Genomic DNA, 72,089 nt, shown 5'->3' with positions numbered 1-72,089 from the left:
CTTGTTCTTTCAAAGAGAAATCATTTCTAATTATGTCTTCAAGAAAGTAAAATATATGCTCCTAGGATTTGGTGTTAGTTCTTTCTTTGAACATTTCAAAAAAAAATCCTTCTAGATCTATAAAATGAGAATGAGATTGGGCCATTTGATATCAATCAAAAAACTTACCCAAGTGTCTCATCCTCCTTTGGTCAACACAAATTTGTGGACAATTATAAAATTTGGAAATATTGTCCCCCTAGATCTTACCATCAACTCTTACTCTTTAAATCCTCCAATCTACCATAAGAACTCAACAATTCCTACCTTCAAAGGCACATAGTAGGGAAAGACACGAGGCTTCCCTTAGAAACCATACACTCTGAAAAAAGTAGACACTTAATATGGGATGATTTCTCCCCAGTTGTGACTAACATTTAAACCCTTAGCATGATCCTTAGGCCCGATGAACTCTAGTAAGGGTTTAGGAATATGAGAGTTGTCTCCAGTTAACAACATCCCCATCTTAGAAGCAAAATACTTGTCAAAATGAACAAAACTAGCATCTATGACTTTCCAAGTCATATATGCACTCTAGAGTTGTACTAGTAGCTTCTCTCCATTGCTTTCTTGCTCTAGTTTCATGTCTTTTGCAAAAAAAAAAAAACCCTTATAAAGACACATATACATTAGAAATGAATACCAACTAAAGGGTTTGTCAACCTTACTCTTGCTTATCCTGATTAGCCCATTATGTATTTCTTCAGCCAAATGGGAGGAAAAATAAAAAATAGAGCTTATTCCATAATGTAGAACTTGATCCATCATAAAAATCAAGGACCGTGGGATGTGCTCTTGTTCATTCATGCCAAAAATGCTCTTTTCGTGGTCCCCCTAGAAGGTATATTCTCTAAGCATCATATCTAGATTGCAAATCATTAAAGTTGATCTTCTCATGTAGAGCAAGGTTAGGGTTTAACATAAAAACCTCTTCTATCACTTTAGTTGTTATCCTAAACAAATTATCTCTGGTAGGGTTCTTCACAACCTGCAACACAGGGTCATAGCCCTTTGCCAATATTTCCAACAAATCATCATAAATGAAGATACCTGGCACAACCAACTTTCTAATGTTGAAATCCCAAACATTGTTTAGTGGTGTATCATTGTTTCTTTGCAAAAACCATTTCCTAAACAATTGTAGACCTCCCATTGATGTTTCCACATCTTTTAACCAATTTCCTTTGTCATAGAAACCCTCATCAATTTTTTTTTATCTAGGGCTCTTTGGGACCAAATCATTTCCCTTTGCAATTTTGTTTGTGAAGGTGGGAAATTGTCCAAGGAAATAATTAGGTACATTTTTGTGCTAATAGTCCATCTTTCTAGAAAAGTCTCTTCATGGAGGCATCTTATCAATTCAGAAAATTTTGAAATAGAAAAAACTTTTCACAACAACGTTTGGGTACTTACAAATCTCTGATCACAACAAGAAAACTTGTTCACAAAAATTCATAGTATGAAGGTTGAGAATATGGGCTCTATTCACTCTACTTCAATTCCATTTTTGTGTTATACTATATCGTGGAATGATTTACAAAATTTATGCCAAATGCATTTGCATGAGGTTGCTTCGAAACACCGTTAATGCTCCAACTATCAAATTGTGCATGTAATGCAAAGAATTTCAAAATTGGCCATTGATTTGAGTGAAATTCAATGGCTATGATTCAATCTTCATATTGCATCACCTTTTTGATTAGTGGGACATGTGTCAACTTCTCATATTGTCGCTTTTGTTAAAAACCTTGCACATTAGTTTTGTGAGATCATGACAACCCTCAATCAACCTTGAATTAGATTATCAAGAAATAACCATGCTTTCTTAATAATCCTTTTAGAAAATAGGTCCACTAAGACTGTTGGAATTATGATATATTTGTCATTAGTCACAACACTTATTCGATTCTGAATGCTTACCGAGCTCATCACCTAGTCTATAGTTCACACCGAGCATTCAGCGGTTACCTTATAAATTCTGTAGGTAAATAGTTGATACCGAGCATTCCTTTGGAAATCGAGCATATGGGTAGTTCAGCAGTATTTACCAAGTTCACAATGGTTACCATGTAGAATAGTGGTTACCGAGCAGAACACTATTCCTCAAGCAGTCAGTGCTCACCGAGTCATTAGAAGAACTTAGTGTTTACCGAGTGATCAAGGTAAACAAAGAACTTAGTGTTTATCGAGTGATCAAGCTAAACAAAGAACTTAGTGTTTACCGAGTGATCAAGGTAAACAAAGAACTTAGTGTTTACCGAGTGATCAAGGTAAACAAAGAACTTAGTGTTTACCGAGTGACCAAGGTAAACAAAGGAATCAATGATTACCAAGTAAACAAGGTAAATGAAGGAATCAATGTTTACCAAGTGAAGAAGGTTATCAATGGATTCAGTTTTTACCGAGTGACACAATATTCACCGAGTCACCAATGGTTATTGAGTTCCAAGCTACTTAGAATGATTAGTATGGACCGTGCCTCTACTCTTACCGAGTGCATGATGATGTAGAGTATTATAGTGGATGCCGAGTATCAGAAGGTCACCGAGTCAGTTTGTGGAACTCAAATTTTTTACCATCTGGCCAACTCAGTAATATTTGTTCACTTGTGTTTGGCCGACCTTGCCAGTGTAAATATTGGAATGGTATATATCATTTGAAATGATGAGATGTTGGATATCGTTGGGTGTGTTATGTTGCAATAATTTGAGAAGAGGGAAAGTGAATCACTAGTAGAACAGAGGAATATAGCAAGGTCAACATTGATGCAGAAAAGATATATCCATCACATTAGGTGATCAGAGCACAAAGGATCTTATTAGCATTCAGTTATATTTAGATCCACTGCTTCATCCTAATAGGTGAATCAGTTTGCTAAATCCTTTAACAAGGTAGACTTGACAGTCTTTTGTAAATCTCCTAACAGAGTGCATACTTTATTGTATGTTTTTAAATCCTTTAACAAGGTGGATTTAGCAATCCTGCTTGCTCCTAATAGGGTAGATCATCAGAAGTGATCATTGTAAGCCTTAAGTAGCCAACTTTATACTGTAGTATTAAACTTTTGTGGGCATCATCCCCACCCCAGTTTTACTTTCTAATTGGAAGGTTTCTGGGTCACCAAATCTGTGTGTTCATGTGTTACAAATGTTTATCTTTTCATGCATATAGTAGATTAGATGGATGAATGGTAAAAACATTATTATGCAAAATTGAATTAAAGTTTTAGAGTTACTGATTCACCCCTCCCCTCTCAGTAACCTTGTTAGTCTTAATTATTTCCAACATAAGACATGTGTCCCTTCATTAGTTTCTCACTTTGGTTAACCTTCTTGCATATTTATTTTGCAAGATAGTGAGAAGCACCGATCATCATTTGATCTGATGGCTTGGAAAAAGTATTTAATGCTATTATACATAACACTAAGAATGAATCAGAACATGCCACCTGGTACTTCATGCTGACACCAATCCTCTTTTAGGCTCACAATACAAACTAGACCTACTAACTCCACATGTCACTCCCTCACATTCTTTCTTTGGTTAAAAACCCTTCATGTTTCTTTTTTGAGAATACAACCACCATAGATCTTCATCTTAATCTGTGGCTGAGAAAAATGCTTGTTCTTCAAACTATTCAATGAAAATGGGCCCACCAAGACATGCAATTGAGATCACATTCTCGTATTCCTTAAACACTGAACACTTTTTTTTTGCGAGTACCTGACAACCCTTGATTTGCAATTTGATCAACAATCGAGAGCTTACCAAGAGAAATAACTAATCTAAATATAGAACCAATCATGGGGTGACAATTAGCATATGATGACGAAGCACTTCAAGAAGTCTAAAATGGGCCCACACTATACACGTGGTGAGTCCTCACATTCTCTCTTTAGTTAAAGCTCAAACATCTTTATTTTGTTAGATATCAAGAAGCATTGATCTTAACAAGATCTGAGGGCTGAGACCAAACTTGAGGATCACTGCATTCTTTTGATCCCACTGGATAGGTTTTACAAGCTTGTATTGTCACATTTCTTGAATAGTAAACATCTTCATTTTGCAAGAAAGTGCAAGTCATAGATCTGAGGAAGATCAATGGTTACCAAGAACAACTCACCACTTTGGTTAAAAAGAATATTCATAACTAGAAAGTGACCTAACCTAGATCTAACCATGGTTTGAGAAAAACATGACATAAAGAATTAACTTTATTTTGTGCAAACTTAAAACTAACAAGGAAATAACACTACCAAAGGTTTTTCAAAGTAATGCTAGGGTTTTTAGATATTCCATTTTTTCACTTAGGGTTTATTTCAAAATTTCCCACCCTAAAATAGGATATGACCATTGCAATTTCAATTTTTTTTTGCAGAACTACTTTGAAACAATGCAGCACAAAAACAAGGGCTAGCAGGATATAAAAGTGCATCAATGAAGAATGTGATGAATACTTGATTGTAGATCTCCTCCCTCAATGGCCAAAAATAATCTAGATCTTGAAGAGGAAATGCTCACAAAGGATCCTTCAATGCTATATATAAATATCCTTGCTTAAATGCTTGAAAATCTTGACTGCTTGAACTTCTTGGATGAAAAAGGCAGAAATCTTTACTTGAGAGAAATATCTTGAGTGCTTGAATGAGATGCTTGAGATATACAAAGTGAAGCCTCCAAGTCTCCTTATATATGATTTTTTGGGTAGAAAAATAATACAAGCCAACTAGATAATGATAAAAAACCAATTAAACCTCCAAGGCCTTTTGGGCTCTAAGCCCCAAAACCTCTAAGGACTAGGTCAAACTGGGTTGACATAGTCCAGAATAGGTCAACCTATGTTGACCTAGTTATAGAGATTAGGTTCGGGAAGCCAAAAAGAGAAGGGGCAGATACCCAAAGAAATAAGGTGGAAAGAGGAAGATGAGGAGGGAAAGGGAGTTTGAGCACATGCATATCCATGGTTTGAAGAGGGCAATCTGAAGAGGGAGCTTAAGGGTCTTAATAGGCAAGTGCATCTACTTAAATACGGTACATTTAGCCCCCACTTTAGCAAGAGTATGAGTTTCCTCAAACTAATGATAAAGTAGATCAAGAGAAAAAGGTAAAATATTATCATGATTTAGGAGGAAAATAAATCATCAAGCCCCCAAAAGACTTGAGTCTTTTTCACATCCAGAATCATAATAAGAGAGATAAGCACTACAAGAAGGGGTGTAGTTACATGCCCACTAATGTTTGTGTTCCTTACTATGAACCATGCAAGAAAAATAATAAAAGGGGGAAAAGTCTCCACAAAAGAAAAGGGATGGCATTGAATAGTCTAGCAAGTGTGTTTGGCATGCTAGTCAATGTGTGTGTGGCATGGTATTCAGTCCATTGAGGGATTCAACTTCAAGGGAACTCCATGTCCCAAAATGAAGAATCAAAAAGTGACCCAGGCATAAGGATGTGTGTATCCTTAAGGGATAAAAATAAGACCAAGCTTCCCAGACTGTTAGTAGTCAAAAGAAGGGTCAAAAGAAGGATCAAGCCTCCCAAACTGTCAATAGTTTAGAGAGAGAGATCCAAAAATATACCAAGTTCCTAGGAATGGTTCCTAGAAACTAGGAAGAAAAATTGAGAGAGGGGATAAACATGAACTAACAATGCATACATTTGGTTATACCATATAAATCTCACCGAGCACTAAAGGTTGAAGTACTCCAAGTTATACATAGAGTCCATATTTTTATTCCGTGGACAAAGGATGAGTAGAGTGTATTCCACCATGTTAAAGCAATTACAAACACCTTAACATGAGTAATAGCTTTAATAGAAGCATACATACACCTACTATATAATGTTTGCACTAGACATGCCCCCAAGAAGAGAAACATATCAAGGGAAATCAATATTTAACAAGAAAGAGCACAAAAGGGATCTACAAAATTTGGGGTTAGTAAGATCATATGATAATATATAATATTATATTAAGTATGAAATATCATCATTCCCCAAAGGAAGTATAACTATGACAAAATGGAGGAAAAGACACAAAAGTGCTATAAAGAAGAGTCTTTTTGGGCCAATAACATGGAGACTAAAAAGAATCAGTGCTACCATATCATAAGCAAACAAGAAGACTATACAAGATCATTGGTATGAACAATAACACAAGCATGACATAGCATGTAACAACATATAGAAGAAAAGAGATACAAATATAAGAATTTATATGAAGGAAATTACTTTATCGCCTTGAGCTCAAGGAAGCAACAATTTTTGTCAAAAGAAATGAAAAGATAAAACACAAAACATAAAACAAAAACACAACACACAAAACAAGAACACAAAGACTACAATTATGAATGAAGTCCACATCAAGTGGTCTGGGTGTGCCCCCTCCCTAACCCATCTTGGTCTAAAATTCTAGGTGAAGGATGGTGACTTACGAGAGGAATGATATCCATTAAAGTAGGAATCAACAATGAGTTCTAGGAAAACACTTTGAGAGTCACTGTGCTCATCACTAGGAGTGATTGTAAGCTATGTAGAAAGAATGTTAGGAAAATAACTGTCCATATCAATTAATTCTTCATCACTACTTTCTAAAGTATCTTCCTTATCTAGATTAATAAAATCTAAAATATGAACAAAATCATCATGTTTATTCCAAAGCACAATGTTACCTTGTTTAACTTCCTCCAAAGAGTCACACACAATTTGATCAAAGGAAGCTAAAGGTTGAGATGAAGATGTAAGTTGAGAAATAAGAGAATGAGTTGTAGCCCTAGCTTTAGCTTGATGGTTCTTTTGATGCTAATCAACATATTGGTTATGAATAGTCTTATGAGACACAATAGAAGGATTAAGATCAACTACCATAGGTTCCAAAGAAGGAACATCAATGGGTTCAAAAAATGTAGAGGGAAGAACATGTTCAAAAGTAGGAGTAGTGGGAAGGACAAGTGCAGGTGAACAACCTTTAAGAAGACTCAATTCCATGATCTTGACTACTTGATATAGTTTATTGTTTCTATAGAGATGATCGGGATGAATAGGTGGTTTTTAAAGATGAGATGGCCAGTCAAAATCAATCTCAACATAATATCAAGGATTTAATGGTTTAGAAAAGAGAATGACTAATAGTAATAATGTTTCCATTACGAGGGAATTTAAGACATTTATGAATAGGAGAAGCTAAGACTTGCATGGAAGAAAGAAATGGAATACCAAGCCTAGCTTGAAATTGATCAACAATAGGAATAATAACAAAGTTAGTAAAAACAACTTTCCTTGATAAAGTAACAATAAAAAAGTGATAGAACCTTGAGGATGATAAAGAAAACCATCACAAATTTAAATCTACACAGGATTAATATCGTAAGTATCTCTATTCATCCCTTTGTTAAAAATGTGTTCTTCAGTGATAGCAATCACAACAAAGGAAGGATCAACCAAAGTACCACGAGAAGGAATATTAACTCTAGTAGTGCTGTAAAGAGGACCATTAGGTGCCTTAAACATACCAAACTAACTAAAGGTAATTTTGGGTGGAAAAGAAATAAAAGGTTGAGATATAAATTCAACATGATTAACCACATGATTCACTTCTGATATCTTCTCATCATAATCAATATGGTGATTAAAAGAAGAAGGTTTATTAATAATATTGATTGAGTGAGAAGGCAGATGATTAGTGTAAATATGCAAATTCTAATTAGGTGGTGCAAAAAAATTATTCATGTTATTAACTTGAGCATCAATAGATATAGCCTTAGAATAAATAAGGTCCTAATCAAAATTCTTCCAGCCATAACACTTTTGAGTATTATGACCTATTTGATGGTGATATTCACATAAATCATTTGAATCAAAAGACTTAGTTAATAGTTTACTAGTATCAATAGGATGAATAGGAGGATGGTTAAGAATATGAGCATGAATCAACTTAGTCATCACTTTAGAAATAGGCTCAAATAATGGATTATGCTGATGATTAGGATGAAATACAGAGCAAAAAGTATTCATACCTCAAGATGTAACAATGTACATTGTAACCTTTAACAGGGTTGGCTCCTCACAAAGTTCACTTCATAAGAGTGAACATTGGTAGCATGTTACTAGTGGTTTTTCCCAAATTCAGTTTCCATGTAAAATCCTTGTGTCAAATTGTGTGAATTATTTTGTGGTATTTCATGTTTACATTTATGCAAAGTACCTAGGACATTAATATATTACTATTTGAGATATTGGATGATCAATGCATGTGTTGGTGTTTCAAAACTACTAAGCAACAAATTGCTCAATACCAAGATGACAATACTCCCACAATCTAAAGACTAGCCAATTCTTATTAACAATTGTATGTGCAAACCATTTGGGCCCAACTTCAACAAAACCAAGGGTGGTTTTCTACTCTTCAGGCTCTACAAAACTAGGGTGGGTATACCTAGGGATGATTCAAGACTAGGAAACACTGTATGAGGATTATTTTAGTTTCATTCTGATTCTCATCTCAAATCCTCAAATACATGCATAATTCATGAAAAATTGCTAAACACATCCCATATAATAGATCTGGCCAAAATTCTTCTATAGGTTTGCAGATGTTCTCAGCAATAGTGGCTAACTGAAGCTAAAACATTCCATGCAAACAAGTACAGGCCAACTTTGAAAATCTTCAAGAAATAAAAGTAAGATTGATTGTAATTCTACATTTGAAAACCATTTATGATAAATCTCTCTTTCAGTTGAATCAATTTGACTAGTGCCTAATCCATTGGGCTTTAGAGTCTACAACAAATTCTTAGATCTAATTTGTTGCCTTACAACAAATTTTATCAGCAATTCTTATCAGAATTCATCATTCAAAAATCCTTTCCCCTACTACAACAATCTTATCAAATTCATCAAAGCTTTTACTTAATCCATTGAATTAATAGCAGTGATAAACAGATATACAACCCAACTGGATTGCATTCAATTGCACAAGCCTTTACTTATACAATATCAAGATAACCAAGTAATCGAAAGGAGACAAGATTCAGAAAGAACTGATATGGGGACAGTTCATAATTTGTATTCATTTTCTTTGAAAATTGTATACATTTACAGTAAACTTAGAATGAACTTTGGAAGAAGCATAGGGATCATTCTATTATTCATGTATTCTCAGGAACTAATAGAGAAAAAACATTACAAACTTGCTCCAAACAATGGACCAAAAATAGACTAAGTATATCACTTAGAAAAAATAGAATTTGGACCCTCACATTGCCTTGAAAAATCACTTATATAGGTGTGAGTTGCAACAAGAAAAGGGAAAATGTGACTGATAGGTGTCCCTTACAAGAGGAAGACACATACATCTATCAAGAAAAGATTAACATGAAGCTATGCAAATCATATATTCTCTTGCAAGCTTCTGTCTATCACATCCTTTTGCTGATTTTGCTCCAACTATGATTCTATCATATATGTAACTACTTAAGATTTCCCATGACAAAATCTAATCTGATGATTGCAAACTGACTTGAACCAGTGGGTTTTACCATCATCACAGTACTGGGAGAAACACCCTTACTTCCCACTCTTTGCTGATTAATACAACTCCTTAAGATAATGGAATTGACCCTTAAGAAACATCACTCGAGCATGGAAACAATGTGGTTGTCAAATATAACAAAATGAGAAATTTCTGCTTAGCCAACCACGTCTGCATCCAAAGCCACCTTTCAGCCAAAATTTGTCACCTAATGACACAAAAAGATGTGCACTAAAAAAAAGTCAGAGGGACTATTCGCATGAAACCCATGGGTATAAAATCTTCTTCACCCTTTCCAAAAACTTTGCACAGGGTCCTACATATTTTTGCTACCCTGGCATTGAAGTGTGCCATCTTGAAAATTTACTTAGAGAAAGGTGTTACTACTGATAGGTTTTTTATTTTATCAAGTTCACTCTTTGCTCCCCTTGTTACCTAAGTAGCTTGATCATAACCCATAGAAACACCTGGGATTACTAGTCTTCCTCGATCAAAATTCCATATACTGACATATGAGACAAACAACTTCCTCTTTGTAAACCACCTTTCAAACAAACTTAAACCAATTCAAGAGGAAGAAACACTAGGGATCCAATTACTCTTGTCAAGTAATCCCTCTGCTATCCACAATCTAAGAGTTAATGAATTCTTTAGAGCCATTTCTGCTACACCATGCAAGACTGTAACACTCTAGAGACTATAGTAAAATATGCACTTGGAAATCTCTTATCTGTAGTTCTTTTATGTTGTTTGGCACTTGTGCCAAAATCTACACAATCCTCTTAATAAATGATCCTATTTAGAAAAGACTTCAAAATCTTTATTTGCATAAGGTGCAACTGAGGAAACCTTATAAGTTACACTCTATTTTTTCTTTCACATGTGAAACTTTTCATATCTCATTAATATGCAGAGTGCCACCACCTTCAGTATTTAAACCTACGCTATTGATCTTTAAAAATCATACGATCATGGGGTATAGAGAAAGACAACTTGGTGTCCCACTTGACAAGTTGACCAGTCAATCCAATAAAAATTGACCATGTATACAACGCCTTCCTTGATGGCATTTTTTTGTGGACCCATTGGTGACTGAGGACACATGTCACCATGTCGCTACTTCACTATGCATATCCTCCGAGCAACTCTTCATAACGAGATAGCGATGGCCGTCGATCTAAAATCAAATGAAAGGTAAAGAAATTGCATAACGTATTCTGAAGGAGTGGTGGGTCCCATACTCGCTACGTCGCATAGACTAAACATCGTGCAACTTTTTATAGCAAGATGGCGAGGATCATTGATTGAAACTTGATCTGACAATTGGGATCTCTTAAATGCTTTATGGGTTCAAGGCACTGCTGACGTAGGAAAATTTGCACTATTGGCAATTGACAAAACTTTACTTTGAGCCTAGCCAGCCTTCCACGTTGCCCTGGGTCCCACCGGCTATTGATTTTCATGGCACCTTGCTACTTTGCTAATGGTGAGATGTCAAATTTTTCTGATAGCGAGGTAGCAAGCTCTAGCAACTTTAATAAATCTCAGTGTTGTGAAATACAAGGACCCATCAAATTGTTATCGCTTTTGCCAACTGCTTTTGACAACAGTAGTTATTGCTTGTCATGCCACCTGGTCAGACCATGGTTACCAATGATTTTTGAGGCCATCGTGTTTTGATTTCACGACACCTTGCTACTTCGCTAATGGTGAGATGACCAAATTTTCCAATAGCTAGGTTGCGAGACATTGAAAAAACCATCATTCCGGTGCCAACTTCTGACTAGTTCCATTGGGTCCCTTTTCTTGTTCTAACAGTACTTGCCAGGTGTCTGTGACTGAATAATCAGCTAGAAAATAAATCTTTGACTGTCGTGTTTTCATTTTGCGGTCCCATTTTATAACTTTCTAGCACTTGCTACCTCGTTATACATAAAGAGTGCCCATGTTTTCATAGCGAGGTAATGACAATGGTGGATCTATTTAGATCGGATGGCTGGGGAATTTGAGAGGAAAAGTAGCTCGAGGGTGCGGAGGGTAAAAAGACAACAAAATATTTGCCCTATTTGAAAATTCATATATTTCACGCCTAACCATTTATGAATGGAATGAAATGTAGGGTTTTCACAACAATTTTCAAAGGATAGCAAACAGATGACTTATTTAGAAACCCTATTATCCATTAATGGGTACAATCTAACTTTTCTATATTTGGACAAAGGATTTCTATCATACAAAAATTTAGACCAACAACATGAACATGTATTTGTTAAGTATTGAAAATTTTTATCTGTACATTTGGACCTTAGATAACTAATTCACCTCTCCTCTCAATTATTCTAAAGTATTCCAACAATTGGTATCAGAGTGTTTGGTGCTTGTGAAGGAAATTTTTTGAAGGTACTTGAAGATAAAGATAAAGATGTACAAAATGGAGGTGCCCAAGTTAAACAAGAAAAAATTTTTTGCATGGAAAAGTTTGATGAAGCTACATCTAGGAGGACTTGGAGATTATGTACAGAAAACTATCACCACTAAACATCTCGAAGTAGTTGGAGCCCTAACTGCTAAATAACTTGAATAGAAGAAAGAGCACAATCAAGCAATGTTGGAGATTGCATTTTCCCTAAGCTATTTAGAGTTTGAAGACATCAAAACATGTACCACTTCTAAACAAATGTGGGATGCCCTATAGAAGATCTATGGAGTAGACAAGAATGTACTGAGAGCCAAAGCATAAAGTCATTTTGATGAAATGAGAATGCAAGAAGGTAAGACTATAGTATAGTATTATTAAAGAATCAAAGATGTTGTAAATGCAACTAGAGGAACAAATTGAGTTATTAAAGATGAGACTGTGATAAAAAAAGTGTTAAGAACCCTGCCACCTATCTATGCTATTAAAGTCTCTACTATACAAGAACTCAGGTGTACTCCTCATAGTGATCTAACCCTTGAAGGATGGGTTGGTAGACTCATTGCTTTTGAATTTTTATTTTTTTTGATAATTTCAAATTTGAGAATATTAATTTTCTTTCAAAGCTAAGCTGACATTCAAAGAACCTAAAAGAAAGAAAAAGGTCAAGCATGTTGCTAGTGATAGTGACACAGATGATGAAGATCTTGAAGAAATAGAGGCACTATTGGCTAGGAGATTTCATAGAGGCAAAGGAAAATACAAAGATAAGTTACCCATTATATGTTTTAATTGTAATGAAGTTGGTCATATTGCAACAAGGTGTCTTGAGAATAAAAATAACAGAAATGAAGACAAATTTAGAGGTAGAAAAGATGAGAGTAACAAAGGCTATAAAGAGAAGGGAAAGAAATCTTGTTACATTACTGAAGAAGAATCTAATGATGAATCAGATGATCATGATGAAGAAGTTGTGTATGTTTCTATGAAAGATGATTCAGATGAAGATAAGGCAATTGCATTAGTATCTTATGTAACCAAAAGTGGAAGATGGATTATTGATAGTGGATGTGCTCATCACATGACTGGTGACAAAGGTAAGTTCATTACCATTGAGAATTACAATGGAATATGTTAGATTTGGTAATGATGCACCCTTTCCAGTGAAAGGTAAAGGGTCAATAAGATTGAAAAACAAGATCATGTGTGATAATTCTTACTATGTGGAAGGACTTGACTATAATCTATTGAGTGTGTCAGAATTGAATAGTTCAAGATACAAAGTTGAATTTGAACACAAGAAGGACCATATCTATGATGTTGATGGAGAAATCATTCTAAGTGGAGATTAGACTAGAGGTAATCTATTTTATCTTGACATAAATAAAGCTACCTATCTTTTTGTACAATTTGATGATGTGTGGCTATGGCACAAAATATTATGTCATGTATATTTTGAAAATCTAGTTAGTATTAGTAAGATTAAGGGCCTGTTTGGTGAGTGGAATAGGAATACGTATTCCAAAAATTTTGAATTCCTTGTTTAGATGCACCAAAACAGGATTGGAATATGAGGTAAAATAGGAATACATATTCCAATTTTGGCCCAAAAATGGGGTTTTGCAATTCCATCCAAATAGGTGGTATTGGAATACATATTCCTATTCCATTTTTTTTAATTTTAGAAAACATAAATTTTTGGGTCTGCAAATTCCCATCAAATATTGGCTGAACCAAATGGAGAACAAGAATACGTTCTATTCTAGAATACGTATTTTGAAATATGTATTCCAGAATACACTGGAATATGTATTCCTATTCTGCTCACCAAACGGGCCCTAAAAGAGTCAAAGGTTTGCCAAAACTAAAGAAACACAATTTTGCAAATAATGTCAGTTAGGCAAGATGACAAAGTCTAGTTTTAAGAGTAAGACTCATACTTCAAAAGACATTTTGGAATTAGTTCATACTGATATATGTGGACCAGTTGATGTGCAAAGCTACAAAGATGAAAAGTATTTTATTCTATTTGTTGATGATTACTCAAGAATGATGACAGTAATGTTTTTGAGAGAAAAATATGATGCTCTTCAAATGTTTAAGTGGTATCTGGTAAATGCTTGAAATGTTTGAGATCTAACGAAGGTGGAGAGTTTACATCAAATGAATTCAATAAATACAAACTTCTACACCTAGGGACCCTCCACAAAATGGGATAACTAAAATGAGGAACATATCAATGATGGATTGTACCAGAATATTGATGATGGAGAAGAATGTTGCTTCAAAATACTATAGAGAAGTTGTCAGTACAATTGTCTATACCTTGAACCGAGTACAAGTCAAAAAAGGTACAAATTTTATACCTTATGAATTATGGTATGGATACTCACCCAATGTCAAATATTTTAAGGTATTTAGAAGCAAGTGTTACATTCTCAAAGACAACAGAAATGGTAAACATGATGCAAAAAGTGAAGAATGTATATTCCATAAGTAGTAAAGCTTATAAGTGTTTAAATACTAACACTAACAAAGTTGTGAAAAGTGAAAATGTAAAATTTGATGAATATATAAAAAAACATGAAGATGAACAAAAGAAGGAACCTAAGAATTACAAAACCTTTATGAAATACAATGAAAGTGTGTCTGCTAATGTTGATGGTACTGTAAACCAACCTACTAATCAACAAGAATCAGTGACTACTGAGTCACATACAATGGATGATGAGTTGCATGTAGGATTTGAGTTACAATCAGAAGCTGAGGTACATTCTTACATCGAGATAAATTTATAATAAAGGAATGTCAAGTTACTTGACAAAGAAGTACATAGTGAACCTGAGATTGAACTTCATGAATGAACTATTATTGAAAGAAGAATTGAGCCAAGATTATCAAAATATGTCAGAAGACATCATCTTGTTGAACAAACCATTGTAGAAAAATAGGTTGGACCAATGAAAAGGAATAGATTAAGGAATGAAACATGTTTTTTAAGATTCACAAAGCTAAATCAATGAAGGATGCATTAGAGAATGAAGACTAAAGTCAAGTCATGAAAGAAGAAATTGATCAGATTGAGAAGAACAAAACATGGACACTAGTACCAAGACCAGAGGACAAGAATGTTATTGGAACCAATTGGGAATACAAAAAAAAACTGGATGAGAATGGTGATGTAACAAGGAATAATGCAAGGTTAGTCTACAAAGATTATGCACAAGAAGATGGAATTGACTATAGAGAGACATTTTCCCTAGTTGCAAGATTGGAAGGAGTAAGAACTTTGCTTGCTTATTCTGTCTATAAAGGTTTCAAAGTTTATCAAATGAATGTTAAGTCAACATTTTTGAATGGTATACTAGAAGAGGAGGTTTACATAAAAAAACCTGAAGGATTTGTTGATCCAAATAATAAGAACATGGTGTGTAGACTGCACAAAGCTTTATATGGTTTAAAGCAAGCTCCCAAATTATGATATGAAAGACCGCACAACTACCTTGTGAAGATTGGTTTTGAGAAGACTGATGAAAACAACAATTTGTACTTGAAGATATAAGGAGGTAAAGGATTTTTACTAGCTGAAATATTTGTTGATGATATCATATTTGGAGGACGAAATGCATAGTGTAAGACATTTGCAAATGAAATGATGAAAGAATTTGAGATGTCTAGGTTTGGAGAAATAAAGTACTATGTTGGGTTACAAGTTTATCAGATGAAATGTGGTATTTAAATTACTCAGTCCAAGTATCTAAAGGAGATATTGAAGATTTTTGGTATGGAAGATTCAAGACCAGTTAGTACTCCCATGGTGATAGGACATAAACTATCCAGAATTGATGATTCTACTGAGGTAAATCAAACATTTTATAGGTCTATGATTGGAAAATTACAATATGTAGTTCATAGAAGACATGATATTAAACTAGCTATTGGGATTGTTGCAAGATTTTGTGCAAATCCTAAGGAGTATCACTTAATGGTTGTTAAAAGGATTATAAGATACTTGAAAGGTATAGATGACTATGGTCTATACTACAAGAAGAATGACAAGTTTGAATTGAGAGCTTATACAAATGTTGATTGGGATAGAAACATTGATGATAGGATAAGTACAAGTGGTGGAGCATTTTTCTTAGGAAAAAGAGTGGTTGCTTGGACTAGCAAGAAACAAAATAGTGTTTCACAATCTACTATTGAAGCTGAATATGTGGCTGCTACAGTGAATTGCATGAATGTGGTGTGGATCAAATAATTACTCAAAGGAATGAAGGAAGAAATCACTGAACCTGTGGTACTCTACTGTGACAATACAAGTGCTATAAATATATCCAAGAACACTGTGATGCAGATAAAGGCAAAGCACATTGCAATCAAGTATGATTACTTGAGAGAGATGGTTCAAGACAAAGAAGCGAGAATATATTATGTGAATACAAAGGAACATATAGCTGATATATTCACAAAGGCTTTACCTAAAGATGCATATGAATATCTTAGAGTTAAGCTATGGGTGATACCCCTATCCAAATATAATTAAGAAGCAAGAATAGTGCCCTACATCAACTAAGTTGAATGACATATTTTACAACTTGATGCATTGGATCTTACTTTAGGAATTGCCTGAAGTAAGGAAGAAACTTAAATAAAAGATTTACAGTCACATGCAAGGTGATAGAGGGAGAACTTGAATTGCTGATATCTACATGAGAAGATGTCAAGTCTTTGGAATTGTTGTCAAAGAAAAAGAGTTTACTACAAGTATGAGGTAGAGTTAGTACCAGAAAAAAGAGAGATCAGAAAGAGGGAGAAAGATGTGAAAGAGAAAGAGGAAGAGTTACACTAAATATCTCAAGAAGAAGAGAGATTGTAGCCTATATAGAAGAAGGACATAAATTGATAGAGGGAGAGATTTTAATACAAGGTATTAAGTTTATTTTTGGTATTGTTGTTGGTATTGGTTTGCCATTAATGCCAAAGAAGGAGACTGTTGAAATGAAGAAGATTGTTGAAGTATAAAAATGAGGAGATTGATGAAACCTATCATGAAACAATCATTATTTTGTTACTGATGTTAAACCTACTACTTGCTAGTGAGACAATTGCTAATTTGGTCTGAATTCTATCATTTGATTGATTGATGAAGAGGATTTGAAAACAAGGGATAACAAGAGTATTTAGAGAAAGGTTGAGTTTTGTGGTGTATAGAAGGAGCACTAAGACCAAGTAAGAATTTAATGATATAGTGTATTGTTTATCTACTTAGGCTATAATGAAAGGATACTTGAGAAAAGACAAGAAGAAGGCTAAGCAAAGAAATGTGTCTGCCAAGCCTAATTGAGAAAACAATGGAAGTCAAACAAGTTAGTGTAGACTGTGCAAAAAGTTAGTTGCGATCGAAAAAATTTAGTATGTGTTGAGCAAAGAGAAATCTAGCAGGTGTCGAGTGAAACAAGTTTAATACGTACCAAGCAACAATAAGACTTAGTGTATGCCGAGCAACCTAGTGTTGACCAAGCATCAAAAGAAAGTTATTGCCGAGCAAACAACATGTTATTGTCAAGAAAACAACATGTTATTGTCGAGAAAACAACATGTTATTGTCAAGTGCCAATAAAATGAGTTTGATTGGAGATTTGATGAATCTGAGCTAACAAAGTTGATTTCTTGAATTGTGTGAAGTGTGTGGAAGATAAGTTGATGAGTTGGTGGCACAGAATTCAAGATAAAATATTTGAAGATGAATTTGAATTGGATTGTAAGGGAGGTTACTAAAGGGAACAAAATGGAAAAGAGGGTAAATTTGATGAATTTGACCTAACCCTAAGATGGATCATTGTGGTGAAGCGACAAAAGATCTAAATTATCTATATAAAGAGATAATAGGCCAAAACAAAAGTGTCATAGTGTGAACTAGAGATAGACAAGGAGTCTTGAGGTGTTGCTTCATTTAGTGGCCAAAGGAATGAATCTATAGTTAGCATACTAAGCATGAAGGCTTAAGGAGGTGAAGGCTCGAAGGGTGAACAATCTATCAGAGACAAAGGATATTGAATGCCAAGAAGTATGGAGGATTAAATAAGATATTTGCAATCTGCAAGTGAGTTGTTTTGTTATTAGATCAAGTCCTACTGTTACTTTCTAACAACTGTATCATTTTGGATAAACCCTTTGGATTAAGGTTGACCTAAAATTCATGAGTAAATCCTTTAACAGGATGACATTCTAATGGAATGTTCTGAATTTCTATAATAAGGCTCACTACTAATAGGGTGATTAATACCCTTTAATCAATGTCACATTTAACATTGGGCATTATAATGTTTAATAGGTTTGGCTCCTCATAGAGCTCACTCCTAACAGGGTGATTGATATCCTTTAATCAAGGTCATGTTTAATAGTGTGCATTATAGCGTTGGCTCCTCACAGAGATCATTTTAGAAGAGTGAAAATTGGTAGCATGTTACTCGTGGTTTTTACCAAATTGGCTTTCCACATAAAATCCTTGTGTCAAATTATGTGAATGATTTTGTGGCATTTCATGTTTACATTTTTGCAAAGTTCATTTGACCTAGGACAATAATATACTATGGTTTGAGATTTTGGATGATCAATGCATGCCATAGGAGAGATTTTTTGCAGGTGAAGATTACAACTTGTTGGTGCAAATCTGATATTTGCATCACATTTAGAAGGTCCAAAAATCCCTAGATCAGATTTTGTTTCATCTAAATCAGACATTTGAGGCAAAATCTAGAGCCATTTGTTTTTTTTGGAGGCGCGATGGCAATTTAGAAAAAATAACAGCAGCAACAATTTTCAAATAGCGATATCTTTCCCCATACGGACTCCTTTTTGCGAGTAATTTTTTTTGTTTTGGGGTAGGATTTCGTGATCTACACATTGGTATAGGTGGTTTGAGATCTCTATTTTTGAATTTTTCTGCAACTCCAAAATCTCAAATTTTGCCACTTAAAATGCTTGGTATGGGCTCATCCAGACTCCAAATCAGGTTCCATTTTTTTTGAAAGTGCATTTTTTTTTGTCTACTTTCCAGATCTGTAATCAAATTATAGGTTTTGTAGATAGAAATACTACTTATTGGCAAGTGGCTTTCAAGTGCCAATAACATCTTTTTTAGCGGGGGTTCTTTGATTTTTTTGGAGGTTTATTTGATTGGTCCATCATGGAAGAGTAAGATTTGATTAAATTGACCCCACACAACTATCATGGATGGAGTCAACTTGCTATTAGATATCTCTGTCAGCACAATGTACTACCCTATGCACCAAATCTTGAGTTTACTTTTGATTAGCGTGACATCATTTGGCGTACTCTCTATCTACATATGGAATATAAAGTTTTGAAGAAGCTAATCAAAATTAAGTCATCTGATCCATATGTTTTTTGGGTGTATCTTTGGGAGCATTATGGAGATCCAACTATTCTTCCATTCCCAGAAGATCTTCTTCCTCCAGTTGTAGCTGACTCCTCTTCAGATGAGATCACACCTCTAGCTCTTGTTGCTCCTACTGATCTTATTTCAGCCATAGATGCTTTAGAATTAGTGCAAAAGGATACTTTATGTCTTCCTACACTACCTTCATCCGACAAATTCCTTCTAGATATTACACATTTGTTCGTGGAGTCTCACATTGAAGATGTGAGAGATATTCTTGATGACATTTCTCTTCTTTTTGAGGCAGATACTCTATCCTTTTTCGTAGTGATAGATTCATGTACTTTAGCACTGCAGGGTACTCATGGTCTTCCAGGTGATGATTTCTTGCCAGGCATTGCAGTTCTATTCTTGGAGTCACACACAATAGATATGGGAGACTTTTATGATGGTTTCTCACTTCTCTTTGTTGAGGATTCTTCTACAGTTGTTGTGAGGGCCCACTCTGACCCTTAACTCCATGCTCTGCATGATCAATCCTTCCAGATTGGTGTGATTGTGGATTCTTATTTACAACATCTATAGGAGGTCTCTTCATTAGTTGAGAAGACTGTTGGTTTCCTAAGACAAGTTCTACCTCCTTGTTTGATTTTCTCTTCTCTTCAACTTTTTTGGAGGAAGCCATCATTAGTATCGGCACAGGGACTTTTGAACAGGTTTTAGAGATACCAGTCATCATTGAGATTCCTTCTCCATCTAGGGGACGCATCTCGCAGGTACCCTTGCCTTTGTTTCTTCTAAAGGGGAGGAACATCGTCCAAAGGTCATGGATTAGCTTCTACATTGGAGCATTTCTCACTGATTGACACACTACTTTTAAGGGGGGGGGGACTACCTTGTCTCCTTCTTCTCTTTTTTGGGGTGGACTTTTTCCTCATAGGAGGTTTTTTCCTTCTCCATTCTTTCTTGTATATATTTGATATATGTTGTAATGGGGGGGTCTTGATTACTCCATCCATCCATGCATCCCTTTTATCTCTCTTTTTGGGGGAGGGTTTTTCCCATGAGGTTTTCCCTCTTTCCCCACTTTATGGGAGATTTGCATCTTCATTATGTACATGGGTACCTAACATGGCCTAGTAGTCGGGACCCATTCTGCGTCTTCATCCTAGTTTGTAAGCTTAAGGGAATTCTCCTAAGTTTCACTTAAGGGGGGGTGTTGGTGTAAATAAGTATTTACTTATTACACTTACTTAAGTTTACTTAGGTTAATGCATTATTTAATTATTTTGCATTATTTTATTTGTGAAACACTTAGGAGTTTGTGCACTCTTGTGAGTTGTCTTGATGACATCATAGGGGTCCGCACCTCTTTTAAGCACATGTTGTCTACAACACAGGAATCTTCTACACACATATGGCACTTTTTCATTCTTATCCATTCATCTTTGGATAAGGTGCTTAGTTTTCTTATCTTCTAGTTGTTTCTAGAGACATTCTAGGTGCTTCCTGATAGGCCTTTATATACAGGCACTCCTTGTGTGTTTGAACATCACATTCTGAACAGAGCAATGTATTCAAACATACTTTGATTAATTGATTATATCCATTTTTGGTCTACTGTGTGCTTGTGTTTGAGTTCTTAGTTCCTGGGTGAATTTTGCCCTTAGGCAAATTCTTACATATACAATACTTAACACTACACTATTTAAATCCTACAAATGATGCAATTATATATATAAAACTTAAATATTCATTCAAACCTAAATGCAAGACAAGCCTAACACTACCTATTTATCACTCTTTCTTTTTTATTAATAAATATATACCACCCCATACTAGCCTTTAGAACTATTCATTTATTAGCCCAATAAATTTCTTAATATTTATCCATCCTAGTACATACTATTATTCAATTTCTTTTTTATTAAACTAATCTCAACTAATTTAATCCCCAACCCATACTACTTCATCTAAATGTAATCTCCATTAACTAACTATTTTATGCCCCATACATCCTTACCTAACAACTTTTCCCACTAACCTTGGTGGCACGTGCCCCTAACATTTCCAAACCAATGCAAACTACATCTTTCCTTTTTGAGCTATCCTTTCCCACTCTAGTCACTTTTCACAGGCTTCCAATTTTACAAGCCTTTACTCAAACCTCAAGACAATTTTTTATTCCCCAATGCATTTACTTCTCCCAAGGTGCATGCGTGCATCCTTTTTAGGATGGCTCGTGGCTCTAGATGGGCACTCCTGACTTGAGGTGGGGAGTTTGTTGGATATATGGAGGGAATCAACTTCCCAAGAAATAATATTTTGTTTTATGTGCCCCTTCCATCAATGATATTGGTCCTATCGATAAGGTGTACTTTTTTATAAAAAATAATGAGGCTAAATTTTTTATTTACCTATATCCCAAGGTACTCACTTTTTCATTGAGTCAAATTTTACATGGGCTTACCTTTGCATATTTTATTAATTCCTTGTCCTTCCTATGCTGTACGTGCCTCTTTGAATGACAATATATTCATTTTTTTCCTTTCCAGGTCTAATATATAAGACTAGGATTTGACTTCATGCTTTTTTTATTGAGTTCTTTTGGATAATATTATTATTATTATTATATATTGTGACTCATGATGTCAAGAAATATTCCTTATTATTTTAGTGAACTATATTAGCTGGGGGTTTAATTTCTCTTGCCCTATACAAAAGGCAAAGAACCACAATGTGCACCTACAACAAGCCTTATTTCAAAAGATTTCATACTATGTTATCTATTGATTCATTCTCTTTATAACTATGGAGTTTTCAGTAGTGGCACACACGAATGGATATATTGGCATAAAGGATAGATTTGTGAATTACTCTACACTCACTCCATACAACATTGTAAATTCAAGTAATGCAATGTACATGGAACTATTAGGGTTTTCTTTCTTCCATTGTTGAAACTTAGATGGTTTTTCTTATTACATGGGTATTTAGAGAAATCTATTACTACTCAGTCTTCTGAAAACATTTTCTTGTATTGAGTCTTGAATTAATTAAAGTAAGTGCACGAAGACATATATATTCCATACATCCCTTAATGTAAGTCAAGAATAACTATTGAAATGAACTATTTCATTTAAATTTTTTTTTATAACTAAATGCATGGCATGAACTTTGCAATACAAATACATACAGTAATAACCAAGCTCCTTCATTCCTTTCAAAAATTCATTCCTTTCAAAAAGCCATAGTTACAATATCATACATAAAATGAAGAACCTCCTTTACAACACATGACACCAAGCAACATTGAAGATGTTGCCATAACAAACAATACACATTGGCATGAAGGAGGATTGCTCCTCTCAAATGCATCACAGATTGACATGTATTTTGCTTCTTCAATGCAAGTTTGAACCCCTAAACTCCACATGGATCCAAAAAACACCAAAACCTACAAAAAATTTACACAAGAACCATGGAGGCTCACCTCCCATCCTAAGCTTCTAAGAAGCCACCCACTGAGCTGGGGAAAACAAGATTCAAATGGGTTACACTCATGCAATTAACATTGCATACAAAAAAACACTACAATACATATACTATCCCTCCAACAATTGACAAAATGATTCACTATGGGAATCATTCAACAATGGGTGAAGGTGAGCTCTCCAAAGAGGATAATGCAATATCCATATACACAAATACATTTGCAATTGCATAATGCCTCTTCAAGGCTATCAAATACATTCTCCTCATCACATAAATATACTTATACTTCCATAATACACTTTCCTCTTCAAGGCTATCAAAATACACTTATACCTCCGATAACAAACAAGGCATATGCCTTCAATGGAGCCCATACTCCATGAACAACAAAATTCTCTCCAAGAGGAAAATATCTCAACTTCAATGTTGAGCCCAACTAACACCTTCACCCAAGGCATCTCTTCCCTCCCAAGGGTGAGTGAAGCCTTAACACCCATTAAAAATCAACACTCCAAAAACAATAACAAAGAAAGAAATCCAAAGAAAGAAAATGCAACACAATCTACAATCATTTCAACACAATACAAAATCTAATTTCACCAACAATAGTTTAACAAGATTACAATACCATTATGAAAGTGGAAAAGAAGGTCATGGCATGGGAACAAACCTTGGTTCAAGCTAGGGAAATGATAGTTGATGAAGAGTTCCCTTCCCTTAGTCTTTCTCCTTCCAAAACCCTAGTTGTCTCTAAACTTAGAGAGTGGGTGAACACCTCCACTAGTTTTTCCAAGTTCCCTAAAAGACTCTTCCACTATCTCCTTTTTGGTAAAAACATCAAGCCACTCTCTCTTACAACCTCATCCCTACCAAATTTGTTACTTTGACTAAGAGGAAAGATGAGGGTGAACTGATAAGGCAACTCAATTTTCTAATTGGTGTAATAATGCATTAGTTAAGGGGTCTCCTAGGCTAGCTAAGCAATAAAATGGTCAAATTTAGGCCCCTAACATGTTATGCTAACATATGGGTAGCTTATTTTCACAAAAATGGAACTTTGGGACCACCTATTGGCCCTCTAAAGTGTCTGCCAAGCTTGAATTCGAATTTCCCTTGATGGTGACCCATACTATCCTTTCTCCAAGTGGATTTACTTAATCTCCTAGAAGGTGAATAGTTTAAGGTTAAGTGTGACCATGACCAGAATCCTAGGTGACATGTCATCAACACATCAACAATTACAAGTGTCAAGTGACACATTAAAACACATTACACATCACAATGACATGTCTCTACTTTTTCATGAATTTAAATTTATGACAGACATACAACTCATGTTTACAAAATAAACACATCGCAATGAGGCTTTTGAATCTTCCAAAGATTTTCCTTGGCTAAACTATGTCCACATAAGTTTGAATCTTGTTTCCCTAATTAAATTCCATGGTTTAATTGGCTGCAAACTAAACTCAAACATTAGTAGCCCAATGAAAATCATATAAAATGCATGTACAAAGGTGCATGACAATTTCATATTAAATAATTCATCTTAACATCATAATCATTTTTTATTTTTCCAATCATTCTCATATAAAGGATTTAAAACATTAAAATATCAAAATCTACATATCAGCATCACTACCTAATCACACAATCCGATTAAAATTTTTAACCACATTAAAATCTAATTCCTATCATAATGGTGAAATACTAATTCTATAATTGTTAAATCAACCAACTTGAAATTTAGTTCCGAATACATATCCTTCAATTAAACATATGTGATTATTAATAGCATCTTAGTATCATTATGAGACTACACATCATAAGTTCTGTCAATTATGTCAAGTAGTCAGGATGTTTGTATAGTTATGTCACATAGTCTCAAAATCAATCATCGAGTAAATCCCTTACATCGTGTTAGTCAATATATTATATCCACATGAAACATCACATCATACTTATCATTCATCACAACATATTCATCTAATACTACTTCCACAATAATTGGCTTATTACATGTACAGCATACCAAGTTCTACAGTGTAGACCCTTATCCAATTTTGATAAAAATTTCCATCTACACTATTGGTAATTATTACAAGAGAGGCATTGATTCATCTTTCTTAAATAGTTCATTATCCTAATAGATCATAAAATTTTGTGAATCCATTGACCTAGTTTCTAGGTTATGATATTTCAAACCCTTATTCCATATGGTCTTAACTCATCAACCTTATGCAACTAAATAACAATAACTAAAATTTGTATCCATCTCAAGAAACATCTTGTAGTTCATTATTGATAAATAAATTATCGCTCATGACATACATAAATTTTAAAACCTTCTTACCCACATTTTATCATAAGATGTAAGGCTAACTATGTATATAATTCACATCCTCTTCACACGAAACTAAAACATATCATCTTAATCTTGATCATATCCATAACATTTAGGGTTTCTAATAAGGTACTAGGGGAGGGGCCATATAGTTTTAACATGAATTATGGAATCTCCCTTACCATTATAAGTCTTAAGATGAGGTTCCTCAACATGTTGCAGAATAACAACATGAAGGATATTTAAGGAAATGAGATTAACAACATCAAATGTAGGAATATAGTACTTAGATTGAGTTAGTTGAGCAAATTGTTGTAAAGTGGTGATGGTTTGAACCAATGTACTAATGGTAGGATTAGAAGAAATTCTAGTAGGCATAGGTATGTTAGATGGATTAATAAAGTTATAAGAAACATAAGGAATATGTAAATATGTCAGTGAAGGATAAGAAGGAATAGGTAAAGGGTTTGAATAAGTAAAAGGAAATACATTATATGAAGTTAATGAAGAAGGAATGAAAGTAGGAGGAATAATAACATAAAGTGAAAGGCTAGGAAGACCAACACTTAAAGAAGTGGGCACTTGGGTAGAAGTAATCATAAGAGATGGAGCATATGTAGGTTTGCTAGAAAGAGTGAAAGAAATCAGGATAGAAGGTTCGATGATTATGGAAGGAGGAGGATAGCTTATCTCTTGAGCACACTTCATCAAAGACTTAGCACGAGTATTAATAAGGTGAGATATACCATGCAAAATAGACAAATTATTGTCATCATTATTAACTAGCTTCTTAGAGCTTCAACAATAATAACACTATCAAGATTCTATTTTTTTGGACCAAGCCAAGTTTCCAATTTATCAAATTCACTAGAAATCTTATCAACTTGTGAAGAAGGAACTCTTAAAGCATCATCTTCACCATGACATAAGTGAGAAGAGTTATGCTCCATTATAGGATTTAGACTCATAAGTAAAGATGTGAGTGTCATCATGAGTCCTAAGAAGAAACAAGGAATCATGGTCAAAGGAGCCCATGAGTCTATGACTCTTCCTAATGGGAATGTTATAGGTTGGACTTTGTGTAATTAAGCTCATAAAAGAAGAGATCAAAAAAGGAAACCCTAAAGATATCTAAAGAGCATAAAAGAGAGATCTAGCCACAAACAAGATAGCCAAATCTAAGAAGAGAGATAAGGGGATCTAACTCCAAAATCAAAATAGGGGACTCGTCGGGTTCACCAAAATGTTTAGGGGAAATGGGAGACACTTTAAATAGGGTTGTGGATCTCTCGATTCTAAGCCACTAAGCCATTCAAACATGTGTGTGAGGGAAAGAGGGGAATTTCCAAATATGATTCTACTTATGATCCAAATTAGATTAGCTAGAACCCAAAGGAAGAAGGGTGATAATACTAAATTCAAATAATAAAGAGGAATGAAATACAAGGAAATGTATTATTTGTCCCTCAATAGGGTAATGTGAATGTGAAATTGAACTAATTGCTTAGATAATGTAAATCTAGATGCTATGTAAAGACGATCAGTGCAATTAAGATATATATATATATATGGGAAAGATATGAATGGAAATAAAATATAAATGACTCACCTTGAAATGCATAGAGGAAGATTTATTTTAGCTCCAAAACTTGCAAATATAAATTGTATTTGAATATCTATCCACAAGTCTCAGAATACAATGAAAAAAGGAACAAAAATCATAAATCTCCCTAAAAATAGAGACTAAAGGTCTAGGTCAACTTGGTAAGATGTCCCACAACTAGGTTGACATATTCTAATGATCTAAAACTGACTTCTCTAGAAAGCCCCCAAAAAGTAGGTTCTAGATCCACACTCCTTTCATAGATAACATGTAGATTAATACAAAAAAGAAAGGGGTTGGGGGTTGATGAGAGCTTGACTTGGTCAAGCCCTAGGTTAATAAATTAACCATATTGATAAATGTAAAGGTAAATGATTGAAAGAAAAGATAAATTTTAGAATCCATCTTTCTTGAAACCCTTATTTGTAAGGATTTTGTATGTAAATGTATTGCAGATCTTGAATTAGGAATATAGGGTATCTCCACTCTTTGAAATGGATCTACCATTATCCCATCATGGTGGCATGGATATGAAAGTGCATAAATGAAGAAGATGATGAATAATTCAATGTAGATCTCCTCCCTTGATGGCTAACAATAAGCTAGATCTTGAAGAGGAAATGCTAAAAAAGGATCCATCAAGACTCGATAGAAATCCCCTTGCTTAAATGCTTGAAAATCTTGAATACTTGAACTTCTTGAATGCAAAAGGAAAAAAACATCAATTGATAGAGTGCTTGAATAAATGAGATGCTTGAGATATGAAAATGAAGCCTCCAAGTCTCCTTATATATGAGTTTTTGGGAGGGAAAACAATACAAGCTAATTGGATAATGGTAAAAAACTAATTAAACCCCCAAGGGATTTTAGGCCCCAAGCCCTAAAACCTTTGGGAACTAAGTTGACCTAGGTCAACTAGGTCTAGAATAGGTCAACCTAGTCAACTTGGTCCTGAAGATCAGGTTCAAGGAGCCATAGAGAGAAGGGGAAGATACCAAAAGTAATAAGGTGGAAAGATGAAGAAGAGGAGGGAAAATTAGATCTAGCACAATCATATCCATGATTCAAAGGGAGCATTATGAAGAGGGAAATGAAAGCTCTTAAAAGGAAAGTGCATCCATTTTAAGATAGTACAATAAGATGAGCTTTAAGCACTGCTAGCTAGACAACTACCAAGAGGTAAAGAGAAGTTCAAAGGTAAATTACCCTTGATATGTTTCAAATGTAATAAAGTAGGTCATATTGCATCTAGATGTCCTTACAAGAGCAGGAGTGACAAAAATGAGAATAAAGAGAACAAATAGCAAAGGAACAAAGATTACAAAGACAAAGGAAAGAATTCATGTTATATTGTTGAAGGAGAACATACTGAATTAGGATCATAAGATAAAAATGAAGGTGAGGAAGTTGTGTATGTTGTTGTGAAAGAAGACTTAAAGGAGGAAAGGTATGAAAAAGAAAAAGCCCTTATATCTCATGTTAGTAAAAATGATACTTGGATTTTTTTATTGTAGTTGTTCATGTCTCATGATTGGTGATATTGATAAATTAGAAGAGTATGATGGTGGATCTATTAATCTTGGAAATATTGTTCCATGTCCTATAAAAGGTAGAGGTTCCTTGATGTTTAATGATAACATTAGATGTGATGATGCTTATTGGGTTCAAGCTCTAAAATAAAACTCATTAAGTGTTCCACAGCTGAATAACACATGTCATCGATTGAAGTTCTTGATTAGAAAGGTGAAAATATTTGATGCTGATAGAGAATTGATTAGAACTGGAGAAAAAACAAGAGGTAATATATTTTATCTTTATCCTATTGTAAGTACATGCCTAGTTTCTTAAGTTGAAGTTTTATAGTTGTGACATAAGAGACCATGTCATCTAAATTTCAATAATATGATTAAAGTGAGTAGTAATAAAAAAGTGAGAGGCTTACCAAACTTGCATAAACCTAATAATGATATGTGTAAAGAATGCCAACTTGATAACATGACTAAGTCAGGTTTTTGAAGAGAGTTACATTCATCAAATGCCATATTGGAATTGGTCCACATTGATCTTTGTGGTATAATGAAATTTGAAAGCTACTATGGTAATATATACTTTATTCTATTTGTTGGTGATTATTCAATAATGATGTCTATGATGTTTCTAAAAGTTAAATCTGGTGCATTTCAAATATTCAAATGGTACAAGGAAATAGTGGAAAAAGAAATTGGTAAGTAGTTAAATTTTTTAAAATATGATAGAGGTGGTGATTTTACGTTTGATAGATTTACTAACTTTTGTTTTGAGCATGAAATTAAAAGACAAATATTTGCACCTAGAACTTTGTGACATAATGGTATTATAGAGAGAAGGAATACATCTTTTTTTTTTTTGTGCTTAAACAATACTAATTGAGAAAGGAGTTGTATAAATTTTCTAGAGAGAAGCTATAAGAACTATTGCATACACCCTTAATTGAGTTCTATTGAAGAAAGGTACAAAGAAGACACCATATGAACTCTGGTATAGACATGCATCAAATGTAAGTTATTTCAAAATCTTTGGTAGTAGGTGTAATATTTGTAAGGGTGCTAGAAATGGGAATTTTGATTCGAAAGGAGATGAAGGGATATTACTAGGTTACTCTACTAGGAGTAAATCATATAAATGTTTGAATAAAATGGGTGACACTATGGTTGAAAGTGAAAATGTAAGAATTGATGAGTTTTTAGATAAGAATGATGAGGAGATTAAGAAAGAACAATAATATTACAATAGATTTATCTATGTACAAGATGGAGCACCTAATACTTTACCCCAACACTTGACCAAGTCACTACAATGGTACACTAAATAACAACAAAGAGAAACCAACAACAACCTAAAGTATCCAAGCCACAAATAGAGCACCCTAAGAAAAATTTTGAGCCCCAATCAAGTGTCGATAATGTTGAAGAATGAAGAACTTATTCTTCTTTAGCAAAGTATGTCAAAAGGTAACATTAATAGAATTAGATAATTAAAGACAAAAGTTCTATAGTCATGACAAGAAGTAAGTTGAAAGATAATATATGTTTGATTTGTGATTTTGAGCCTAGAATTGTAAAAGATGCACTTGAGAATGAAGATTGGATCAATTCAATGAATGAAGATATATATAAGATTGAGAAGAGTAACACATGGACATTGGTCTTGAGACCCAGAGACAGTGATAAGATTGGAACAAAGTGAATTTTCATAAACAAGTTGATTGAGAAAGGAGAATTTGTATGTAAAGGTTATGCACAATAAGAAGGGATTGAATATGGAGAAACCTTTGTACCTATTGAAAGATTGGAAGGGATGAGAAGACTTTGACACATGCTATATACAAAAGATTCAAGATATACCAAATGGATGCCAAGTGTACATTTTTGAATGGAATTCTAGAGGAAGAGGTCTACATTGATCAACTTGAAGGATTTGTGGAACTAAATTAGAGGTAAATGGAATGAAAAATTCATAAAGCTTTATATAGATGGAAGCAAACACTAAGAGCATGGTATAAAATATTGCACTCTTAATTGATCATAATTGGATTTGTCAGAACTAGTGACAATTGTAACATGTACTTGAAGAGTGAAACTAAAAACAAAGTATTGATAACATAAATATTTGTTGATGAAATTATTTTTGGAGGAAATAATTTGTTGTGCAAGTCATTTTCTGATTAGATGAGTAAAGAATTTGAAATGTCTATGGTTGGTGAGATAAAGTTCTTTATTAATTTACAAGCTCATCAAGAAAGATGAGGAATATATGTTACTTAGTCCAAATACATCAAGGATATATTGAAAACATTTTGCATGGATGAGTCAAAGCTAGTTGGCACCCCTATGGTCTCTGAATGTAAATTATCTAGGGAAGACAACTTGGCAAAGGTGAATGAGACATTGTATAGATCTATGATTGGAAAGTTATAATATGTAGTTCATAATAGATCTAATATTTCACATGCCTTTAGTATAAAAATAAAATTTTAAACCAATCCCAAGGAGTGAAAATATGACTACAGTAAAGATAATATTCAGATATTTGAAGGGAACTGAATAATATGGTTTATGGTACAAGAAAGAAGGTAATTTTGAGCTAAGAGTATACACTGATGTCGATAGGGTAGGAAATTTTGTGAGAAGAAAGAGTACCTAGAGGTGGAGCTTTCTTTTTCAGAGAAATATTAGTAACATGGACAAGTAAGAAGCATAGTTGTATTTCACAGGCTACTGCTAAAGCTGAGTATGTTGTTGTTGTAATTAATCGCTGAAATTTTTTTTGGATCAAGAAACTATTGGAAGGTATGCAAGAGGAAGTCACCATACATGTTAAAATCTACTATGACAATACTAGTGCACATATCCATCAAGTATCACTACTTGAAAGAGAAGGTTCAAAACAAACAAGTCATACTAGATTTTGTGAAGTCCAAGGAGTGGATAGCAAATATATTCACAAAGTTGCCTATGGATTATTTTGAGTTTTCGAGAAGAAAATAGCAGTCTTTTCCCTATCCAATATTCACTAAGTGAAAGATGTATGTTGCATGAATTCATGGATGATTAGAATATCTTTATGGAGTTGATGCAGAAGTTCACTCTTTAGGGTCTATCTTAGAATTCTAAAAATAGATGTAATGAAGAAGATGTAATCAATACATGCAAGGTACACGATAAGCTTCAAGGTTTTATAAGTTTCTTATTGAAGCTTATAGTTTCCTTTGACATTGTTGTCAAAGAGGACGAGAGTTAGTAAAAAGGGGTGAGTGATGGTGATGTGCATGTGAAATAATATATTAGATACTTAAAATGAGTTAAGGGGAGAATATGAAGAAGTTATTGAATAGTTAAGTACATCTTAAAGGGGAGTAATTGTTAGGCCGAGCATGAGTACCTGATGTAGAGAAAAGAACCTAGTAAAGAGTAGAGATCATGAAGTTACAAAGAACTTGATGAAGTCATAGCTGAAGATGTTTATGTAGTGTTTGATGGTATTTTTTCATAATGCAATGATATGCAATAATGTGCATTCATCAATGCCAAAGGGGGAGATTTCTATCCCCAACTAATAATGCTAATAATATTTGTAGAAGAGTTATATCAATTATTATGTTGTCATTGATTTCAAGCCTGATTGGTAAGATATTGTTGGTCTCAGATTGGTTTTGACAACTGAGTGTAAACACACTTAACCAATTTTCACATAGAAGCTGAGTACCATAGTATGTGTCGAGCTAGACGGAACTACAACAGGTGCTGAGTGATCTTCAGGTGCCAAGTAATCTTCAGGTGCCGAGGGAAGATCAAGTGCCAAGTGACTTTAGGTATCGAGCATGATACAGGTGCTGAGTGATGCATAGGTGCCGAGTCACAGTTGATATCGAGCAAACTAGAATCATACATGTGCCGAGTACTAGTAATCCAATATGTTCCGAGTAACACAAAATCAACATATGAGTTTTTGCCTTCAAAAACTTAGATATAAACCATTTTTTTGAGCCGACATAGAAAAATATCAAAGGATAATAAGGATAAGAATGAATCTTTTACATTTCTTATACAGTCAACATGCAACCAATAAGAAAAATGGAGAAGGCATGCAACCAATAAGAAAAATGCAAGGAATGAGCAAGAATTAAAGATTCAATTTGGATTGTAGATCCATACCTAACCCTAAGTCTTTGTAATCTTTAAAATGAGGACAAAAACCCCATTGTATGTGTGGATGAGAATAGTGTATGAGAAAACTATAGCTAAATTCAGTGGGAAGTGTGAAAGACTTAGAGGAATAGAGCAACAAATGCATATCCAGTTGATTAGAACAAAGCAAGGGATATAAATAGATATCGGATCTCAGAGGATCAAGATTAGAATGAGCAGAACCAGTGCTTGAAATCAACAATTTGAGATTGTACGAAATTAGGTTTATGAATCTAATACTCTCTAGCAATTGTATTAGAAAAGGAAAATCCTATGTTGATAGGTTAGCTTAATAGCTAGGTTGTAGATCCTTTGAAGAGGTGATAAAATCCTTTAATAGGGTGACACTTCATGTAAAGTGTTTGTAAATCCTTTAATCGAGTCACTATTGACACAATGTAAAGCCTTTAACAAGGTAGGCCTTTCATAGGGTAGACCATTAGAAGTGGTCAAACATTATTGCTACAATAATTTTGTGGGTATCATCCCCACCCTAGTTTTACCTTCTCATTTTGGAGGGTTTCTAGGTTACCAAATTCTGGTGTTATGTGTTGTTGATGCATGTGTTTACTTTATGCTTATTTGATATATTTACATGCATGATGTTTATTTTTAGTAAAATTTTTTAAGGTTAAAAGTGTGATACTTCTGATTCACCCCCACTCTTAGAAGTATTGTTCCCATTTGATTATTTCAACAATTATGCTAATTATGTAGAGTGCCATATATTTTGATTAATGAAGAGAATTTGAAGAAAGTATAATGACATAGAAAGTATTGATAAGTGCATGGATTTCAATGGGCACTTGATGAGTTATACTTTGACAAAATAATGTTTTTTTTTTTGTTTTACATGATTTGATTAAATGTTGAGATCATATATAAGCAAGTTATGAAGTCATGAAGTAAGAAGACAGATATATAGCAAGTTGCACCAAGCTAGTTAGTTTGGTTGGTGAATGAAGAACTTAGTTGTCACCGAGTGCATGTAAAGTGAATGGAGGAAGAACAATATTAACCAAGTGTGGTATTGACTGAGTGAACTGTAGTGTTAACTTCGGAAAGGAAATAAGAGAATTTGGAAGAGGATTTATTTGATGATGACATTTAATGAAAATAAATATTGTTCAAGGAGTTTCAAAGATAAGGATACAGTTAGTTATGAGATCTACGACTGGAGAAATTCAAAGAAGATCTAATGAAGAAGATTTAATGATTTTAAATGAAACACAAAGTTCAAGGTCAACGCATGATACCCAGGTGTCTATATTTAATGAATCTAAGATGTACGAAGATTCAAACAATTGTGATTAAGCAACAAAACAAGGAATAATTTGGTGAAGCAACAATAAGTTGTGTATTTAAGGGATGAATGAAATGTTCATTATTATTAATCAAATTGATGTTAAGGTGAGAGCCAAGTGATAATTGAGTAGAGTAGTATTGTAAGATATATCAAGTGAAGTGTGAAGTTGATGTGTATGTAAGTGGATCAACCAGAAGGAAGACAAAAGAAAGAAAGAGGATGAGCATGTTGTCCTACAATTTGTCACCACAAAATATAGGTAATAGTAAAAAAAATTTCTAATAGATTTTTGCGTTTCTCTGAGATATTTCACTATTTAATTGGCCAACATTGATCAACCAATCATTCTCAATTCACATGGTGAATCCTTTTATTGAAGGCTTTTGTCAAGTCCTTTTCATTTTATTAAGCCTACACTTGATTTTTGAAGCCCTTAAAGTCCTTATTTGTGTTTTCAAGTGTTTGTTTAGTTTTTTTTTAAAGCTTTTTGTTTCATTTAATATCTTGCATTCTATTTTCCCTTTGATTTGGTATATCTTAGGGCTTAATTAGACTTATTAGTCAAAAGATATGGCCATTAAAGTGCCTAGAAAGTGGACTCTCCAAGTGCTATCACATATTTAAAATATGGATGTTATATTTTAATCTCGAGTTTTAGTTTTTGTAAAATATGATATAAATCCACTTTATGTTATGTTCTTAAGTTACTTTATCACTTAAGTGACTATAGTGCACTTTATGTTATATTTTGATGTTGAGTTGTTTTTAATTTTTTCACTTAAGTGGCTTTATTACTATATAATTCTAATTTAATGTTGAGATTTACTTTATATTTTATTTTAAAATAATTAAGTGAAATGTTACTTTATGAATAATATTTACACATGGTATATCAACTATAGAACATGAGTATTAAATTTGACCCCTATAAGTGATATTTTCTCAATAATCAATTAGACATGTGCTAAGTAGGTCAATTAAGTTATGCAACTCAACATGGGTTTTTCTAACATGCTACATGAAAATGCACTCTTAGAGTGCAATTTTGGCTTGAAAATCCAAGTGCTTGACATGTTTTTAAAATATGTAGTCACACTTCAAGAGTGCGATTTGCATGTAAAGGTAAAAGCATGACATGCAATCCCTCCTCAAGAGTGTGATTTTGCACTAAGAAGTCAAGTTTTGAAATTATCCCATAAAAAGAAAGTTTTTAAAACATGTAAAGGGATTCCAAGAGTCTGATTTACATGTAAAAGCCATTTCCAACCAAAATGTTACATGTAATGTGTCTCAAAGAGTGCAATTTTGCACTACATGCATATGCAATGACCATCCAAGAGCCCAATTTTGCACTAGGAAGCCAAAAATACCCAAAGCATGTCATCTACTACATATTTAAAATATGTAATGTATTTGGGAGAGTGCGATTCGCACCCAACACATTCATTTCCAACCAAATGTTTCATGTAATCATTCTTATAGAGTCTATTTTGCATTAAATGCAAACAAAATAACATATTTGTTTGCATCTAGAGGGTGCGGCTATGTCTTAGAATAAAAAAAATTGTATTTCAAAGTAAAATAAAACATGTTATTGCACCTTAAGAGTGTGTTTAGGCATTTAGGTGCATGTATATACATTTGAAAGCCATGTTTTTCCCCATTTCATGCTCAAATTTCCCATGCAATAACATCAAAAGGACACATTTTCCTCTAGAAACATCCAAAAACATCCATTCTAGCGCATGTTTTTAAATTTAGAGGGCACGTTTTGGAGTTTTAATGCATGTATATTCATATGGAGTTCACATTTTTTACTATTTCAACCAAATATGGCTCATCTAAATGCATTTGGAGGGCAAATTCTTATCCAAAAATGATTGAGGATATGCATTTCACCAAAAAAACATATTGGTATCTACATGCAAAAATGTCCATGCATTTGACCTTGGAGATCACGATTTGCAACTTTGAATTTGTCAAAGGCTCTTGGTTGTTGCATGCATTTGCACTTCGAGAACCCAATTTTGGAGAAGACTTGTTCATCCAAACTTCTCTTTCCTCCATTTTTTTCTCATTGAGCTCCAAGTAAGTAGAAGGTTTCAACTTTTGTTGTATTTCTTACTTGTTTTGCTATATTATTGCATTATTTGGCTTATTTTTGTCCACTTGATCAAATGCAACCCATGTCTTTTTCATTTTCTCTTTAAATAAGTTTGAAATATTCTTATTATTACAAATGCAAAAGTCCTCCAACTCCAAAACTGAGATTGAGTGTAAAGAGAGGTTTTGAAGTTTGTAAAGTTTGAGTCAAAAGCAAGAGGTAGGTTTTTGTTTTATTGTTTAGTTTTCTTTCTTATTTGTTGCTAGTTTTTTGAGAAAAGTTGATTTTTTCCACCTAAGAATGCAAGTGCATTTATATGTTTCCATCTCTCACACTTCATCCATTTTTCAAACTCACTTATGTTCCACTTTCTCATACATGTAATTTCACTTTCCACACCCAATTGCATATTTTACACAATGTAAAATGAGAAGTTTTCAACACATACAATAACATCTAGAGAACTCGATTTGGGTGATAATGACATTTTAGAGTACCCAAACTCTCATATTGCATATACCCAAATGCCTCCAACTCGCATTCATGACCATTTCCAACCTTTCAAAGTTTTTAATAAGTTTAATTCCATACTTATAACACTCATTCCTCATGGACCTATCATTGTAACTCAAATCCTAAAGTTTTCATGGATTCAATCTCATTGGAAGATGATTTCATCTTCATGTTGCGACACACTCTTCAATACATGTTAGAACTTCTTCAAAGAACAGAGACATCTTGTCAGGAAGATATTCTTTGATTCTCAAGAATAAATTATTCATGTGGTCTTCACTTTCCCATTTGGAACCTTGGAATTTAAGTTTGTGTGAGAAAGTGTCAAGCATTTTGATCCCAAAAAAAGTTTGAACTATGTTTAAACATCCCATGCAATAACATCAAAATGGCACATTTTCCTCTTAAAACATCCATGCACATCCATTTTGGTCCATGAGTTTCAGTTTGGAGGGCATGTTTTGGAGTTTGAATGCATGTATATACACATGGAGTTAAAACACCCCATGAAATAGCATCAAACACTAGTTGGGTATGCTTAAGGTATTCTTGTGGTTGTAAGGCTTTCCTCCCACATCAAGTGCAAGAGGGGTGTTATGAATGAAATCCTTACTAAGAGACATTGGTCAAAAGCTACCCTATTTTTCCACTGAATATTTTAGTGCTAGGATCAATCCCAGTGAACTACCCAAATCACCCCAAGATTTACACTTACCATACGTGTTCCTTTAGAGATGGGTAACCCATCTACGAAAAAGCTAATATCTACTATGCGAAACCACTTTGTGTGAGGCAAGAGAGCATCAAGTTGTGGGCCAAGCTATTGAGTAGAGAGCCATAACCTTAGTTATATCTTTCATCATGTATTTTTTAATGTGTGAGACCCATGGAAATCTTATTGAATATACACAATCGATAGTCTCATGAGGATTTACTTTTCATGATGTCACAAGTGGTTTTGTGGCAAGGTTTCTTTGTCCCTTGTCCAATTGTTTGAAGATGTGTGTTAACATCACTATTACTATCAAAAAATGTTGTTTTACTATCAAAATTGAAACTCAAATTTACTACAACATTCACTTACGAACATTTGGTCAAAAACTTAGTCAACTTAGAGTTTTTGATCACAAAAGTCATAAACTATCTGTTACTAGAAAACTATCATTCTGCACTACTAAGAAATATCGTATGATAATCTTAGTGTCTACAAAGTATGGTACTATCTTATACAATTTTTCATATTGCTATCTTTCTATCTTTCATACTACCATACTCAGAGTATCATTCTGCCTAAATGTATCATCCTTCCTCTTGCAAAGTATGATAGAAAACTATCCATTGTCCTACTATCATTTGGCTTATTGTACTATATTTCCCAAATTTTGAATTTAGTTGGCTTGGTTTTAAACTCATTCTTGGTTGATCTAAGGTTTCTATACTTGTTCATACTAGTCCTTTGGTTTGGAATCTATATGTTTGGGATTTTTTAGGATGAAAAAGATCACCTCAAATACTTGGTAACATAAAAAGGTTGTGCACTTGTCATCTCACTCATCTATCTACTTAGATATTTGGATAATCACTTATCTCTTGACTTGAGTAGCTAGTGTCATACATTACTTGGGAAATTTCCTTAAAAAGTCACTTTGATACTTTATCACTCTATCTCTTTGAAAAGTGAGTGATTTACTTTTCTAAGTTTGGACTCTAGGTTGTCTTGTGTTATCTTATTAGCTCAGTAATATATCTTACATGCCGATTACAACTATGTTTTAGATTGGTCAAGTAAGTCATCCTTCCATTAGCTTTGAAGAATTAACCCCTCCAACTAGATGTCCATGCAATCAAAACTTTGAGATTGAACCTATCTTTGATGAAGTAGAGGAAGAAAAATCCACCACTTGGTTTATTCTGCTTAGCCACTCCTAGGACTGAACATGGTTTGTCTTCCATCAAATCTAGAGAGGAAAGAAATAGATGCTTGTACAACCTCTTTAATGATAGACTGCAACAAATAGAAAGAAGCAAGAAGGCTTACCTAGATGAACAAGCAAGACTTATGACAACTATGATCAATTCTAATAGCTTTGGGGATATTAATACTGATGACTTTAAAGAAAATTCCAATTCTAATATATTTAGAGAGAACAATTTCAACCCCTTGTGAACAATGGAAACAATGGAAAAAATACCTCTCCTAGGACTCTAAGGTCTCATCTTGACAGTTGTGTGTCTCCACCTAGATCATCTCATCATTAACAATCTTCACATAGGTCTCAACATGGAAGTGAAGTAGATAATGATGTTACTGATGGAGATCTCTTGAAATTTCAGCAAGATGAGTATTTTCAAAAGATTATGCTCAAAACTTTAGAACAAAAAAAATATAAATGCTTCATGCACTTGGATTCTAAAGGATTGAAGCTAGTGCACAACTTTTATGTCCAAAGATTGATTAAAAAATTTGACATTGAGATCCCTAAATATGAAAAATATGATGGAAATAGGGGTCCAAATGATCATATAAGGCAATTATGTGCTCTTATTAAGGACTTTATGCATGATGACACCTATCTCATGAGATTTTTTCCTAAGAGTTTAAATGGGCAAGCAATGTAATGGTTTGCTAAGATCACACCTCCCCTTTTTTAGATAAAATTGATTAATTATGTGTTGTCTTTGTGTTACATAAATGTCATATCATTATCAGTTAGTGCATGCCAAGCTCACTCGGGTAGTGAAGATAGTTTTCTATGTCTACAGAGCATTCTTGTTTAGAAGACAATGTCTACCGAGTCCACTCAGGCTTTGAAGGAAATCATGCAGTAGAAAAGTGCTAACCAAGCTCACTTGGTTAATGAGGAAAGTTGGATGGAACCAATGCTAACCAAGCTCACTTAGTTACCAAAGGATTCTCACGAGTTCACAATGTTAACTAAGCTTTTGCTGGTTAACATAGGAATCACTTTTGAGTTAGATCCTATCGAGCTGGGTCAGCTAATAAAGGATTTTTCTTATTTTGGCATATTAAGCTCAATTGATTTATCTAATTGGTTCTAGCTGACTATGGTGATGAATATTAAATATTCTAAATTATATTTGAGCCAACTTGACAATATGAATGGTATAAATAAAAGGTCAAGTTGTGATTTCAAAGTGTGCAAGATATTGTGAATGAATTATAAGGGATGAAGAAAGGAAACAAACTTGAAGGATAAGAAGAATATCCTTGAGGAGCTGAAAAGCTATATTCAATCAAGAAGGATCAAGTTCAAGCCATAACAGAGATTTGTAATTAGAAAATTCAGTTGCATCTCAATCAAGTCATTTCATTGATACTCTCTAACCATTGTAGCAGTGATCTAAATCTCTTAACAAAGTTGGCTTAACAACCATTTGTAAATCCTCTAACAAGGTGGCAGTTTTGTTGAATTATCTAAAGAACTCTAACAAGGCCACTCCTAACAGGGTGATTAAATCCTCTAATAGGGTCACAACTAACAATGTGTTTTGTAACCTTTAATAGGGTTGGCTCCTAATAGGGCTCACTTCAGAAGAGTGAAAAATAGTAACTAGTTACAATTAATGGTTTTTCCCAAATTAGGTTTCCACGTTAAATCTTGGTGTCATATGTGTTCATGCTATTTCTTTTATGCTTGAAAACTAAGATAAGTAGTGATAATAATTGATAAACATCTTAAGATTAGAAAAGTTAATTCATCACATAATACATTTAGTATTTACTGAGTTTCAGCACTAACTATGTGTATGCCAAGCATCAGTATTCAGTTTTTAGATTACAATTTGTGTTTACATCTAAGGGATATAGGATTTATTTTAGTAGTAGCTAATTCACCCCTCCCCTCTTAGTTACTTCTCTTGTATTTTCAACAATTGGTATCAGAGCTTTTGGTGCTTGCAGAGAAGGTTTCAAGGACCTAAGCTAAAGATCAAGATGTATTACAAGAGAGAGATTCCAAAGTTGAACAAAGACAACTTTGCAGCATGGCAAGGACTTATGAGGCTTCATCTAGCAACCATAAGTGATTTAGGTTGCAAATATCTTGATGCTAAATACAAAACTCTCGCCAGAACATTATCAGTTGAAGATATTGCTGAGAAGAAGAACCATAATATCATGATGATTGATATTGCATCTGCCCTTAGTTATGTTGAATTTGATGAGGTAAAAGATTGCAAAACTACTCATGCAATGTGGATAACTAAAATATATCTATGGAGGTGATGAAAATGTGAGAAGAGCTAAAGAAAAAAGTCTCAAAGAACAATTTGACCAAATGAAGATGAGAGAAGATGAAAACATTGCAAAATATGTGGAAAGAATCAAAGCCAGTGTAAGTACAATCAAAGCATCTAGAGGAGACATTAAGGAGGAAACTATTGTAAGTAAGGTACTCAGAACTCTTTTTCCTATCTAATAAATTAGAGTATCTGCTATTCGAGAAATGAGATGTGATCCAAACAAAAAATTAACCTTGGATGCTCTAGTTGGAAGATTGACAACTTTTGAACTAGATAACTATGATAACTATGTTCCTGTTTCCAAGAATATTGAGTCTGCATTTGAAGCCAAACTCTCACTCAAGAAAAAGGGCAAGAAATCAAAAGAAAATAAATCAAGAAGTGAGGAAGAAATTGAAGAAATTTTTGACAATGATCTTGAAATTGTTGAAGCCCTACTTGCAAAGAAATATTCCAAAGGCAGAGGAAAGTATAAAGATAAAATCCCTTTAATCTATTTTTCTTGTGAGGAAATTGGTCATATTACTGCTAGGTGTCGAAACAAAGAAAGAAAGGCTGAGAAGAAAATCCACAAGTACAAAGGAAAGAAAGAATTCAAAAGTCACAAATCCTACAAAGACAAAGATAAGAAAACTTATTTTATGGCTAAAGATTCTAATGATAGTGAAGATAAAATAGTATACATTATTGCAAAAGATGAATCTAATGATGAAGGAGATAAGATGACACTTATCTCTCATGTTAGCAAAAATGATACATGGACTATTGAAAGTAGATGTTCACACCATATGACTGGAGATAAATCAAAATTTGAGCATTTTGAATACTATGATGGAGGTAGTATAAGATTTGTTAACAATGAACCTTGTTGCATAAAAGGAAAAGGTCATATCTCATTAACCAATGAACTTGTTTGTGATGATGCCTATTGGGTTGAACGACTAAAGCATAATCTACTAAGTGTGGCATAGTTGAACAACGTTGGATTCAAGGTTGAATTCATGAATGGCAAGGAAACAATATTGGATGGAAAAGGAAATCTGATTGGATCAGGCAAGCAAACAAAAGGTAATCTATTTTATCTTGATCTTGGTGAATGTTCATGTCTTATTGCTTAAGTAGAAGAAATCTAGTTATGGCATAGGAGACTATGTCATGTAAACTTTGATAATATGGTCAAGATAATTAAACTCAGAAGAGTAAGAGGTATTCTTAGTTTGAAGAAACTTGATGCTAGCTTGTGCAAGAATTACCAAATTGGAAAAATGGGAAAGAATAGTTTTAAAAGAAAAAATTATTAGTAAGAAGAAGTCTTGGAAATTTTACATATTGACCTATGTGGACCAATTGGAATAGAAAGTTACAATGGAGAAAAGTTTTACATTCTTTTTGTTTATGATTATTCTAGAATGATGACTGTGATATATCTAAAAGAAAAATTAAAAGCTTTTGAAAAATTCAAATGGTATCTGGCAAGAGTAGAAAAAGAAACTAGAAAGAGATTGAACTGCTTAAGATGAGACAGAGGTAGTGAATTCATCTCCAATGAATTCAACCATTTTTGCATTGAAAGAGGAATCAAAAGACAAGTATCAACCCCTGGTACACCTCAGCAGAATGGAATTGCTATCCATCTTGGATTGTGAAAGGATACTGATGATTGAAAAAAATGTTGCTATCAAATACTAGAAGGATTCTATTAGCACTATAGTTCATACTTTGAACCAAATCCAGTTGAAGAAAGACTCAAACAAAACTCCCTATGAACTATATTATAGCTACAAACCCAATATAAGTTACTTGAAAGTATTTGGTAGCAAATGTTATATCTTAAAAGAATCTAGGAAAGACAAATTTTATGTAAAAGGTGATGAAGTCATATTTCTAGGATACTCTTGTAGAAGTAAAGCATACAAATGTTTGAATTTGTCTAGTCATAAGATCATAGAAAGTGTACATGTGAGAATTGATGAGTTTGCAGAAAAGAGTGAAGAAGAAAGGGAAAAGGAGCCAAAGGATTATAGAAGATTTTATCTACTATGAACTTGATACCCTGCCAAACCTATTTGAAAGAAAGGAGACTTCATCACTTGAGCCCCCTTAATCTCCATCGATTATCGAGTTGCAAGAAGTGCAAACTAAGTCAAATTTTAAATAACCTAAGGCACAATTAGAGGCTACCAAGCTAGTTTAAACCGAGTTTGATAGACCCAAGTCTCATACATAAGGACTCAAGTTTGAAGTTGAAGTTCCTAAGAAGATAGTGGAAATCATTCAAATCCCAAAGGGCATGTGTTAGCAAGATATGTCAGAAGGCGTCATGCACCTAATCAGATCATTGGAGACAAATAAGATGGAACAATGACAAGAAGCAAATTAAAAGGTATATGTTTACTTGCAGAATTTGAACCTAAAAATATTAAAGATGCTTTGGAAAATGAAAGTTGGATTGAGGCTATGAATGAAGAGATGGAATAGATAGAGAAGAACAATACTTGGACTCTTGTTCCTAGGCCTAAGGATAAAAATGTGATTGGTACAAAATGGGTATTTAGAAATAAGCCGAATGAAGATGGAAAAGTATCTAGAAACAAAACAAGATTGGTATGTAAAGGCTATTCTGAAAAAGAAGGTATTGATTATAGTGAAAATTTTGCTTCTATTGCAAGATTAGAAGGTGTTAGAACTCTACTTGCATATGCAACTCATAGAGGATTTAAAGTATATTAGATGTATGTTAAATCTGCATTCTTAAATGGAATTCTTGATGAGGAAGTCTACATTGAACAACCAAAAGGTTTTGCAAATCCTAGCTAAAGAGACATGGTCTATAAATTACATAAAGCTCTATATGGTCTCAGAAAAGCTCCTAGAGCTTGGTATGAAAGATTACATAACTATTTGATATAGATTGGTTTTCAAAGAAGAAATGATAACAGTAGTATGTATATCAAGGAAGGACCAGATAAGAAGATTGTGTTAGCAAAAATATTTGTTGATGATACCCTATTTATAGGAAATGATGACTTATGCAAAGCATTTTTAGAAGAAATGAGTAAAGAATTTGAGATGTCCATGTTTGGTGAGATAAAATTCTTTGTTGGATTACATCTACATCACTTAATCTAAGTATATCAAGAAGATACTAAAGAAGTTTGGAATGGAAGATTCAAAACTAGTTGGAACCCCGTGTCTACTAGACATAAGCTTTCCAAAAATGATGACTCCAAAGAAGTATATTAGACCACATAAAGATCAATGATTAGGAAATTGTAGTATGTAGTACATACAAGGCCTAACATTACCTTAGTAGTTGGGACAGTGGCAAGATTTTTAGAAAATCCTAAAGATAACCATATGATGGTAATCAAGAGAATCATGAGATATCTAAAAGGTACTAATGACTATGGCTTATGGTACAAACTTGGAGGCAATTTGGACTTAAAGGTGTTTATTGATGTTAATTGGGTAAGAAATCTTGATGATAGAAAAAGCACAAGTGGAGAAGCATTCTTTCTTGGCAAAAGATTGGTATCTTGGACAAGTAAGAAGCAAAATTGTACATCTCAATCCATTGTAGAGGTAGAATATGTGGTAGCAATAGTCAAATGTTCTAACATTCTTTGGTTCAAACAATTGTTGGAAGGAATGAAGCTAGAAATCAAAGATCCAGTAGTCATATATTGTGACAACACCAGTGAAATCAATATATCAAAGAATCTAGTGATGCATTCCAAAAAAAAAAACACATTACTATAAAATATCACTTCATAAGAGAATTGGTGTAGGATAAAGAAGTTAGGTTGGAATATGTGAATACAAAAGAATAAATTGCAGAGATATTCACCAAGGCATTACCTAAGGATGCATTTTTGTATCTAAGAGGTAAGCTATGGGTCATTCCCATATTTGAAGCTCACTAATTGAAGATTAGTGATGCATCAACCAGAACAAGTTGAAGATCAATCAGTTGATGCAGTATTGACAAAGGCATATTGCAGATGAATTAGTACTTAAGGTACATTGATTTATTAGAACTATTGTCTTTGGCATGTGTTGTCAAAGAGGGAGAAGTTTACTATCATATCTCTCAGAAATTTTGTTATTCCAAAAGAGGGAGAAGTTACATAGAGGGAGAATACTACAAAGAGGGAGAAGTTCTACAAAGAAACATTTAAAGAGAATGAACTTGGTAGAAGATTATTGAAGACTAGAGTTTATTGAAAGAGGGAGTCTTGTTCTCAAAATTTCATTATGCTATGACATGTTGTGTTGCCATCAATGCCAAAGAGGGAGATTGTTGGATATAATTGATTAATTATGTGTTGTATTTGATGTTACACAAATATTATATCATTATTAGTTAGTGCATGCCGAGATCACTCAGGTAGTGAAGATAGTTTTCTATTTCTATTGAGTATTCCTATTCAAAAGATAGTGTCTACCAAGTCCACTCGAGCATTGAAGGAAATCATGCTGTAGAAGAGTGCCAACAAAGCTCACTTGGTTAATAAAGGAAAGTTGGATGGAACCAGTGCTGACCAAGCCCACTTGGTTAATAGAGGATTCTCGCAAGTTCATAGTGTTAACCAAGCTTCTCCTAATTAATACAAGAAATCAATTTTGAGTTAGTTTCTATTGAGATGGGTTGGCTAATGAAGGATTTTCTTATTTTGACATATTAAGCTCAATTGATTTATCTAATTGGTTCTAGCTGACTATAGTGATGAATATTAATTATTCTAAGTTGTATTTGAGCCAACTTGAAAATATGAAAGGTATAAATAAAAGGTCAAGTTATGATTTGAAAGTGTGCAAGATATTGTGAATGAATTATAAGGGATGAAGAAAGGAAGCAGACTTGAAGTATAAGCAAAATATCCTTGAGGACTAGAAAAGCTATATTCAATTAGGAAGGATCAAGTTTAGGCTAGAAAAAAGATCTATAATCAGAAAATTAAGTTGTATGTCAATCAAATCATTTCATTGTTACTCTCTAACCATTATATCAGTGATCTAAATCTCTTAATAGAGTTAGCTTAACAGCCATTTGTAAATCCTCTAACAAGATGGCAGTTCTATTGAATTATCTAAAGACCTCTAACAAGGCCACTCCTAATAGGGTGATTAATCCTCTAATAGGGTCACACCTAATAGTGTTTTTGTAACCTTTAATAGGGTTGACTCCTAATAGGGCTCACTTCATAAGAGTGAAAAATAGTAACTAGTTACAATTGGTGGTTTTTCCCAAATTGGGTTTCCATGTTAAATCTTGGTGTCATATGTGTTCATGATATTTATTTTATGCATACAAACTAAGATAAGTAGTGATAATCACTAATAAACATCTTAAGATTAGCAAAGTTAATTCATCACAGAATACATTCAGTATTTATCGAGTTTTAGCACTAACCATTTGTATGTTGAGCATCAGTATTCAATTTTTAGATTACAAATTGTGTTGACATCTAACAAATTTGGTATTTATTTTAGTAGTAACTGATTCACCCCTCCCCTCTTAGTTACTCCTCTTATATTTACAACACCCTTAAGTCTTTTGATGAACTTTATCAAATGTTTATTCAACATTATTCCTACAACATTCAACATCATGTCACTATTCTTGATCTATGCAACTTTAAACAGAAATCTAGGGAACCTTTTGTCACTTTCTTGCAAAGGTGGAGGAAGATATACTATAGATATCCTTGACAACTTCCTAAGAATGAGAAGATTGATATTTTCATCAAAAACCTTATACCAAAACTACACTATGACTTTAGGATGCAAGTGTTCCTCACTTTTAATGACATGACTGAGAGTGCATATCACATAGAGGATGTTATCGTCAAGAAGGGAGATACAACCTTGAACAAAGACAAGTCTACTAATGGAAATGGAAAAGAAAAGATAAAACCTTGAAACAAGAACAAATATGTTTTAAATCATGGGGTGGTTGATGTTCCTAAGACTAAGGATCCTATCTTCAACTTGGCTAGTTGTCCTTGTAACTAAACAACAAGAGACTGCCAAAACTAATGACTCCAACAAGCTAAGTTTGCATAGAAATCAAAGCCCAAACATAATTTTACTCCTTTGGATGATTCTTATGACGTGATCCTCAAAAATGTGCTTGCTAATAAGATCATCACACTACCAAACAACTCAAGACGCTATGATCTTGACGTTAAGCCTCCATAGTGGAAAGAAGATCATTACTAAAATTATCATAGGAATAAGGGTCACAATACTAAAAATTACATCAAACTCAAGGATATCATCCAAGACCTTATTGAGAATGAGAAATTGGTGTGGATGGACTTATTGAGAATTCCAATCACAAGGCTTTCAAGGAACCTCTTCCTGAATATGAACAAGGAGAAACATCAAACTCTAATAAGAAAAATGATGATGTTAAGAATAACCACACTTACACAAATAGTGACAATGTTATTCACATGCTTGAGCCTATAAGTGAAAGCATTCACATGGTGAAACCAAAATATGAGAAACCTAACTATGATTCAGATGTTGATGAGATACCCAAGGTTATCTTGAGAGGTGTTGGTTCCACACAAAGATAAACTTATAGTGAAAAAAAACCATGGTCATACTTAGAGGTGAAAATTCTTCATCACATAGTGAAAAACTTAATGTTGTCACTAGTATTCACCCTGAGGTAATCCATAGAGGTGAAAATACTTCCTAATAGTCTAATCCTAAGAAAGAAGGGTACTCCTCCTCTAAATAGACTACTAGTACTACCTAGTCTACTTACAACCTTGTGGATCAACTTCAACGTACTCCTATGAAATATCTATCTTTGAGCTACTAGAGTTGTTACCTTTATATAATGAGATGCTAGAAAAAACATTACGTACAATTCTCGTGTTCCTACTAGCATTAACGATGATAAAATCCAAGCTATGGTTAACCATATTTATACTCCACACTACTTATCATTTTTTGAAGAAGATGATAATGCACTTAGCCATCCTCATTACCTTGTAGTTCGCATTGAGGTCCAAATCTATCAAACTCGAGTCATACATGTGCTGATAGACAATAGTGTTGGCTTAAACATTGATTATTTCTATGTCATAAAACAACTAGGCCCATCTAAATTTTCTATTGACCCTAGGAGGAAGATTACAATAAAGGTTTATGATGAGGTTAAGATATCTTCAAAAGGTCTAGTGGTTCTACATATCCGTGTTGATCTAGTTGCTAAAGATGTTATCTTCTAGTTTCTTGACATACCTCTTGCCTATGACATTTTGATAGGAAGACCTTAGATACACGATATGCAAGAAGTTTCCTCTACATTCCATGAATGCATTAAGTTACCTTTCAATGGTACAAATATATGTATTCCTATAGACAATTCTATGTCTATTAATACACTCACTATCATTGAATCTTTGGTACCAAACAATAGAGTTGTCAATAAGGAAAAAACTACACTTGTTTTCTATGAGAGAAAACTCAAGATGATGAACAATGGAATTACAAAATACACACTTGACTTCATTTTTGTGCTTCCAGCTTCCCCTTGTTCCTATGGGAAATTTAAAGAACATGAATCCTTAATCTTCCTCTATAACAATTTTTGGTACTTTTGTACAGTCCTCAATCTTGCTGGAAGATGAGAAAGAGGATCTAGCTATTAGGGATTGGATATATAGAGAACAAGAGATATTTGATGAGATCACACTTACTACTCCAATTTCTCCTAAATGCTATGGAAAGGGATATGATTTTCTTAGGAATATGGGATATCCAGGACATGGTCCCTTAATTGATAACAAACATGCTCTCTTTGAACCTATGAGTCACATTAATGGATGCAAAATAAAAAAAACTACTAGCCTAGGTTTTGTTGTTGATTATGGCCTACCTATCCATGATCAAGAACCCTCGACTAAAAATGATTCAGAAGATGAAATTCAACTTGTTATTACTACTAGTCAATAAGATGATGAAAATTTTCCCTCTACTTCCATTCTTTAGGGTGAAATTGAACAATATAATAATAATCATAATGTTGAAGCTTTTACCTCTCAAAAATTTGACGAGTCATATGTTGAATATCCTAACAATGATAGAATCATGAGAAACATTGCTTGTCTCATTGAACACGATCATAGTACCAATTCTAATGACTATGAATGGAATTCTCTCTCATTACATCTCTTGAATTGGGGGTAGATGTTATACATTCTTATGGTAATGAAAGAGACGTAGTTGGTGGGTTAGCCATAGGGGTTGATGAGTTGAAATCACAACTTGCCTTAGTAGACCATGTTGACCTCACTAGGGATCAACCTAATTTGAGTGTCTTTGAAGTCTTCCTTATATATTTGAATTTCTTGTCACTAGAGATGACTCCCTACATATTAATAACTTGGAGTCCCTTAGTTCACTTTCATTCATGTATCCTAACCTTATTGACTGGTCCTTGCAAAATCAGTGGCCCAAAATACCTTCCATTCAAAATGACTATGAGATTGCTTGCTACCTTAATTTTATTGAACCTTTAGTCTCTTTCACCACTAAACTAGCTACCAACATGACATACATAGATATCAAGTACTTTAGTCATAACATAAAAAGAAAACTGAAAAATAACAAGAGCTTTGATGGTGAGAACCAATTTTTGGTGGTGTCAAAGCCAAAAATAGAAAAAACTAAAGACATAACCAAGGGTGAAAACCTCTTTAAGGTTCCTAAGGATGATGTACTTGGTAGTCTACCATATACTTCCAAGAAAATTCATCACTGTTGATTTATCCTATACAACCTATCAATCTTGGAATAGAAGAGTATCCTAAAATTATACCTTAGCTAAAGAGAAGGAATAGTTCACTCAATTATTATAAGAGAAAAAGATCAAATTTTCTTGGACTTATGAAGATATGGCTATCCTTGACACTAAAATGATCATGCATCACTTATCTATAGCCCCTAATGTTAAGCATGTCAAACAAAAATAAAGGAAAATGCATCTACATGTCTCCCTCTTGGTGAAAGATAAACTAGAGAAGCTCCTTAGTGATAAATTCATAAGAGCTATAAATTATGCTAAATTAATTTCCAAAATTGTACCTATTTCCAAGCATTATAAATCTATTTGAGTTTGCACATGTTTTTGAGACCTATACAAAGCTTTCCCAAAGGATGATTGCCCACTTCCTAACATTGATATGATAGTGGATATGACTTTGGGCTATGAGATATACTCTTTAATGAATGGTTTCTTGGGTTGAAACTAGATCAAAATAGCTCTAGAAGATCAAGAGAAAATGGTACCTTCTTTTAGAATGTCATGTCATTTGCGCTAAGGTACTATATATAAGAGGGATATGATTACTATTTTCCATGACATTATGTATAAGAACATGGAATACTATGTAGATGACACTTTGGCTAGACCTAAGAAAATTAATGCCCATCTAGATGACTTGAGCTTGATTTTGGACCGCATGGAACAATTTTAGCTTAGAATAAATCTTAATAAATGTGCCTTCGATGTTAATTTAGTTAAACTATTGGGCTATATAATATCTACTAAGGGAATTGAGGTTGACCCCGAGAAGGCTCAAGCAATCATGGAAATTCCACCTCCCCATAACATCAGTCAACTAAGGAGTCTTCAAGGATACCTTCAATCAATTAGGAGGTTTATCTCTCTGCTAGTTGTCATGTCACAATATTTCAACACAAAATTTCATAAGGGATCCATATATATTTGAAACAAATAATGTGAGAAGAACTTTAACCAAATCAAATAATAATTGGCTAAACCTTCTATTCTCATAGCTCCTATCAGAGGAAAACCTTTGATCTTGTACATACCAACTATTGCTATTTCCTTGGGGGAATTAATAGCACAATAGGATATACATGGAAAGGAAAGAGATATATACTACATCAATAAAAAATTAGTTTTTTATGAGGTTAACTACAATAATATTGAGAAGGATTATCTTGTTGTGGTGTTTGCATATCAAAAAATTTCCACACTACATGCTTGCTCATACTACACACTTGGTTGCTAAAATTGATCCTCTCAAATATATCTTAAGTAAATCTATTCTTACTAGTGAACTTGATAAATGGATGATGATTATTTTGGAATTTTACATTCAATATATTGATCATAAATCTATCAAAGGATAAGCTATCATTGATGAGTTGGCTGATCTTTCACTCCAAGAAAATGATCCTATGCAGATTGGCTTTCCAGATTCATCTATCATGTATGTCACCAAGAAAATTTGGAAAATGTTCTTTAATCGATCTCACACTCAGAATGGTACTAGTATTCGTATATTGTTTGTGACCCCTCATAGATACACTATTCCTAAATCCTACAAGTTTTTGTTTCCTTGTACCAAAAAACATAACTGAATATGAGCCTTTGGGAAATATGATTAAACTAGCTATTGAATGGAGGATTACTGAGCTAAACATATTTGGAGACTCCCATGTTGTTACTAATCATATTAATAATGACTAAAAAACTAAAGATGATAAGTTGATCCGTTATAAGAAATTGATTGATACCTTAAGGAACTACTTCACTTTTGTCACATTTCAACAAATTCTTAGAGATGAGATTAAGGTTTTTGATGCTATGGCTACTTTGGTATTTATTTTATAACTACAAGAACATGAGTCTCAATTTGAATTCCTAGTGGAAAAGCCATGTCATCTTGCCTCTGATTCCTTCAATGACTGAGTCATTTGTACCATTATTGGCCATGACTCTTCTTGCTATGCCAATATCTATTCCTACTTGTGCAACCAAATAATACCTAACAACTATTACAAGGAGAAACAACAACTTATTCACAATGGCTCCCAATACACTCTAATCTCTGGTGACTTGTTTAGTAAGTGTCTAGAAAAAAATACTTCTTAGGTGCTTAGAGAAGGACAAGTTTGAATGACCATTAGCTGAAGTCTACGAAAAACATTATGGGCCTCACTCTAATGGTCATGCACTAGCTCAAAAAATACTTAGGGATGGTCAGGATTGGCCTACTATGCAAGATGATGTCACACAATATGCTAAGTCTGACAAGAAATGTCAACTTCATGGTAACTTGATTCATGCTCATGGATGAGTCTTTTCAGTAGTGGGATTTTGACTTGGTTGGAAAGATTCATCCTAGCTCTTCTAGTATACACAAATTAATTATCATAATTACTAAATATTTTACAAAGTGGGTTGAAGTTGTCCCTCTTTTTTGTTCTATAGGAAAGCATGTGTCCCTCTTTATACTAAATCATATATTTTTCCACTATGATGTTCCTTCATCTATAGTGACTGATAATGGATGATTGTTTAAGAATATAGATCTTAGATAACTATGTAAGAAATTTAAGATCAAACAACACTATTCCTCAATTTAATATCCTCAAGGGAATGACCAAGCTTAAGCCTCTAATAAGACGCTTTTGAAGATATTACATAGGATTGTCCATTAATCAAAAAGGGACTGGCACCTGTAGATTAATCTTGCAGTATGAGCCTATAGGACTAGCATGTACACACCTATTAAGGCTACATTGTTTTCTCTAGTATACAGATCTGAGGCTATTTTAACACTTGGGGTTGAGATTCCTTCCTTACGAGTCTCTTTGAAAGGATTGATCATTGATGAATATTATAGAGCTATGAGAATCCAAGAACTTGATCTCCTAGATGAATTTTTCAAGGCTACTTTTAATCACATGAGAGCATATTAGAAAAGAATGTCTACAAGCTACAACAAGAAGGTTCATCCTAGAGAGTTCTAGGTTAGTGATTTAGTCCTTCGATAGAATCTAAAGAATTAATATAACAAAGCTCATAAAGGAAAATTTGAACCTAACCAGTTGGGTCATTACATTGTTATTGCTACTTTTGGATCTAGTACCTATCAAATTTCTAAACCTAAGGAGAATAAATCATTGATCTTATCAACACACTACATCTCAAGAAGTTCTATGCCTAATTCTCTTTCTACATGGAGATTTGTACATACTTTGTGTTCTTGCAAAAAAAAAAATAAAATCAAATGCATCCCTAAAAAAATCCTAAAAAGTAGAAACTATCCTAAAAAATGACCATCTTAGTGAAAACCTATCAATAGGAACTTTGATGTATCACAAAAAAAATCAAATATCAAAAAATCCAAAAAATTCATAAAAACTCCCCAAAAATAAATAAAAATAAACCCTTCCAAGTGGTGAAAATATGGAAACAGGTGCTACTTGAGACTCTCAAACTTATGTCTATCAGCATGACATTTTGTGATCTGAACTAATCCATCTCACATCTCTTTTACCTTTCCTAGTTTGGAATTGATCATTGTCTATATGTAGGGGACATAGCTTACTAGGTCTTGTGGCTGCACTGGTGTTTCTTGGACAACTCTCTAACACTTTTTTTCAATACTCTTCTTGACACGAAGTGTTTAACATTTATCAAATACTTTACCTTGAGTCAACACTTTGTCTTTGGTTTAGGACATTGCAATATTTCTCACTTGTAGACATGAGTCCTAGGTAGACAACAACTTGAATTTTCACACAAAAAAAAAAATGATTGAGACTTGCATGACTTATTTTCTTTGTGTATTGTTTATGATGATTTATTTGCTAAGTGTTCCCTCTCTAGTCTCTTGAGGATGTCACTGAACTAGAGGACTGAGGCATGGGGCATGTTTTCCTTTGATTTCTATTTGTGGGTGTACTTTGTGCATCTTAGGTGTCTTGAGCATCTTTCTTGACCCCATTGATACTTAGGATCTTCAAAGTTATGTCCTTGTTTGTTCATTGTGTTAACTCCTACAAGATTGTGCTTATGGTCATCTTGACATTTTTGCCTTGATGCAAGCATAATATTTCTACACTAAACCTAGGGAATATAACTGCACTATCATCTTGACTTTTATGTCTTTGATGAATATATTGGGTTCTCCACACTCCTATATAATATAGATCATATTCATATCCTCATAGTTTACACTGGTGATGGTTGTATGACCTTGCGATGTCCCTAATATGTCTCAATGATAAAAATTAGGACCTACTTATATAACCCTTGCAATTGCACATTGTAAACTAGCTTGTATTCTAGGGTTTATTCTAGCTTAGTTTGCATGAGTGTTGAGAGAGTCTTCTTTATCTTTCATGGACATGTTAGTTAGCTATGTTCATCCTTTTGGTTCTCCTTGATCATGTATTCATCTTATTTTGATATTTTTATCTCATCACTCTCTTCTTTTCCCTATCATCACAAGAGGTTAATCTCATCATCATATCTAATTTATCCAAGTTGTAAAATTTCAAATCAAGAGTCCATATCACATCACAAGAGCTAGAAATACATGAGAGATATCAACACATATAGGAGCATGTGACATATCAACATGAGCATCCAAATAAAATGAGCATGAAAATATAGAAACATGAGCATACTAATAAAAAATAACATGGATACATAAACAAAAGTTATGAAAAGTAAAGATACATTCATCAATCACACAAGTGTGAAAGATGATAAGTACACAAAAATGCTAAAACTCAAATCTAGTATATCATATATATTATAAAATATCAAGTACAAATAAAAAATCTAGATACCAATGTCTCAAGTACATTAAAAACATAGAGCCCTAAATATAATCTACATCTAGCTCCCTCCCTCCTATGTGGGTGGTGGAGGTGTAAGAGCCTAGGTCCTACCTGGTGTCTTTGTTGTGCCCTCTGATATGCTCGCCCTCTCTAAATAGTGAGGCACCTACTAATCTTGCACTAAAGTAGTAGGTTTCTCTAGTATCGTGTCACTTTGTATCCTACCATTCTCTAGCTAAATCCTCTCATATCATCCTCTCCCTAGCCCGTGACTCAACTCAAGCATCTATTAACTACTGGTCCCACACTATGATGATGGTCCTAGATTGTTGTAGCTCTGCCTCTAAAGCCCTAATCCTCTACTCGCTCCCATCATCCCCTCATGTTGGCATAGGTTACTCCTACATTTTCCCTTTATCCACTCATGCCCTCTTCATGAGTCTCTCTTCCTCCTATGGCTTATCCTCCTCCTTTTTCCTCATAGTTTCTCTCGATGATTAGGTTATAGGTCAACTATTAGAAGGAGTTTGGCTCAGTACCCACTAGGCATGTTTCACCTCATGTATCCTCTCCCTCCATCCCCTCCATCATCCCCAACATATCCTTCATCTTCTCTATCCTCTCTATTGTGTCTAGGGTAGTAAATCTCAAAAAGAAGTGTCCCCTCATTTGTCAAATATAGTCTGGACACATCCTAACATCTATCACTACTAACAAGATATCCCACACCATCTACTATAGCTTTGAGGTCTCCTATAGATATGTTACATAGCTTATCATTGATAACCATTGCTAACTCTCCTCATCTTTGTACGTATCATAGGTAGTCATCTCTATGCTCACCCATCATATCATACTAAACTATCACCATACTCTTCTAATAGTAGATCTCTCCACTACCCTGATGTTCCTTCCTAATAGTGGCAGACTATAGAACATGTAGGCTAGCTCATCTCATGCATCAAACTAATCCTCACATCTGATGTATGGACTTCAATCAAATGATGCTAAGTCATTTAAAAATTACTGGTAGTAGAATTTATCTATGCTATGAACCCTAAGTATTTTTATATGAATGGCCTCCTCCTTAGCCTTGACTAAAATCTGGGTTAGACAATAATGATGTGATACCATGCCCACTCTTGTGTGAGAATATCTTTGCACACCTAGATCTTCTCCCTCCTATAGAATATATTGTGTAGCTCATGATACATGTCTACTAGTAGGGCTGATCTCCAAGCTATCCACCTCTACCTAGCAATCAGATCCATCACCAATCTCCCCCATCCACATGAAAACCCCTTTTAGCTCCTATTGGTAGCCAAAAATTTCCCTATCAAAGAGCTCACAATACACACCACTAGACATTAATCCCCATAATGCTCTATCATGTACTCCTACAAGATGTATCTATCTAGTATTATGTCATCTTTGAACACTACTTGCAATGCAAATTGACTATCCTTGAGAGATTGGTTAAAGTATATCTACAACATAAAGTTTTGACATAAAGTTGATATCAAAAAGACCAAGTATAGTGACAAAATAAAATTAATCAACGATACCTACTAGCTCTCCAACACATGGAATTTGAAGGATCCTATAGGCATCCTTGAGGGTGATAGTCACCTTGTCCATTGGTAGATGAAATGTATTATGCTCTCTATTTCATCTATTTTCTAATGCTGTCAGTATATCATGGTTTTCTTAGATATGGGGCAACCAAAGAAACTCATCAAATCCCATGTTACTCACAATGGCTCTTTGTGCAATATATAACCATGGAATAAGTCATAATCAAACCCCCTTAGGTGCTCTAATAGATAAATCTGGAAACACTTCCTACATCATAGGCATAGGAAAATGTATTAATGTGCATCAATGTGAATACTAATGAAGCAAAGGATATCAACAACAAGCCATAGATGCACTTAAATAAGCCCTAATGATGCTAAGATAATCAATTTCTAAGCACATCATCAATATTGGTTAAGCAAGTGTTGTACGATGCTTCCTTCTATATCAACACAATACTTTACTTTGGTATGATACTTCACCCTATGTCATATGACTAATGGGTAATCCTAAAATGATAAACTACATAGCTACTAGATGATAATTTAATAAATCCATAACTATTATATGAGACTTTTCATAATTGTGTATGATACTCTCGTAGTATTGTATGACTTTTTAACCTAAAAATACTAAAAAATGGGAAAAATGCTTAAAATCACCCATACACTAGCTTGGATGTTAGTTACTTACTAGGGCAACATACTATTGGGGCTGGTTATGCAGAAGACTTTTTTTGAATTGATGCTTCTTGACCAAAACCCTCATGTCTACCATGGTTCTCTCTTACAATGCTCTTAGGCTCTAAAATTTAAATGTGACAAATGATTTAAAAATGACCCCTTGGGTGCCTTATAGACTCTTTTGACCTATTTTTGAGCTAATTTTTGATCACTTTAGATTATTGCAAAAAATTCACCCTTACCTAATTGTGACATCCTGGATCCATTTTTGGGATTGATAATTGAGATCTAGGTTCATATTGATGGTCATAAACATGTTTTAAAATTTTTACTTTCTTCTATGTAGTTGACTAAGCTTTTGAGGCTTAATCTTTTGATCCTTCACATAAAATCATAATTTCTGATTTCTTTAACATTTCTACTCTCTTCATATCTCTTCTCTTTCATTCCATTCCATCATTCTTATTTTGACCCAATTCTCACGATTTATCTGTCTGGTCAACCTTAGTCAAACTAGGGCATATTATCAACTCTTGGTGGTCAATCTTTGGTCTTAATATTCTATCTATCATCTTGGATTTTATCTTATCTTTATTTGATCATATCTATCTCATTTTTGTATCTCGTCTATATCATTTCAATTTCGATCCCGTTGGGGCAGGAATACTCTTAACTATATGTCTTGTCTATCTGCTTTGAACTTGTAAGTATTCATCTTGGGTTCTAATTTTTCTTAACTTGATCTATCTACTTTATTTTGGCTACTTATCTTGGAAATATTAGAGCCCATATTACCACAATGGGTGTTGATATTCTCTTATCTACTTTTCTCCTAATGTCCAGTCCCACTAAATATTGACAATGCATTTAGGATCATCTATGTCTTTGTACTTTGTTTGATCACATTCAAAGTCAGATCTATCTATTAGCTTCAAATCTTTATTCTTTGACTTAATGGGTTCCTAGATCGATCATACATTGGTCAAAGAGGGGCAAATCTAATAACCCAAAATGGTCCTCTAGACTATGAGCCCCCTTTCAAGTAATTAGTATAATTTATGTATCACTTATTTTTTATCAAATCATCACTTCATTAGTCATTTGATTATAACCTATAATTTAATGACCTTATCTTAAGTATTTTATTAAATTAGAATTAATTTCTCCCTTTTAATTAGATAAATCTCCTTTATCCTATATATGTGTAGGAAAACACATTTTCCTATTTTAAAAATAAAAAGAAAAGAAATTTTGTCTACACATGGAGGGGACACTTTTCTATGTGAGGATAATATTTTCTTTCAAATTCAACATGAGACTCATTCTCCACCCTTGATTTTGTCTCTTAATCACTACCATCCATTTCTCTTTAAAAAGGAGGATCTCTCCTCACTCTCTTGGATCTTATGCTTTCATTCTATTGTATGTTGTCATTTCACTTACTCACTCAGCACATTTGCACTCACCATTTTCTTATCTTGCATTCTTAGCTTATCTTTTCTTTTATGCATAGCTTATTTCACATAGTTTAACTAGGGTTTTGTAACTCTTTGTTAGCTTAGATCTTGCATATCATTTAGCTTTACTTGCATTTGCATTTCATACTTGATTCTTGGATATTGGCACTCTTGCCTCTACTCCTTTGAATCTCTCATTTTATGGTGCAACTTGAAAAGTTTTCCTAGCTAGGTTCTATGGAGAGCCACCATATTATCATTTTACTCTTGCATGTGATGTAGGAGCATCCTAGGTTGCATTGCTATCATGCTCAGTTATCATTGTGAACCTATTTTGTGACTTCATTACTAATTGGGTTGGTGAAGGTGTTTCCATATTTTTTTACCAAGTGGCTTAGGTTCTTCTTTCACCAAGTGGATTTTTGTCCTATGTTCACTGAATGCCTCAGTGACTCTTGGTGTTGTTGTCTCACCAAGTTGTCTATTTGGTTCTTATTTGAGAGTCAAATTTTGTATTTAATTTGTACTCATGATTTTTTGTATTAAACCAATCATTGGGGTGTGTGTAGACCATTATTTGGTCATCCTTCTCCATATGATGATTTAGAATCATCTGTAAGCCATTTTGGAAAGTATAAATATAGGATCTTGGTCTAGCTTTGGGATTAGAATCTATGAAAGGAGATCATAGATCTTGCATGTTGGAAGATATCTTATGTACTTGAAGCTTTGTATTGGTCATAACCCAAAAGGCTTCATAGTCAAACATGTGTGATGAAAATTGAATAATTAATGAAATATTTCTATTTCTTCCTCCTTTTTGGTATGTTCTCTTTCTCTTTGTGAATTGCTTCTATTGTAATAACTCTAGAAATTTGGTTGATTTCTAGGCATGTCTTTCACCCTAAGTTAACCTCTCCTTGTGTTAGGTGATATTAGAGTGAATATTTCATCCTTGTGAAGATTGGATCATGGAAAACCTTAAGTAATTTTTTTTGTAGGGTGAAAGATCTAAGATTTGACCTATAACTTGCAAAGGGTTATGGTCTTTCAGAAACTTCTTGTTGAAATGGTTTGTGGTAGAGGAAATGCTAAAAATTCCATTATGGACATGTTGAGACAAATTTAAACCATATTAGATGTTTTTGAGACAATCCAAAGGAGAGGAGTACATCTTAATGATGTTGGTGATGATGAAGGAGCATTAGGCTCACCAAACCCTAACCCTAACCCTGAACCTGAGGTGTAATCTAATGAGGAAATATTGTTGAGAGTTTTATCTAGGACACATTCAAAGCCTATTTTTGAGGTTGTTCAAGAGGAAAATGACACCAATGATAACAATGTGAACAAAACTAGGCAAGATCAACACTTTCTCCTTGATCCATTCAATACAAGAGAAAGAGGGGCTTTCAAGAATAACTCTCGATAAGCCCTAAACTTTATTGGAAAAACCTCAAATAGGATATAAGGATACCAATATGAAATCTACAAAATTGCCAAGGAAGAATGCTAGCAAGTTCTCTTTCATGCAATGTAAATAAGAGATATGACAAATATAGATCTAAAATACACACAAATATCTCAAATAAAATATATGTTAGGCAGGAAAATAAGAGGTAAAGTACTCACCTTGAAACACGTAGAGAGATGCATTTTTTCTCTAAAGCTCATAGATCTGAACTATTCCTAAAATTTTGACAATGAATCTTGGAATAAAATGATGAGAGGAACAAAACCCAAAAATCTCCTCGAAAATGCACACTAAAGGTATAGGTTGACTTGAAAAGGCACCCTTCCATCAAGTTGACATTGTCTCACAATCTACAACTAACTTCTTTGGAAAGCTCTTAAAGAGTAGATTCCACATTTATAAGCCTCCCGTGATATCCTACAAATATGTAACAAGTTATGTGTGGGTGGTTGGCTATAAAGGGGTTTACTTTAGTCAACCTCCCATTTTGGTGATTTCCACCTCCACAAATAGCCATTAGGAAAAATATCATGTGTATGTATATGTGTGTATCCTATATGTGTAGATCTAGAATGTAAATATGCTAAAATGCTAAGAATATTCTTCATGAGTGAACCCTAGCATGCAATTATGCATGTATGTAAATATATAAAGGTGCAAATAAAAATATCTAAAGTATGATGTAGAAATTATACCAAGCCCCCAAGGCTAAAGTACTCTAACCATCTTCGAGATCCCTTCACAACTCCATGTTTGATATATTTTCCTTTGAATGTTTGATGAAGAATAATGACACCAATTTGCAATAAAGAGTAAGAAACCAACCCTTTCACCTTATAATTTCCCTAAGCTAGATTGGGGTGTCCACATGTTCTTTCTCTTCGCTCCTCTAATGTAAAAATGAGGGATTAAATGGATTTTTATAATATATTTTTAGAATATTCGTGAAATTAGTCTATAAGGGTTGACTACATAAGAAACATTTTACCAAAGAAGATAAACGTCAAAAATCCTAGAGTTACTTGAAGCTCCAAGACTAGGTTGTCCTAGGTCGATCTAGTCTGGAAGGTCAACCTTCAATGTCTTCCTATTTTAGATTCAAGACTAGCAAGGGTTAGAGGTGAAATAGATGTCCTAGACTATTAATTTGAGATCCACTCTTGGATTTTAGGGTTCTAAGAAGAGAGGATAATCATAGATTAAGTCCTAATGTAGTGAATGTGTGAGGAAGAAGGGAAATTAAGGAGGATTTGTTAGGTCCTGCCTCAATTTTACCTAGGAGAAAGAAGAGGAAAGTAGTGAGGTGTATGCTTAATGTGTGAATATGAAATGCAAACATACTAAAGACGAGCCATGACATAGGGATGGTTGGAAAATTAGGGCCAAAGGAACACCTAACTATCCAAACACCCTATAGAGTTAACACAAAAGAAGAAAATAATAGTATCTTTATTAATTTATCAAATTATCCATAGATATGCCCAACTATGAGGCCTTCTACTTTGTGGCCAATACAAGATGATTGTAAATTACAACTTCAAGATCCACAATCCACGATCTCTATAAATTCTAACTCTAGACTCACTCCTCTATGATCATTCACATTTCTTTCCAAAATCTCTAAGTACTTACTTGACCTAAGCCTAGACACCTCTCCTTATACTTTCCAAAATGACTTATAGAAGACTCTTGATCTTTACATAAGAGAAGACTAACCTCACAATGGTCTACATGCATCACAATGTATGATCCTTATAGTAAATTCATGAGTCAAATTGAATAAACAAGTTGGATCATACTAGGAACCAATCTTAGGAAAAATTGATCAAAGAAGGAATTGAGCATCAACACACCAGCGAGATCACTCAACACTTGAAGGAACTCACATAACTCATCCAAAGAAGGAACTTGACCATCACAGGGAACTCAAGTACTATTAGACTTGACAATCACTACACTTGGGCAATACTAGAACTTAGCAACAACTTCAACTTGTCCATGATTGACAAAATGTACAAAGATGAGCATTATAGCAAGGCAATTGAGGATGCTCTTGCATCAAATAACTAGGGTTGAAAGAAATAATTCTCCTAAATCATTGAGATGTCACAACTTGAGCTAAATCCAAATCATATTTATAAATCTATGTAGCATCTTCAAATGGTCTATTCTTCCACTTCACCAAATATTCATAGTAATCCTTTCCTCTTGTGCTTTTACCAACTCTCTGGTCCAATGCTTGTTCAACCTCTTCACTATGCTTCTTAGGATAATCATTTGGTAAAAAAAATTCATCATTTGACTCATGATACTTATAAAAGTCAGCACCATTTAGTATATGAGATATCTCCATGTCATTAGGTAACTCAACTTCATATGCATTACCATAGTCAAGTTTCCTCAAGATTCTAGAATGACCAAAATTCTTCATTTTCAGCTTATTGTATGTTCTAAAAGGAAATATACCTCTCTTCAAATAAGCCATCACCTTGTCTCAAACTTAAAAACATGATGTCTTCTAGATTTTTCTTCATTCCCCTTATACTTTTGATTACTTTGTTCCAACCTTAACTTCACTTCCTCATGCAAATACTTCATAAAATCAGAAAATACTTCCCCTTCAACACTTATCTTCTCTTCACTAGAAACATCCATCAAATATGATATACCTCTAGGTTGCATTCTAGTAACAATATGAAAAGGTTTTTTCCTAGTACTCCTATTCACATAATTATTATATGAAAACTCAACTTGTGCTAATACCATATCCCAAATGATCACCTTATCTCCAACTAAACATCTCAACAAGTTACCCAAGCTTCTATTCACAACCTTTTTCTATCCATCTATCTATGGATGGAATGTAGAACTAAAGTTCAACTCAGTATTCATATTCTTTCAAAAAGTCCTCTATAAATAACCAACAAACTTTCTATCTCTATCAGAGATAATACTTCTTGGTAATCCATGCAATCTAACAATCTCTTTGAAGAAAAACTCTACAACATGCACCGCATCACATGTCTTCTTACATGGTATGAAGTGTGCCATCTTAGAAAACTTGTCCACAAAAATAGATAGGGAATCACACTATCTCGATGTCTTAGGTAATCCAAGAAAAAAATCCTCATAGATGTCACTCCAAGGTTCCTCCTGAATAGAAATAGGTGTATACAATCTAGTATTCTCACTTACTCCTTACCAACTTTTGAACATTCCTATACATCTGTGGCCAATAATACTTCTCCTTAAGAAAACTCAATGTATTATCAATTCCAAAATGTCCAGCCAATCCACCACAATTTTTTTCTTAATCAAATTAACTCTCATAGAACTTCTTGGTATACACAAATGATTCCTTTGAAAAACATACCTTCTTGAATAAAATAATCTTTGTACTTACTTGATTGATCTGATAGGTTTGATGCTCTACACTCTCTCTATGCTTCATAAAAATTAGGGTTAGTGTCATACAACTCCTTCATCTCATCAAATCCAAGAATACCAACATTCATCTTGGTCAATAAAGAAACTCTTCTACTTAATGCATCTACAACTTGGTTATTGACTCCACTTTTATGCTTGATCACAAATGTGAAACTCTACAAGTACTCAACTCACTTCATATGTCTTTGATTCAACTTTTGTTGACTTCCTAAATACTGTAAAGCTTTATGATTAGTATACAACATAAAATCCTTAGGAATTAAATAAAATCTTCACTTCTAAAAGGCTTGAAAAATAGCATATAAATCTTGATCATACACACAATACTTCCTTTTAACATCATTTGATTTCTAAAAAAAGAATACAATAGGTTTACCTTATTGACTTAACATAGCTCCTATTGCACTACCACTTGCATAACACTCAACTTGAAATACTTTATTGAAATTAGGTAAGGCCAATATAGGTAACTCATCAACCTTTTGTTTTAAAATCTAAAAGCTTTTATCAGCTCCATGTGTCCACTTGAAATCCTTTTTGTCTCTTCTTATAGTCTCAATCATATCATTACAAACAAAACTAGAATTCCTTATAAAATTTCTATAGAAACTAGCCAAACCACAAAATGATCTTTACCTCACCTACATTCTTAGGTGTAGGCCACTCCAAAACTTATTTAAACTTCTTAATATCCATTCTCAAACCATAAGCTAAAATTATAAATCCTGAATATGCAATCTCCTCTTGCACGAATGAACATTTATTTAAATTAATCAATGAGTTCTCCTCTTTTAGCCTTTGTAACACTTTCCTAATATGCTAAAGATGTTCTTCCTCACTCTTACTAAATATTAGAATATCATCCAAATAAACAATAAAAAGCCTAACCAAAAATATTTTGAGAACTTCATTCATCAATATGATTAAAGTACTTGGTGCATTAGTCAAACGAAAATGTATAACCAACCACTCATAGAAACAAGAGGAAGGAACTTCTTCTTCACCCTGTTCACCATTTTTAACTAGGTTCTAATATTTTATTTTCCTCTTCTCTATCTATTAGTTTGCAAATGCTGCCACAATAGTGAGGCATGACCTTTCAACCTAGTGATTGCAATCTTCACCTTCCTATTGTTAGGAGTGCTTTCAAACTCAAAGAACTTCTCCATATCAGAAATCCAATCCAATGAAACATTGGTATCCAAATTTACATAATAAGGAACAAATTCTTTAATAGGCTTTGAATTTTCCTTAGACAATACACTCAATAATATTTCCTCATCTTGATCTTCATGCTCTGGATTAGGGTTTGGTTTTATTGATTCATTATCACTCACATCATCAAGATGTGCTCATCTCCTCTGGGCTATCTCCACAACATCTAATCTATCTATAATCTATCTCAATATGTCCAATATCATATTATTAATAATTCCTCTACCTCAAACCATTTTTTCAATAGTTCCTACAAGATCATAACCCTCCACAAGTTATAGGTCAAATCTACAGATCTGCTACCCTATAAACAAAATTAATCAGAGTTCTACATGATCCAATCTTCACAAGGAAAAACCTAAAGCTATAATGCCACCTAATATAGGGATGGATGGAAAATAAGGCCAAAGGAATGCCTAATTGTCCAAATTCCCTATAGAGTTTATACAACGAAAGAAAATAATAGAGAACAACACCAAGGAGAGAAGAAACAATAATATCTTTATTGGTTTATCAAATTATCTACAGATATGCCTAGGTACGAGGCTTTTAGGGTTTCATCCAATGAAAGATGTTAAAAATTACAACTTCAAGATCTATGATCTCTACAAATTCTAACTCTAGACTCACTCATCTATGATCATCCACATTTCTTTCCCAACTCTCTAATCTCTTAATTAACCTAAGCCTAGACACATTTACTTGTACTTGTCAAAATGACTTACAAAAGATTCTAGATCTTTAAATAAGAGAATTCTAACCTCATAATGGTCTAGACACATCCCAATGGATATCCTTACATTAAATTCATGATTTGAATTAAATAACTAAGTTAGTTTATACTAGGAAGTAATATTAGACAAACTCGGTCAAAAAAGGAAATGGGCATCAAAAAACCAACAAGCTCACTTGACACTTGAAGGAACTCAGAAACCATAGAACTCAATCAAAGTAGGAACTTAACCATCACAAGGAACTTGGCCACTATTAAATTGAACAATCACTATGCTAAGCCAATAGTGGAACTCAACAACAATTGCAACTTGGCAATGACTTACAGAATACACAAAGATGAGTAGGATAGAAGTGCAACCTTGGATGCTCCTATATCAATCTAAAGGGTCTTAAATTTAAGTGCATCTAATTTAAGATTGTACATTTATCCCCCACTTTAGCAAGATCTGACACTATGTGCACATTCAAGCTAAAGTAAGAAAACATAATCATAACTTGTAAAAAGAAAATATAAAATTCCATATGCACAAATACTACAAGAAAACATTAGTAATCACATCTTGCAAAACCAAACATTAGTGATAAATAAGAAATTAACTATAACTTACTATAGGAGGATGGTGAAGCTCATGGATAGTCATACCCCCTAGTTTTAGCATGGCTATTTAGAAAAGGTGAAATAAGGGATCACACTTAATGAAATGAACTATAGATAAAAGATGATGACAAGAAGCCCTTAAAAGACTACTAGATGAACTTTTAATTCTCTAAGAGGATCTTGGAAGCTTAGGTAACCAAATCACAATTCCAACACTATGACGAGGAGGAAATCTGAGTTAGCAAGCTTAAGATATGATGGAAAGAGTAAATAGGCATATTTCTTTACAACTTAGGGTTTTGTAAGACATACAAAATGTAACCTAAAATAGTATTATATAAGTTCATGTTACCTTTTGAAGTATCATTTGTTACCTTGTGCTTGAAGGAAGGAATAAGAAGGAAGAGATGCCAAAGATGAAGCAACTACAACCCACACAGATGGAGGTTCTTTGAGAGGATGTGATAGATAATTCTATGCTTGAGGAGGTAAGCATCAGATCCTTCCTTTATATCATTTATTATTTTTCCACATTTATTCTTATGTAGTTGTAGAATCTAGCTATATTTGTGATTTTTAGGGTCCTTAGAAGTAGGTTGACCTTGTCCTAGGTCTAATCAACCTAGTCCTTAGGGTACCTAGGGTTCCCCAAGGTCATGTGGACCTATCCTAGAGGAAAGCCAACCTAATCCCTTGGAGATTAACATAGTCCCTGGGAAGGTCAACCTAGTCCTAGGGAAGTCATCCTTGTCACTAAGAGGTCAACCTAGTCCAGATGTAGACTAAGTGGATTGTAGAGTTTGATATGTTGAACTGATAGATCTCTTGTGATTCCTCTACAAGATCTACTAGTTATGAGAGAGCACTACATGTCAGATGTGATTATATACATTTAAGATAACATCCAAGATTAGGGAATAGTAGATATCTAGATAATTAGGGATACAAGTCTATATTGGGTAGCATAATAACCATATGTGAGATTCCCTAGGGTTATGCTACTAGCATTTATGGACAAACAAGATGAGACTTCATGCTCATTCTACTTACTAGTGGGAGAGATGATAATCGCTTTAGAGGATGTGTATTGGATCTTGCACCTACCAATTTATGGACTAACAATGAGACCATGAGGACAAAGATCAAGCAAAAAGACCAGGATAGATTTTGATTATCACATGGGTATACCATATTGAGAGACAAAGACCAGACTAGGTATTCTTGAAGGGCATCATCCTTAGCCAAGCCAATCTTCTTGGGAAGATTATGCTATGCATTTCTGACACTACTGTCATACCTGACATAAATGGTATGATATTTTCAACTCCTCTAACACATATAATTAGGCATATGGATAGATAGTAACATATATATACATGGGGGACAAAGCATGATAACACATTTGTACTATGAGCTAGGGATTTTTTTGAGGTACCATTAAAATAGTCTTATGACATGCACTCTCTTAATCATGTGGTCATCTAAAAACTTCACATACACTAGGCCACCAAGGTTCCTTACTCAGATATCAACTGAGTCACTAAGAGTATATGGTTATGCACTCAACCATTCCTAGTAGTTTGGAGATATATACTGATGTTACTTAGAAACCCTAGTGTCTCATGATAGCATGGTTGGACTCAAGAGTACAACTAAGATGGATGTAGAGGCAAAGGGTTTTAGAGGGATATCATGAGTACATAGTAGTTCTCTACTATTATGATAGAGCTCTATGACAATTTGGTCTTTATCAAGGTCCTCCTCCATCTATCCTCCGATATCCATACAAGACTAGATACATAGATATCCTTAGGACCAAACACTATTTGATAGTAGATGATGTGACACTAAAAGATACCAAGGGCCCAAATGAAATTGAGGTGCTTCCTATATTAGAGGATGTAGGATTATCTAGAGACTATCCACGATATTTCAATGTTGAGGGTGTGAGATCCATATTTCTAGATGACTACTCAATAGGTGATCTGGGTCCTTATTTTAGAGTATCACAAGGAGAGGATGATGATGATACATGTGATGATGATGATGACCCTTCACAAAAGAAAGAGATGATGGAGGTTAAGGGTGAGGAGGATACACTATTAGTAAGTGTGAGAGAACTAGAGAGGATGTCATCTCCTATAGAAACCATATTACTATGATCCTATACACCACAAGGTCAGACCAAGACCCCTCCTTTTTAGACCAAACAAGTAGAGCGTAGAGGGTTGAGTTGACCACCAACAACTACCCATATCTGAGATATAGATCCTAGGTTTCAAGAAGGAGATCTAGGTATGAAAATTTGTGCAAAACTAATATATGAAAAAATATTGATGCATGATGAATGACTAATGAACATGTAATTTGTGTAACTAGTACGAAGGAGTGCAGATCCTTTATAAGGGATATCCTGATTGACATGACTACAGAGGCAAGGAATCCTTCCACTTCATAGATATGATATGTAAGGAGACAAAATCCCAAACACCACTCATACATTTTCACACATGTAGCAATGGAGCTATAGTTGATGTGATAGTAGCTAGATTAACAAGGCTATAAGCTACATTAGCTATGTGAGCACTTGTGTAGATCTCATAGGAAATTAGATAGGAGTGTTAGAGAAAAAGGTTAATCTAATTTCATTTATTAAAATATCTTTTCTTACTTCTTAAGATTTTTCTTTATGCATTTTTAAGCTTTCTATATTTAATAACTAATTAGTAATTATTAAATAGCTTTCACCTTTAGGTTGCATTTTGTAACTTATTAGGTTACCTTTTTTGGGTTTCGATCTCCTTTTATAAGGATTGATCTCTATGTTGTATTTTATAATCTCTTCTACTTCTGAATATACAATTTTTGTGTTTTTAGATCAAACCTTTCCTTCTTCTTGTCTTTTTCTTCTCCGTGATAGGTTTTCTGCATGTAGGTATTCGAGGGCTTGTGGATTTGATTTTTGTATTTGCTCAAATCCTTCATGTTATTGAAGCCAAATTTGTTATAGCTTGTTTTATATTTAGAGAAAAGAAAGAACAAGGGTTTGGTAGATTAGATATGGTATTTTTTTAAGATATTTTCTAAAAAAATTAAGGAGGTTACTAATTTTCAAAGCTGCTTGAGGCCAAATAGATGTCATGGATGGATTCAGAAGACATTAAAACCCTCGTTTCCATATAAATTTTGTCTGTTTTGGACAACATTGACCTGGGAGGAAATTTTTTTTTCCCAATAGGGCTGTACGACCTTTGCACACACTCCAACGTAGGTTTTTTTAACGAAGAAGTGCAAAAAAATTAAAAAAATGGTTTTAACCATGGCAGTTAACTAATCGTAGTGGAACCATTGGTAGTTACTGCTTAGTGGCCCATAGTGGCTTCGTCGCAACTCCACTATAGCCTTGCCTTGTGGCTTGTCTCCCTCTACCTAGCCACTGTTCGACTGCCACTCTGCCGGTGGTGCAGGGGTGGTGCAAGGTTTTTATTTTATTATTAAAAAAAAAAATATTTTTTGCATTCCAGGGGCCCTGTTAGTTTTCTTCCATAACTTGAGCATACAAACATATTTTTTTGATTCAAAAAATGTGCCAAAAAGTTGGTTCTAAGATAAAGACATTGGTGTAGATGTTTTTGGTTTTTGATGTAGTTTGGTTGCCTATTTTGGTAGTCAAAGCTGGATGTTTAGTTTTGCACTTTGGGAGACATATCTTGAGCATTTGATCTCCGATTTGGGAATTCTTTATATCATTGGAAAGCTCTTTCTAAGCTCTTTCTAGTGATGCTAGTTGTTTTTCTAGATTCTGCTCCAAGAAAATTCTATTTAGTCTTCTATTTTTTTGCATTCTGGTGGATATCCTAGTTATTTTAGGTCTAAGGATCAATTTTGTTGCTTTAGATGATTCATCATGACTTGTACTATCTTTTGTATCAGTCTTGTGTCTCTTTTTTGTCTATTTAGACATCATTTGTATGCATTCTTGTAAATGCATTGAGATAAAGTGCCATACTGTATCTATATTTTTTTTAGTTGTTTGCCTTATTTTTCCTTTTGATTCAAGTAGTGTCATATAAGGAAACTTGTACAGATTATTGTACTCTTGGGATTCCCCATATCTTCTGCCTTATTGTACATGCACTACTCTGATAAAGTGCCATGGGGGGTTGATATTTTGCCTTTGTTTGCCATCTTCCTTTATCCAGTGAGTGTCCCTTCTGTGACATTAGCCTCATGACATGTTTGAGATTGATCACCTTAGTACACACATATGTACTCTTTTATGGATCTTGATCACAGTTCCTTGACTTGCAATTCTTTTTGGTCCACTTTCTTAGCTGCATGTCACCTCACCCTGTCTACATTAGGGGGGATTCTATTATTGTTTCTCATGCTTCCTTGGTTCGATTGATCATCTCTTTAGGTTTTGGTGTTTTATGCCATCTATATTTTTGAGTTTAGTTGTTTGTCTCTTGATTCGATACAAATTACAGTCTTCTCTACCTGGTCAAGTTCTATTTTAGTGGAGGTTCTTTAGATTAGTAGTCATCTTTCAATAGAGCTTTATAGCTTGTACATGCTTTAGTGATGTTCTTCGTGACCACTCTTTGTTCCTATTTTCAGGGACATTCCTCTAGTTGGAGGCTTCTTTAGTCCTTCACTAGATTTTTTAGCTATCTCTTTTTGGAGTAAAGTTTTTCCTACTGGGTTTTCTCTATTTCTCCATTTCACAGAGATTTTGTTGTGATTGGGTACCTCATTAGGCCTTGTTGCCAAGACCCAAGTTTTCTTTCAGCATTGTAGTTTCCTTGCTCTTTCTGCTTTGTTTGTAACTACATTGTTGCTCATCTTAAGGGGGGTGTTAGAGAAAAAGGTTAATTTAGTTTCATTTATTAAATTACCTTTTGTCCCTTAAGATTTCTCTTTATGAATTTTTTAGCTTTCTCTATTTAATAATTAATTAATAATTATTAAATAACTTTCACCTTTAGGTTACCTTTTGTAACTTATTAGGTTACCCTTTTCGGGTTTCGATCTCCTTTTATAAGGATTGATCTCTTCGTATTTTATAATCTCTTCTATTGCTAAATATACAATTTTCATGTTTTCAAATCAAATCTTTTCTTCTTATTGTCTTTTTCTTCTTTGTGACAGGTTTTCTGCATGTAGGTATTCAAGGGCTTGTGGATTTGATTTGCATATTTGCTCAAATCCTTCAAGAAGTACATATAGGAGTCATATGCATGTGTTGACTACTCGGTGGACTACCCCACCATCTTATCACAGGGTAGAGAGATCAAGATCTCACCATCTTATGGATGAGAGTTAATTACACTATTTTGATATAGGGTAAATTTTCTATCCAATGCATGCTATGTATACCAATATAGTTTAATGATATATATGATGAATATGTTTTTCTACTCCTCTTTATGAATAATTTTTATAATTAATTACAAAAAAGAAAACAAAAAGAAAATAAGTGAATGTACTTAGCATTTTAAAGATGACTTTTAAAGAAAAGAAAAAATGTAAGCACATAGTAAGAAGAATGAATAGTTACACATAATAATGACATAAATGCATAATATTAATAGGTTCCTTAAAAGGCACACCATTTATATCAGAAATTTTGTATGCACCATATCCACATACATATATATTAATATAAGGACCTAACCAATTATTACTAAAATTTCTCCTTTCTCCTAGTAAGGCATTTATGTTGCTTTGATTTTCATTAACAGCTAAATCACCTACCAAAAAGAGCATTGAATCACTTTACGATTATATCTTCTATTCACTGTCTTATGATAAGCCATGATGTGTTCTAGAGTATTGATTCATTGTTCATCCAACATCTGAAGCTCTTGTAAATGTTGTTCTTGAAAAGTATCCTTGTCAATTATACCTTTGAAAGAAACTCTCAAACAATAAATTTATAATTCTAAAGGTATTATCACATCTGCCCCATACACTAAGTTATAGGAGATGTTCTAGTCACCATTCAGACACTAGTTCTATAAGCCCATAAAGTATAAACCAACTACGTGTTCCAATCCTTAGCATGTTTATTAACTATCTTTTGAACGATATTTTTGATAACCTTATTAGAAGCTTTACCTTGTCCATTAGATTGAGGGATGTAAGGAGAAGAGAAATGGGGATGAATGTGACATTTATCCAAAAAGGCTTTAACTTCCTTATTTTTAAATTGAGTTCCATTATCCAAAATGATAGCCATAGGAATATCAAATCTAGCAATAATGTTTTGAAGAATAAAGTTACAAATTACATTCACAGTGGTAGAGTGAAGAGACACAACCTCTACCCACTTAGTGAAGTAATCTATAGTGGTAATGATATATGTATGTTCATGAGAAGAGGGAGGAGAAATAATACTAATATGATCAAAACCACACACACTGAAATGCCATGAAAAAACTTGAGAACATAAAGTGTAGGTAGGAGCATGCATAATATTGTTATGGTGATGACACTATGAATAGTTCTTGACAAAGGTAAATGAATCTTGTTTC

Source organism: Cupressus sempervirens, chromosome 11 (genome assembly GCF_028749045.1).
Source record: "Cupressus sempervirens isolate cs-2001-9-10 chromosome 11, ASM2874904v1, whole genome shotgun sequence".
Lineage (NCBI taxonomy): Eukaryota > Viridiplantae > Streptophyta > Pinopsida > Cupressales > Cupressaceae > Cupressus > Cupressus sempervirens.
This window is presented reverse-complemented; position numbering follows the sequence as displayed.